Here is a 72,089-nt window from a genome sequence, read left to right on the forward strand (position 1 = left end):
TTTGAATTAATTAATTAATTAATAACTATTAGTAATTAATTCTTGATGTACTTTTAAATAGTCATTTATTAAATATAAAAATTTAATTATTTAATATCAATTAATAATAATAATTATTTACTTAATAATAATAAATTCATAATATTATTAATGAATCATATTGTTCGATTTATAAATAAATTAATAAATATTGATAATTAGTAATTAATAGATAAGTAATTGTTTATTATTAAATAATAAATATTGATTAATTAATTAATAATTAATTCACTATGAATTGTTAATAAGTACCTACAAATAATTAATTTAAAAGTCAATAATATAATATAATAACTAATTATTCATAATTATAATTTTTTGGGAAATTGTCTAAAACTCACCATGAGTTTTCAGCATTTCTTTTAAACTCACCACAACTTTTCAAAATCAATAAGTTTTTATTTTCCAAAACTTACCTTCCATTAGTGCACCCTAAATGCTTCTTAACAGAGGTGTCCACATCAGCATAAATGACAATTTTCATGATCAAATTACTCTTGGATAGCGAGTTAAAGGGTCTTGACGAGGGGTGATTTGGCCCGACCTAATAAGTAAAGGACACGTGGATGTGGCCTACCAGTCAGACGACAAATTAGCATGTGGTGCTACGTCAGCAGATCGTGGGACCTCAGGTGCTCGGTCACTTCGGAGCCAGAGCACCTCGGTACCCACGTACACTAGCATACTTGCATTCAAGCTTTCAGCTCGCAACCAGAGTACAATACTGACTTAAGCATTGGAGCGACCTCGTCGGGTTAGCCACCCCAGATTCTCTGATCTTTTTGTCTTGCAGCTTGGTCCAGGTCGCTACGCAACTAGTGTCCAGGTAATTTTCCAGCTAGGAGCTTCCAGATCGCGCACTATCAATTGGCATCGTCTATGGGAACTGATCAAAAGGTCAACCTTACACCTCATCCATCACCTCATTCTCCCTCAATGGCATCTTCAAGCAACACCAGCAAGGGCATCGACATAAGCATCACTAGGGGGCAGGACCACCCAACATCACTCCCTGAAGGCCCTTTAGTGACTATCGAGCAGTTCACCACCCTCCTCATTGCCTTAGTAGTCCCCACCATGTTGACTCATCAAACGAGTTAGTAGATAAACATCTCGCTGCCCCAAGTAAACACCACTTTCTCAAAACCCTCGGTGATTCCTCTTGGGGTCGGGCATCACCAATTCGATGATCTAGTTCAAAGTGTCAGATCCTTGCGGATTCAAATGTAGCAAATGCATCAGTTCCAATAGTACAATTTCTATTAGCAATACTAACAGCAGTTTCCACCATTGCAACTGAACCAGCAGCCAGGTCAGTACCAAAACCAGATCTTGAGCCAGCAGCCTCATCGGAGCGTTCACCAATCTCCCCATCGGGATGAGGGAAATTCATAGGTTCTGGTCCCCCCTAGGGGGCTGGACCCCACCTCGAGGTAGGACCGACGGCCATCACCCCCCCTAGTTTCTCAAAGGGGGAACCCAAAAGATAGGTCCGAGGCCAGCCAGCATGAAAGGATCAGTCGGCAACAACATTCACAGCCTAAGAATCGTGAGTCGCAGCTTGATGATCGCCAGCTTGGGGCCCGAGGTGCAGGCTTGATATGAGACCCCTTGGCACCCTGCAACAACCAGCATTGGTCTCGCAACCAAGAAGAAGCAGGAGGAAAGAACCTTGATCCACCTCGCCTCAGTGTTCGGAAGTGAGAGTGGACCAAAATCAAAGTACCCGATAAGACAGAAGTCAATAACACTAACGTGGAGCCAGCAAAGAAGCAGTAGCAGTGATGTTGTAAGACTCGCCGGTCTTCCGACAGGAACAACCCGCCAGCAAGGAGTAGTCGCCTGCTAGAACAAAGTAGGGAAAGGGAGGAAGTGAGCTCAGTAGCTACACAACCGGCTCCTTCCTTGTTGAGTCGGCCCTCCCCTTGTCACCTGAGCTACTAGCAATCCCGATGCTTGTAATCTTGATGGTAGTCCTATAGGCCCAAAGGACACTGGGCAGCTCGTCCACCCACAACCCTTTAACTTGCGCTAAGTGAGCTTTCAGTCCATAGAGGATGGCCCTGTTTGTTGCTTCAACATCGGGGTTGCTAGTAAAAGGTAGCTCGTGCGCAGGCAGGTCAGACATATACCCTATAGTGTCTATTCATTTCGGTATACATTAAGATCGGGTTATTCCTACTTAGGCCCAACTCGTCTGATCGACACTTTGGGAGTAATCCATACTTAGAAAAATTTTGCACAATAAAGATTTTTGAAACTACTACATTGTATTAATGAAAAGGAGTTCGAAGTACACAAAAAAAAAGAGTTACATCTACTTAGCCAAGCTTAGAGGCTCTGGACATCATATATGTACAGGGGGTCCAAGAAAAGAGGCAGATAAACATTAGTTGATGTGGGGCTCCTCGTCCCCAACAGTAACTCCAGCAGGCTGGTCAGTCTCCATCTAGTCCTCGGCAGTAGTGTCTCCTCTTCCTCCTTCATTGTCTTTTCACTGAGGAGGTCGTCATCACTCTCTTCCTCGAAGTCCAGGTCCTTGGTAGCCTCCCTGGCCATCTCCTTGGTGACTCTGGATGTGATGATAGCACTGAGGTAGAGCTTGGGGAACTCATGCCGTGTCAACCACCTGCTAAGCTTGAAGCCCTTGTGAAAGGCCGTTGTTCCGGTCTCAATCAGTAATTTGTGTTGCTCCTCGACAGCCTGGACCTTGGTATCCTTGATCGCGTCGTCAAAGATCTCTGTGTGCTCCTTCACGAGTGCTTCGAGGTTCTCATTCTCCCTCTCGAGAGCCTCCCTCTCCTCCTTGAGCTTCTTCTTCTCTTCCCTTAACAGCACAATCAGCTCCTTTTGAGCTCGCGCATCCTTCTCCAACTTATGAAATAAAATCTAAGTACCAAAAAGAGTGATAAAGAGCACCATCCAAGGATCAGATACGTACCACCATACTGTAAGTAGCCACTCTAGCCTCAAGCTAAGCCACCAGTAGATTGGCCCATTGCGCGACCTCCTCAACGAAGATTGCATCCTTAGTCTTGAGGAGACCGAGCTTCGAGATCAAAATGTTCTTTGAGCTGCTTGGGAGGAATCATTCTCCGAAGGATGGCCACCCGAGTGGACTGGGGCTCAGACACTGGAGTTTCCTCGGGTAGGTGAGGTGGAGATAACGAATAGATTAGTTGCAAGGATATCAGCTTGGTAGCAAGGATATCAGCCATGACTCCTCTTCTTTCCCCTTGTCATTCTTTCAAAGAGCTTGGTAGCAAGGATATCAGCCATGACTCCTACAAAAGATAACGAATAGATTAGTCACAAGATTAAGACAAGCTGCGAAGAAGAAAACAAGTGTGTGCACCAAGATGGCAACCTACCAGGAGGACTCAACCCAACTTGTATGAGCTTTTCTTCGGACATGAAGTTTTCGAACTTCAACTCGAGCTTCGCCCAAGAACGAACTTCCTCCTATGTCTCTTTGTCCAACTTGATGTCGGGGTCCTGAATGGCAAGCCTCTAGTGAGTCAGAAATGGCCACCCTGTAGTATTCCAATCCACGAAGTAACGCTTCTTCCAGGTTGAGACTTTGTTGGGGAGGTCGTGCAAAATCTTGTAACCAGGGCGATGAGACATGTAGTAGCTTCGCCTATGCTTCGAGAGAACACAGGGTGGAATTCTTTTTGGTAGAGCATATCGAAGAAAAAATGTTGAGGGTCAAGGGTCAGTTATAGTCATGGAAAAGGGAGATGGTACCTACATTGTTGCGGATCGAGTTGGGGTGGAGTTTATCTATGGCGATGTCAAAAAATTTGACGACCTCAATGATGAAGGGGTGAAGTGGGAAATGTAACCCAGCTACGAGCTGCTCCTCGAACACCATGATTTCATCATAACTGTGGTCCCAAGGAAACCTTCCTAAGAGAATACTATATACAAGGTTGTCGGGTAGCTTGTACCGAGCTACCAGGGAAAGGAGTCTGTTAGTCGTCATTGTAGAAAGACCAAAGTTGTCTAGTCCTCAAGTCCAACGTTAAGTGGAGGCCCCCTCACCTGAAGCCTCATGCTCTTGTTGAAGTGTGTCTACTTTGGATGAGTTGGAGTCCAAACCCCGCATTGAGGCATTCACCTCGACAGGGTGAGACTCGGTGGAATGCACCAAGGTCTCCACCCCAACCCCAGCATACTCTTCACTCTGGTTAAATAGGCTGTCCATGCTAATGCTAGACATACTGAACTAGAGGAAAAAAGGCAATAGGAAATGGAAACAAAGAAAGACAAACTCACCAAGAAGATCAAAGGAAGCGAAACGACCTCAGATGCAATGGGAACTAACACCGGTCTAGAAGACTAAAGCGCGACCTCAACAAACTCAAGCACGCAAAATATGGCAAGAAAAATGGGCCCCTCTGGCCCTTATTTATAGTCACCACGACTGGGACTCAACGAGCAAGATCTACATGATACACAACTCTCATGAAAATTGGCTTCATGCCACTCGAGATCGAAATCAGTTGAGTGTGCGAATTGACATCCACGGAGTTTATAAATGGCATGGCGTTCACACGTACCCGGTACACAATCTAGGATATTCCTTGGTCGAGCCAAATGGGTCATGAAGATCCGCCCTCCGAACCGCCTGGAAGTCGAGCCATATTCACCTGGGCTAGCCATGAACTCCTTGCACTGGGTCAAGCCCCTTGGCACAAGGAGTGGGGGGCAATTGATGAGGGGTGATTTGGCCCAACCTAATAAGTAAAGGACATGTAGATGCGACCTGCCATCCAGACAACAAATCAACATGTGGTGCCACATTAGCAGATCGCGGGACCTTGGGTGATCGGTCACTTCGGAGCCGGAACACCTCGATACCCACGTACGCCGAGGTGCCACATAATCAAACCTAGAAGCTCGCCAGTTGTCTCCAAACTTCTCGGGATCACATCACATAACTATAGGCCTTATCTTCACCCCACTCGAATTAGAGGGAAACGATAAGCCTTATTAACTGGTATGTTACCCTCCTTCCAAAGCGGAATGGATCCATACGTCACAGGCTGAGGATTCCGGAAGCGTTTCGTAAGACCCACGGCAGCCCAACTATATAAGGGCATCAACCCCCAAGACTCAGGTATGCGTGGTTACTTGCTCACTAGCCTACTCGCAACTAGAGTACAATACTAACTTAAGCATCAGAGCGACCTCGCCAGGTTAGCCACCTTGGGTTCTCTTATCCTTTGTCTTGCAGCTTGGTCTAGCTTTTACACGACTAGTTTCTAGGTAATTTTCCAGATAGGAGCTTCCAAATTGCGCACCATCAGGTCTTTTCCAGTTTTCAATTTTCATGTTTTTTTTTTTTGCATTTTTAGTGTTTTGTTATAATTTCCAATGTTTTTTATAATTTATTTGTTTTTACATTTTTATATTTTCTACAATCTATAAATTTTCCTATATTTTTTGTTATTTATTTGTAATTTCTGTGTTTTTATATATTTTTTGGTGTTTTTTCTACAAATTTTATTTTCTGATTTTATTTTTCAATTTCTAAAGTTTCTATAATTTGAAAACAAATTTTTATTTTGTTTGCAATTTCTATAATTTTTTAGATTTTTTGAAATTTCTATGTTTTTAAGTATTTTATATTTGAAAATATTTTTTTTTGAACTTTTTCCTATTTTTCATGTCTAATTATTAAAATGTGTATATATTTTGTATTTTTCTACGAAGGTTAAAATGGTAATATATTAACACCCGTTACTTTGTTTAATGTCAAGTTAGTGACATGGTGAGTTTTTGACATTTTGAAAAGTTGTGGTGAGTTTAAGAGAAATGCTGAAAACTCAGGATGTGTTTTAGATAATTTCCCTAAATTTTTATTACATAATAATAAAAACAAGAATAATAACAACAACAACTATAAATAGGGTTAATTATTAATAATCTTTATGACAATTAATTAATTGATTATGAATTGTGAAATTTAAAGTATTTTAGCTTCTTGATTGATTAATTATTTATTATTTTATATTTGAAATTGATAATTAAGGGAAACATTTATAATTATGCCAAAAAAATCCAAGTATCTTATATTTGACTATTAGTAGATACATAATAACCAAAGATAAAATTGTAAGATGACCATTTGTCATAACTTAACGTTCAAATTTTGTGCATTCAAATATGAGAAAAAAGTAAAATATTATAAATTTTTGGAGTATCTTTTTTTGTCAATACTTATGTTTAGAAGTCAGATATTAATGTTAGAGAACAAGCCTTTAGTTATAATGAACAATCCCCTTTGCTATAAAGATTTACTCCTCTTGAACTTGTGGATGCAACAAGAAATTCAAACTAGTGTAATCTCTTTAAAGGATGTAAGATTGTGCATTTGTTTGAAGGTGTAGTTTTCTTTGGGAAAATTTTCGATTAGTACCTGTACTTTGGGCCTAGTACCACTTTGGTCCATAAACTTTGAAACGTGACAATTTAGTACCCGAGCTTTCAAAACATGTCAATTTAGTACCTACTGTTAACCAGTCTATTAAGTAGCTATCAAGTGGCATTTGAAAAGACACAAATGCCCTTCTAATGTAATCTAATTTTCTTTATCAACCACCCAAATGTTGATAAAAAATGAAGTCTCAAATCCTTGCCTCTTCTATTTAAGAAAGTTTGGGTCAACAGAATAGAATAGGCAATGATTTGGGATTGTTCATTTTTTGTCAACGTTTGAATAGTTGGTAAAGAGAATTAGATGACATTTGAAGGGCGTTTGTGTTGTTTCAAATGCCACTTAACAGACTGGTTAATGGCATGTACTAGATTGACACATTTTGAAAGTTCGGATACTAAATTAGTGCATTTTAAAGTTTGGTCCAAAGTAAATGGTACTAACCGGAAATTTTCCCTGTTTTATATAACTAGTAAGTGTGCACGTGACAGTTCTAGATGATGATAATGATAGTAATAATGTATCCAAAATTTTCTATAAATTTTATATTTTTATTTATTGTTTTTACTTTTTTTGTTTTTTATTATTAATTAGATATAAATTGCAAATTCAAATATCATTACATAAACCACTCATCCAAATATGTGATAATCGAATGAGGTTGTAAAGTTTCAAATTCATCGATAGGCCTACCTACCTCGCTAAACTCTTCTTTTTGTAATGCTTTATCTTTTTTGTTTATCTTTTCTTGTTCATTTATATAAAAAAAATGTAAGATTTAAATAGAGGGAATTAAATGAGGTGAAAAGTAGTAGTTCAATTTACAATTTAAACCTCACAATTAAACAGGAACCAAATTACAAAATGAGTATTTTAGTCAAAAGAAAGTCTCACTTATTTTTTGTTTAATATGATAAATATATGATATTATACATGTGTTTGATTGTTTTTGTCCTTTGAAAAATTCATGTATTTATCAATAAAAATTATTGTTTATTACACTTATTTTTTTAATTTGATTAATAAAAATATCACAAATATGTCTAACTTTTTCTATATTTTTGTAAATTTTATATTTAATTCAATTTAAAAAAATTTATTACCTAATTATGATTTCATAGGTTGATAATTTGATTTAGATGATTGAATTGTTTAGCCACAACTTAGATAAATAATGGTTTTGCTTTTGAGTTATTTTTAAAATACATGGTTTATATTGCTAAAATAATGACAAATTTAATTAGTAGCATTTATTAGTGAAAAACAATTAAATGTAAGATTTAATAAGAGAAGATGGGAGTTAAAACCTTAAGTATAAGACTTAATAAGAGGGGACTAAATGAGGTGGAAAGTAATAATTGAATTAAGCCTTACACTTAATAAAATGACTTTCATACCCTTTATCAAACAAAGAAATAGAAGATAACTTTAGTCTAAAAAATTTTCACTCTACATCCACACTTTTATATTGGTGATTTATTGAATTTAAGTTTAAAGACTTGTATCAAATCTTCTTACTCTATAGCTTATATTTATAATTTCAATTTATTGTGCTAATTGAACCATTACTTGCCTAAAGACGGATCGAACTAATTTAATAGTTGCTTGACCATGGTTTTAGGTTCATTTTCTACCGAATTGTTTATTTGTAAAAAAAGCATTGACTTGACCAACAACATGGTGACTTAGCTAACCATTCAATTTGTTTAGTAGGGTGATGGAATAGACATTAATTTTCTTTTTTCATAACTTTTTATTCCATTTCCATCATTTAGCAAACATGATAGAGGTTTCATTGCTAAGGATGTTTTAAATTTTGTTTTCCATTTCTATTATTTATAAAAATTCTTCTTATTTATCATACTTAAAAACTGGATTTGTTTCCAAGTTGATTTTGAATACATAAGTTTTTATACTATTAAAATTATGCTATTGACAAATTTAATTAGTGAAAATTTATGACATGAAACAAAAAAATATATTAAACTTATGATTTTATGAGAGATAATGGAAGTTAACCTTAAATAAGGGACTTAATGAGAGAGAATAGAATGAAATGAAAAATAGTATTCAATTTACAATTTATATCTTCTTAATAGAGAGGGGTATTTTTTGTCAAGAAAAAGTCCGAAAGCCTTAAAGATCTATTGCCATTTCTTATAGATTCTAAGTAATTTATAATCCATCTACAAATCAACATATAGCTCCAAGTGTCTAGAGTAATTAAATTTGTTCATCTAAATACTCTATGCAATTTCAATTACAACTCATTAAGTTTTGTAATTTATAGATGTATAAAAAAAACAGACATGTTGTGTAATTATTTAAGAAGCATAAAAAGAATTCCATTTTTATCCCCTTATATAATTCAACAAGAAATTAACAATGGAGGACTCAATTTGTTCAATTTTGGCCTCATTTTAAGTAATCAACAAAATACTTGATTTGCCCTCAAATTCAAATATAAAAGCATTAACACTTAGGGAAAAATACTTCTTATAGATTTTCCAAAAACTATAGAGCTTTTCAGTGATTTTCCAAATATTAAAAGTCATTAATTTGTAAAGCCTTTTCTAACTTGTTTTACAATTGCTCATTTGCCTTCTCTTGGGCCATAAAAGAATTGACTTTGAATTTTATCAATATTTTTACGAGTATGTTCATTTGAACATCATTTGAAAAAGAGGAATTACATTTTTTTTTCTTTTTTCATTTTTGCTCCATGGGGCTGCACATCAGGGGTGGCCCATTCTCCAAACCTATAACCCCCAATCAAGGTGTATATGGGATTTAACCCAATAGCCTTTACTGACTACAAGGTTCAAAGTATCGACACGTATCGGCCTATAACGACCGATAAGTATCATTTCGGGAGCTCCCCAATATGCCCCTATAGGGGGTGTATCGGGGTTTTGACCAGTTCAAGGGGTGGAGGAGCCTTAAACCGACGCCCCTGAACTAGTTTTGAAAAAAAATAAAAAAGTAAAAAAAAAGTACCAATATGGCCCAATACGCCCCTACTGATGTATCTTGTGTATCGATATTTTGAACCTTGACTGACTGGCTAGTTGGGGCCTTGTAAATTGAAGAACTACATTCAAAATTTATTTAATAAGGATCACTCTTTCATCTTAAAAAAAAAATAATTTTCAATTTCCAATCCTAAATTTTCTTCTTAATTTTAATTGTGATGTTCAAAAAGCCGTTGCGCGTTAGCGCATCCAGCATTTTTGCTGCAACGACTTATCAATTATGTCTCGAATAATTGAGGCACCCATGTATTTTTCTTTGTTTAATGATATTGAGATGCTCATAATCTTAGAGATCAATTTTTAAACCCTATATCTGAAATATTTTTTTAGAAAAAATTAACTTTTTGAAATGGATATTTTGAATGAAACATTCTCAAACATCTTGAGATTGAGCAGAAACAACTTATAAACCAATGGAAAAGCTAATCCAAAATCCATAATCAATGTGGAACCACATTCAAAACCCACATTTTAAAATCATTAAATAGTGACAATAGAACCTACTTTTAAAGATGACCAAATAGCAATGATTTTGTTCAATATTAATTAAGAGAGAGTGAGAGATACATCTAACTAAATGCTTCATGAAATTTTAGTTATAATTCATTATTAATTAAGATAGATAAACATTCCATAAAATTTTAGTTACAATTCATTTAAGTAGTTCTTTAAAAACAATCAAGAAAATATTAAATTTGTCATCAAATTCAAATCTAAAAGCATTAATACAAAGAGACAACATTTGTCAAAGTAAAATTGCAGAAGTTTTTAAGGGCTATTGGTACTTTTTAAAATAGTACTAACAGGGACCCATGCGATGCACTAGATTTATTAAATGAAAGCTAAATAATCAAAAGGGCCATTTACTAAAATACCCCTTATAGTTTCATGGATTTACTAAAATCTACCCTATAGTTAAAATTTTACTAAAACACCACTTATAATTTGCAATGGATTTAATCAATCTTCCATTAGGTGAGAGTGGAAAATGACAGTGTCAACCCTAATGTTCATTTAAATAAATTTAATCAAAAGAAAATAAAAATAAAAATGCCATTTTTCCCTTTATAAGACATGGGCAACAACTCTATTAGCTATATTTGGTTATTTTTGTCTTTTGTACAAAAAAGTGTTAAGGGTATTTTTGGAATAAAAAGTTATGGGCTTAATGGCAAAACAAATACTCCTTAATTAAATGTTGATTAAGTAAATAAGTTGTAAAATATATGGGATGTTTTAATAAAATGAAAACTATCAGGTAGGCTGAAGTAAATATGTAAAATTATAAGATTTGTTCTAGTAAATAACCCTAATAGAATCACATAAAAGTATACAATTATTTTATATTTTTCAAAATTTTAAATAATTATTAATTATTCATATTCTTTATACTACTTTTAATAAAATTTTATAATATAAAAATAAAAATAATTAATTTCAATTAGGTTTATTTATCAAACTGATGAAATCGACCAACCTGATCAATTCGACCCGAGTTGGTCAATTTCTAGTATTTTAGGTCAGCTTTGGTTAAAAAATTTCCCAATTCGACTAAGTTGGATCAATTTCATTTTGGCCATTTGTAAACCAACCAAAAGCGAACGACCTAACCATGGATATATATTAATATTTTATATTTTAAATATAATTTTTAATATGGAAAAGTGGGAAATTTCCCATATTTCTTAGTCTAAAATGTTTTATATCATAAATCTAATTTTTAAATTTATTTTATAATAATTGCATTATAATTTTCAAAATTAAATTTAGTTTTTAAGTTTAAATTGTTTGAACCGACTAACCAAACCAAAAAATCGACCTAAATTGATTCAACTTGAGTGGTTGGTTTTCACAAAAGGTTAGTCGGTTTAAGCTGAGCAACTCCCTAAACCTGACCAGGTCAATTTTGTTAGCCAAATAGCCTACGACCGAACCGAACCAACTCATGAACACTCATGATTTCAGCTAAATTAATGGTCTCATCTCTGATAAATAACAATAGTTTAATCTCCAATAAGTACTAAAAATATATTAACTTAGTCAATAAATAGTGTAATCTCAAATAATAGTTTAATCTCTATTAAATTTTAATCAATAAGTTATAACAAAAATAGAATAAATACAATAGGTACACTAAATTAAATTTAAAAATTTCAGTAATAGTAGTTTAATCTCCAATAATTATTGAAAGTTTTCTATTAAATAACAAAAGAAAATAAATTTATACATAATCATTGAAAATACATTTATGACAAAAACAATGAATAATTATTGAAATACAATAAATATTAATTTTAGTATATATAATTATATAAAAAATACAGATGAAGAGTTTAAAATTATTATTAATAAATATCATTTTTTTGAAAGTTATTTTCTCGAATTATTACTTGATATTAGCGAGATTATTTATTTACAATATTATGTAAAAAATTTCAATTATTATTAATTTCAATATTATGTTATAATTATTTGTCTATTTTTCAGAAAAATAATTATATTAAATATTTGGTTATTTAAAATACCTAGTTATTTAATACTTAAATAATATGTAACATATTTAATTACTAAATATTTTAAATAATGATATATTTAGCATAACTTTATTTTAAATAGTTTCAATAACGAAACTATGCAATAAAATAATAAATATCTTAAGATAAAAAATCATAACATAATATTCAAATTAATAATAATTTAATATTTTTATAAAATTAATAATGAAATTATGTAATAATAGTATAAACTTTAAAGTCTCTCTCTCTCTCTCTCTCTCTATATATATATATATATATATATATATATATATATATACAAAGTTGTCAAGAAATTTTATCCTTTTTTTTTATTTTTTATTTTTTATTCCATGTCATTTTTTTTTAAAGAACCAATGAGATGCACTTTCCCAATAAACTAAATAATCTCTTCTCTTAAAATTTCTCCAAAACTACCTCCCCCAGTTTCTCCAAAATTATCTCTAATTCCTATTTATCCTCTCCCCTACTTTATATATCTAATTATCTATCTAAAGAAAGTTTGATTTAAAAATTTAAGAATTATTTAAATATTTTAACAAAATTATATAATAACTTAAAAATATTTATTAAAAACACAAAAAATAATTTTATATTTTTATAAAATATATCACCAAATTATGTACTAACAATTTAAATTATGTTTTTTTTTGGATTATCAATTTAAATGCATTTCAAATATTTAATAATATGTAATAGATTTAAATAAATAAAATTCAAATAACAAAAAAAATTAAATATTTTATAAATTATTTAAATATTTAAATAACTAAATATTTATCATAATTATATTTTTAATAGTTAAAATAACAAAATTATCTAATAAATAATTTTATATTTTTACAAAATATATTATGAAATTATGTACTAACAATTTAAATTATGTTTTTTTGGATCATCAATTTAAATGTTTTTCAAGCATTTAATAGTATGTCATAGATTTAAATAAATAAAATTTCAAATAACAAAAAATTTTAAATATTTTATAGATTATTTAAAAATTTAAATAACTAGATATTTATCATAACTAGACTTTAAATAGTCAAAATAACGAAATTATGTAATAAATTAAAAAAATTTCTTTAAAGCAGAAAAATAATTATAGCACAATATTTTAATTTCGTGATGAATTTTGCAAAAATATAAAGCTATTAATATTAGGAATATTATTAAATCTATTATAATTATTTTTCGTGTTTTTAATAATTATTTTAAATTTTATACTATTATTACATAATTTCGTTATTAATTTTGTAAAAATGTTAAACTATTATTAATTTGATTATTATGTTATGACTTTTTTATTTCATTGCATAATTTCGTTATTTTGACTATTTAAAATATAATTATGTTAAATATTTCATTTTTTTAAATATTTAGTTATTTATATATTTAAATAATATATAAAAATATTTAAAAATACCCATTTTTTGAATTTAAGATATTTAGTTGTTGAAATATTTAAATAATTAAATAATTTTTAATTAATTATTTAGCTATTTTTATATTTTATTATTTAAGACATTTAGTTATTGAAATATCGAAATAATATTTTATTTTGTAATGTTAAATTTCTGTTGTTTGAATAATATTTAATTTGAATAATCTGAAAAATCATAATTTATATTATTAGTACATAGTTTCTTAATGAATTTTGTAGAAATATAAATCTGTTAATAATATGAATATTATTAAATCTATTATAATTATTTTTTTGTGTTTTTAATAAATATTTTAAAATTATCATATAATTTGTTAAAATATTTAAATAATTTTTAATTTTTAATTTAGACTTTCTTTAGATAGATATAGATAAAAGGTGGCAAAGAGGATAAATAAAAATTAGAGATAATTTGGAGAAAATTCTCAAATAGATTAGAAATAAGTTAGGAGATAAATAGAAATTGAAGATTGTTTAGGAGAAAGTGGAGGAGGTAATTTAAGATAAATTTTAAGAGAAGAGATTATTGAAAAAGGAGATAGTCTCATTGATTCTTTAAAAATATGACATACAATAATAAAAAAAAAGGAAAAAATTCCTTCATTGCTTTATTTTAACATATATAAATATATATACGTGAAGGCGTAGTTTATGTATCCACAAAATAAAGAAGAATAAAGGATGCTAATTACGATGCAACTACTTTCACGGTGGTCCTCGTCGTATTGAATAATATCTACATTTTCCCGCGAAAGGGTGCTTTCGTAAATACCTGATAACGAATTCCGCATATATCCATGCCCAAAAGCACGCACAAAGTGTGATACCTTCTCGAACCCCAGCGAGTGAGTAGTTCTCCAAGAAGTGTCTAGAATAAAGTTTACAGCCGTCAAATTAAAAATCATCCAACGGCTAATATTCTTTTCTCTCGTTAAAGAAATAGGAAAGAATTCCAGAGTCTTCGTTGGCGGTCAATACCTAACTTCTAGTTTCAGATGAAGAGGAAGTGCGTGCCAATACGCAGAGAGACCAGAGACGGCATCTAACCGTACATCGGGACCATCTCTTGTACTAGTATGGGAAATGTTCTAGATGTGCGGCTGGATGTCGAGATCTCAGTGTGTACAGACACAATTTGCTTTCAACAGATCAGGGCTCGAAGAGCAACATCAACCGTCGATTTGTAAAACAAAAGACGTGACCCCGTATATATTCACAGTCATCAGTCATTGCCTCTGTCGCCTTTTTGCGTGCCCGTGGCTCTCAATTCTCGAAGCTCTCGAAGCTCCGGCTACCAGCCGATCGCTGGAGTCTTCCCTTCGTTATTAGGGATTCATCTGCGCTAACGGATAAATCGATCTCAGATCGAGTGGCTCTTTCAAGTTTCAACTACACTGTGAAGTCGTGAGGGTTTTTGACCGGAACTAGGGTTTTGGCTGTGTGAGGTTTGATTGAAAGGTTGGAGTTTGAAGGCTTGATCTGCTGGTTCTGGTCGTTTGATCGCTTGGAGAAAGGAAGGTTTCCTTTTTTCTGTTGGGATTTTGATATTGAGGGAAGATGTTCGGAAGAGCGCCTAAGAAAAGTGACAATACCAGGTACTATGAGATTCTCGGGGTCTCGAAAAATGCTTCGCAGGAAGACTTGAAGAAGGCTTACAAGAAGGCGGCCATTAAGAATCATCCGGACAAGGGAGGAGATCCTGAGAAGGTACTGTAGTTATGCTCTTTGTGTTGTTGGTCATTCTTCAGTTTCTGATGTTGCGTTATGGAAGTTCTGTTCTCTTGTTTATTATTATTTTATTGCGAAGTTTGAAAATTTCCTGAATTTTGTTCTGATAGGAATGGTCTAGGTGGGTTTGGATCGCATTGTTATTTGTTCGATTTTGGTCAATTGTAACAACGTTTCTGAAAGGAATCTGTTCTTTTAATAGCTTTAGGGGGATGATATGAACATATTACGGGTGATTTGTTGTTGAATTGTAGATTGATCCGCGGTCTGTTAGGTTGGGGTAGGTGGGTGATTGAGTGGGTGTTGGGTTTAATCATCTCATCCAGTCAATGGGCTTTGAACTTCCTGTTTACAAGGTGATCACAACAATTTGGTATTTTGGATGCCTTCTTCTGCAGTAATACCTACGAAGGTGTTCGTTTTGGTTTAGGTTTGTCGGGTCTGTTGGGCCTGGGATTTGGGTGGTAGGTTTGAACCCTACTAATGTCTTAGATGTTTTCTAGCCCACTGTTTGTCCTGTGATGCCTTCTTAACCGGTATATCTTACAGCTGAGGATGTATGAATTGTGGAAAATTTCTTTAGCTTTTGAATGGGGAGGACCTTTTATTATCGATCGATCCCTCTCATTTGCATCTAGCTGCAATTTAATTGGAACACTGGAATTTGAAAGTGTGATTTTTTTGATTGCAGTTCAAGGAGTTGGCTCAGGCTTATGAGGTTCTGAGCGACCCGGATAAGCGAGAAATATATGATCAATATGGAGAGGACGCTCTCAAGGAAGGAATGGGTGGAGGAGGAGGTGGCCATGATCCATTTGACATCTTCCAGTCCTTCTTTGGTGGCAGCCCATTTGGAGGTTAGATGGTTTAGTCAGTTCATTGTTTGTTTGTGGGAAATTATTGTTGATTGATTGGCGTATTGTTAAACTCGGGACTGGGATTGTTTTGTGAGGATCAGGTGGTGGTAGCAGCAGGGGACGAAGGCAGAGAAGGGGAGAGGATGTTATCCATCCTCTGAAAGTCTCTTTGGAGGACCTATACATGGGCACATCTAAGAAACTCTCGCTTTCCAGGAACGTGATATGCTCCAAGTGTAAGGGCAAAGGATCAAAATCGGGTGCTTCCATGAAATGCTCTGGTTGTCAAGGATCTGGTATGAAGGTTTCCATCAGGCACCTTGGCCCCTCAATGATTCAGCAGATGCAGCACCCTTGCAATGAGTGCAAAGGAACTGGGGAGACCATCAACGACAAGGACCGGTGCCCACAGTGCAAAGGTGAGAAAGTCGTTCAAGAGAAGAAGGTGCTGGAGGTCATTGTTGACAAGGGTATGCAGAATGGACAGAGAATAACGTTCCAAGGAGAGGCTGATGAGGCGGTATGTAGTGCATTGTAGTTAACACTGTTGTTGCCCATGGCACATCTGTTTTGTTGGCCTCTGTAATAGACTCAATTTTGTCTTCAATGGTGTTCTTGTGCAGCCTGACACAATCACAGGGGATATAGTCTTCGTTCTGCAGCAGAAGGAACATCCCAAGTTCAAGAGAAAGGGAGATGATATCTTCTATGAGCACACCTTGTCTCTAACTGAGGCCTTGTGTGGATTCCAGTTTGTACTGACTCACTTGGATAACAGGCAGCTCCTCATTAAATCTAACCCCGGGGAAGTAGTGAAGCCTGGTAAGCTATAGGTTGCATTTTTTCTCTGAGTGCTCGCTCTATCCAGTCTGGGAAAAAAAGTAGAGATGAAGGTGGTGATTATTAATGTCCTTGGTGCTTTTGATATGCAGATCAATTCAAGGCAATCAATGATGAAGGCATGCCAATGTACCAGAAGCCATTCATGAGGGGGAAGCTGTACGTTCACTTCACAGTTGAGTTCCCGGACTCATTGACCATGGAGCAGTGCAAGGCGTTGGAGGCCGTGCTCCCACCGAGAACATCCCAGCAGCTGACGGACATGGAGCTGGATGAGTGTGAGGAGACAACACTGCATGATGTCAACATTGAGGAAGAGATGCGGAGGAAGCAAGCTCAAGCCCAAGAGGCCTACGAAGAAGATGAGGATGCTCATGGTGGTGCGCAAAGGGTACAGTGTGCTCAGCAGTGAGGATTTAGCTTCTCCTAGAGAAGACAACTGGAGGTGTCTCTTGAAGGTCGTAATCCGGGATGGGGTTTAAGGTGCTTGTGCCTTCTGTCAAAGAGGGGCAATGCGAGATTATCAACAGCAAATCTAAACTGTGCTGATTCAGTGTGCTTGTTGAAGACGTATGAATGTGGAGAAGTTTTTTAGTGGAAAACAATCTTCTATTTGAACTTACAGTGCTACCTACTAATATTCATAAAAACTGTTCTATCAGGCTGTCATGGTTGGTTTTTCTGCACTGTCTGCTTTTATCATCGTAGGCAATTAGATTATAAACAGCTACCGCCTGTGGTCCTATCCCTTAAGCGTAGTAAAACCATAGTTTTAATCAGAAGGTCATTACCTCCTGTGGTTTGCACCCATCTTCTCTATCGATAAATAGCCGTTTGTATTTTCGTCGAGTTGCGTGACTAATAAAATAATGAATACAAGGAAATGGTGAAAAGCATGTAGCTTCTACTAACTAGCAGCTAGCGAAGAGAGCGAAGCTCTGTGAGTAGAAGGATACTATGCAAATCACCATTTACTGCACCACTAAGCGTTATTACTCTTGTTAAACTAAGTTAGATCTAGTTTCCATCTTGAACCAGTAACTTTCTTTTCTAGTTTCTTAGGTATCTTGTTTTAGTTGCATCTTAACTTACTGAACACCTTTTTGGTTGTCTGGTTTTATTTTTGAACTAAGAAGAGTTCTATTCCTATTTATTTTTAGCAAGTCTTTTCTTAATGTCTTATTGAACTTTAGAACATTTATTTGATATAACTAATATCTCTGGTCTTTCTGTTCTTTGGTTGCCATCGGTGACAAACGTCTTCTTTTCTAATTATTTTATTTTATTTTTATTTACAAGATTTGTAATCATTTTCTATCTCTCAAATTTCTCTTCTTTGTTTTCGCTTATTTCTAGTCTTTCTGTTTATCCTGCTCTTTGCTTTTCTTCTTCCACTTTTCTTCCTCTTCTGTTCCCAAGTATGGATGACTTAGATGCTTTGAATAAAGTTTTTCAAAACATGCTTCATGCCAATAATATTCTAGGATTGATTTTGTTGATACATGTCTTTATATTCCTGAAAATCTTCAAAACGGTTGGAACTTCTCCTTTATTTGTCGATTGTTTTCTTGTTTTATTGATCAGTTTTCTGAGGTCATTTTAGATTACGTTTCAGATATGAAGAGGATTTTATTCGCATAAGAGATAATGGCCTTTCGATACTTAATGGACAATGGATTGTTCTTAAACCTTTGGTTCCTGGGACATTGCAACATGAATGACAACTGAATCAAATTGAGGTTTGGGTCTAACTTCATGATCTTCCTTACGAAATTCTTTCAATAGGTAGACCCATCTTTGAGCGTATAGGCCCTATTCATCATATTATGGTTATTCAAAACTATATTCAACAATTGATCATTCTCTTAAAATAGATTCTTTTTGCAGTGCTTTGAACTGGGTAGTTTTTAGATATGAAGATCTCTCTTCAACTTGCTATCTCTGTGGCCAAGTTGGCCATCTTTATCGCAAATGCTCACAAAATCTTTCCCACGTCACTGGTCAATCGTTTGAGCAATATTTTAACCAGCGATCCATACATCTCCCTGACCCTTCTTTTCGTGAGTTTGTTAACATTCCTATTCAACTAGATACTGTAAGACCTCCCCCAATTTCTGCTTCACCTGTTACACCCCTTCTCAACCCTGTCAAACAACTACTCCCACAAGTTCAACCTTGGCAAGAGTCACCTCTTCCTTTTCTATGTCAGATCCTTCTTCTGTTGTTCATTCTTCCATGAGAGTTTCCTTTGAAACCTTTCAGTTAGTACTTCACACCCAGACTACCCTCTTCAATCTATTGTCTTTGGATACGATGTGAACTTCTCCTTCTAGAGGTAAATGACCTTGGATAAACCTCTTGCAACACCTTGAGGTTGAAGACTCTACTGACCTTCCTATCTATGATAGACCTGAGTCTTCCACCTGAAATAATCAGATTGAGAGAATCCTTTCTATAGTTCATTCTACCATGGACACTAACAATTATCTGACTAATCAAAACCAAGGCTTACTGACCAAGGAAAATACCTATGTAAGTGCGACAGAACCAGTTAGTTTCTTTCTTTTATCTTCTTATTTGTTTTTTTCTAAAAAGGGCGGTGGTAGCTACCCCCCAACAATAACCACAAGACTGTCAATATTGATTATGAGATGGAACTGCTGTGGGGCCGAGTATCTTAAGGCAGTTCAAAGAATATGAGTTTTGGTTAGAAATTATAATCCATATTTTATATTTCTTTGTGAAACCAAAGTTCCCTCAGATAAAATGCAATCATTAGCTAATTGTTTTCATTATTCTAATTATTATCTAATTCCTCCTAAAGGACATGCTAGAGGATTGCTATCTTTTGGAAAACTGGTATCAGTGTCTCTACCTTTTTGACTCATTCAAGGTATGTTTTTCTCAGAATATATTTTCTTCTTCTTTTAGATAACTGGTTACTTGGTTTTATTTATCGACCATCTATAAAATCCCATAGGAATAATTTCTGGTCAAAACTTAATCAGGAATTACAATCGGTCAATCTACCTTTCTTACTTATTGGTGATTTTAATGAAATAGATAGTGTTGCAATTCAAGACCCTTCATCTTTTGACCAATCCTCTAGGCTTACATCCACTCAAAACTTTCACCTAATTCTAGACCAAAATCTTTTTGAAATCCACATTCAAGTTGGCCGATTGAGTTGGTTTAATAAAAGATCTATTGGTCTTGTTAATAGAACCCTGGATAGACCTTTAGCCACTCTTGACTGGATTTTAGCCTTTCCACATGCAAATCTATCTTTGGCGGCTCATTGGGGATCTGGCCACCATCCTCTAATTCTGGACATTTCTCCAAATAGTATCCAAAACCATTTAGATTCTATGAAATGTGTCTACTAGATGAATCTTGTAGATCTGAAATTTTGAATGGTTGGGATTGTCACATCATAGGTTATGCTGCCTATCATCTTTCTTTGAGAATGGATCATATTAAACTTAACTTGATTAAGTAGAGAAAAACAATGTTCACTAATCCCCATATTAGATTTAATGAATTAGAATCCTAGATTATCCAAGTGGAACAATCTATACCTTGGGATCAGAATCAAATTATGTCTTTATACAAAAATTATGATGATACTCAACCTCACATTGAAAGTTTTAGGTGACAAAGATCTAGACAACTCTAGCTAAACATGGGAGATAAAAATACAAATTATAAAAACAGTGCATAAATTATGGAGGAATTCAAGGCATTAAATACTGTCAAGGATCTTGGGTAACAAATCATAAAAACAGTGCATAAATTTTCATTTCTTATTTTTTCAGATCTTTTTACCCATCACCCTTTAGATGATATGGCTTTTATTAACAATATTTTCACCCTTATCATTATGGAGGAAGATAATTGGAATCTTACTACTATTCCTTCTGAGGAAGAAATTAAATTAGCTCTGTTTAGTATAGGCAACCTAAAATCTCTAGGACCAGATGGATGCCTGCTTTAGTTTAAAAGGAACAATGGGATTTGATGGGCAATGAAATAATAGACTTTGCCAAGGATTTTTTCCAAAATAATAAGTTATTGAGACGTCTCAATCATACCTTTATGTACTAAAGTTCAAGACTATCATCCCATCAGCCTTTGTAATGTTCTATATAAAATCATTTTAAAGATTCTAGCCAATCAATCAACATTTATTCTAGGAAGGCAAATGGTAGATAATACTATTATTGCCCATGAAAGTATTCATTATCTAAAACATCACAAGCGGGGTACAGACTATGTGACTATTAAATTAGACATGGCAAAAGCCGATGACATACTTGAATGGTCTTTTATTCTTGAAGTTTTAAAAGCCTTAGGATTTTCTTAGGATTTCAGTCAAATCATTTTAGAATGCATCTCTTCTGTATCATACTCTAATTCTTATTAATGGTACTGTTAAGGGTAAAATCTTACCCACCAGGGGTCTTAGATAAGGAGACCCTTTATCCCCCTATCTTTTTATTCTAGCCATGGAATGCATAACTCAGATGATTTTCAAAGCCAAAAATGAGAACCAACTCCAAGGATTACAAATCACATCTAGAGCCTCCACTATTTCTCATATACTTTTTGATGATGATATTCTTTTATTCCTAAGAAGTTACTGAGATGAACTAGATACTCTCAAAGTTATTCTTCATAGGTTTCAAAATATCTCAAGGCAGTTAGTTAATTTGGAAAAATATGGAATTTATTTTAGTAAGAATACCCATCCTAGACATCGAAGAATGATTTAGAGACAACTCCAAATGAAGAATCTTCCTAAAAATTCTAAATACGTATGTCTTCATTTGATTTGGGATAGAAATAAACATTCTCAGCTTTCTTTCCTTCTGGACAATCTTAGAAATAAGCTTAATACTTGGAAAGCTTCAGCTATTAGTCAAGCGAGTGAAAGAATTCTTATATAATTTGTACTTCATTTCATTCCTAATCATACCATGACTGTAGCACAATTACCCCAAAAAACCATTTTTGCTATTGATGATATCATAAAAAAATTTTGGTGGTATAAATCAGATACTAACCCTTATCCCTATCACTAGTGTTCTTGGCATAAATTAGCTATTCCTAAATCTTATGGTGGACTAGGATTCAGAGAAATCAAGTTAATTAACTTAGTCTTTTGCAAAAGAACTTGCTTGGTGTTACCTTAATGAGCAGCATAAATTGTGGGCTCAATTATGGAAATCTAAATACCTTCCTCAGAATGAAAATTTTCCTTAATCAATTTCTAAATCCAGTTCTTATTTTTGGAAATCTATTGCTATAAAAATTCAAAATCTGCTTCAGGAGGTCGGTTTTTTAGTCTCAGAAACATGTATGGATAAGATTTTCCAAGTTGCCTGGATCGAAAACAATGATAATTTTTACATGATCAATCGTCCTATTCCTGCTCAGTTACTAAATCTTACTTTCACTGATCTTATACATAATGGCACTTGGAATATCTCTTTAATCCAAACTTTTTTGATAGCATCCAAACTTCTCAAATTCTTAATACTCCTATCCTTCCTTCAAATACTTCTATTTCTTGGATTTGGACTAAACATTTCTCAGGAAAATTCCTAACTTCAGCTGCTTATAAAGACTTACTTCAGGATTACTTACCTCAACTAACTGACCATTTCAAATCTTGTATTAAATGGATTTGGCGTCTTCCTTGCCCTCCTCATTATCAACTGTTGCTCTGGCATATTATACATGATTATCTTTTGTAAAGGAGAAAATTCTGTTCCGAAATCAAGATCAAACCTATGCTTTTTGTCACAATAATCCAGAAATCATTTATTTCTTGAATGCTCTTTCACAAAATCTATTCTATTTGCTTCTCCTTAGAACATAACCTTAAGTAGCACATCTCATTCTACTTGGGTTAACTGTATAATTGATCTTGAACAAAAAAATTCAAACAAGTCCGAATTTAGGAAAATTCTTAGCTGGTATGCCATTGCTTTATAGTATGTTTGATTTGTGCACAATGAAAAAGTTTTCAAGGATTCCACTATTTCTAATGTTTGGATTATTCGAAAAGTTAATACTATTTTTAATAGGATTTTGGATTCAAACAAATTCCAATTCAACTCAGGATTTTCCCTCATGGCTATGCCTACATATTAATCTACTTATTGATTGTATCATATTTACTTATGCAGGGAAAATTAATCAATCTTCCTTTTCTTTTGGAGTTATTATACTAAATGCACAATTGGAGTGTTTGAGAATTACAAGAGGCAGAAAATGTTTGAAATCAGTGGAGGACGCCAACCAGAGAAGTCCAATATTTTGATATGTTCAAATTCTCAGTTAGTTGTTAATGCACTCAAGAATAGAACTTCTTTACATTGGTCGACTCTGGGACTTTTAACATCAATGACCAATCTTTTTTCTTTCTTTTGCTCTATCAAGTTTCTAGCTATTAATAGGATTTATAACATTCCTACGCATAAAATAGCTAATTGGAGTAAACACACTACGCAGGATCATATTTTGCTATCTCAGTATCCTCCTTTTATTCCCTCTGTACAAAACTTTGTATTTTGTTCTATCCGTTAAATCTATACTTACGGGCTTCATTTTAGAAAAGAACGAAAATTGTTAGAGCATTTGGTTATAAAATTCTTTTCATGAATAATGAATTTGATTTCTAATTCATTTCTTTTTAGTATGTAGCATGAAAAATAATCATTGATGGTTAGTCTAGACATCCAAAATTCAAACTGTTGGCATATATATTTTTTTAGTTGATGGCTGATGGTCCACTTATTGTGAAAATTTATGCTAATAGACATTGATGCTGCACAATCTGGGCACTCCTAGCTGGCTGTGACTTGGCTTCTAGCTCGGACGGGCGGCACCTGAGAGGAAGAAGAAGGTGAAGGATTCTTTGGGAGCTCTCCCGGTGGGAACACTCCGATGGCTAAGTTAGAACTGGAGAAATCTCAAAGAAAGAACATAGAGTAAGAGTGTTGAAAGTGCTTAAGCTTCAATACCTTTGCTTTGTTTGGGTCAGGGTCCTTTTATACCGGAGCTCAGTCACATCAGGCGTAACCGTCACTGCCCTAGCCGTTACTGACTGGGCAGAGGTGGCAGGTGTAGGCTGCCACCACAGGCTGCTACTACAGGGCACGGATGTCAGGAGGGCCATGCCTTTCAGAGACAACAGACAGAATGCCACCTGGCAAGGGATCCGAGCACTACCACCGGATCCGGTAGGTACGGATGTCAGGCAAATCTCCTTGCAGTCTGCCGAGCTACCATGCACCGAACCACCTGGGGCAGGTTTTCCTTGCACTGAGGCACCGAGGTACACCGAGGTGTCCGTACTAGAGGCGAGCCTTGAGCAAGTACGAGCAGGAGTCTTGATGGTGCTGTCCTGAGGTGTTTCTCCCTCAGGACACTTAGCCAAAAGTTGGGGTGCTTCCTTCTTAGGAAAGGAGAGCTTGGAGTCCCTTAGGAGGAGCTCAGGTCCCAGGAGGAGCTCGGGTCCCTTTGCAAGGGGGAGCTCGGGGGATCCATCCTCAGGTTTGGGGCGAGCGGCGCCTGGCTTCTCAATGAGCTATAACACCCGACGAGTTGTTTGACCGGGCCTGGGCGAGCTTGCTGCGCCGAGTAGTGGCCAGGCTGTCATACTGAGTTGTCACTTATGTTAGGTCATGTCCATGTGTCCCCGTGCTACGAGGTCGGGCCAAATCACCCTACATCAATTGCCCCCCACTCCCCGTGCTAGGGGTGTTGACCTAGCGCGGGGAGTCCGCAGTCTGCCAAGTGGATTTGGCTCGGAGTCCAAACTTTCTCGTCTGCCAGCTCATAGGTTGGACCGGTCTTCTGCTCGGTTCCACCAGGCCAGCTCGGGTCGCGTATGGTCTATGCGCGGATGTCACGCGACTTATAGACTCAGCGGACGTCAAAAAACGCACTAAACTGATTTCACCTCGAAGGTCGCGTAGCCAGTTTTCATGAGAGCCATCAGATTGTTTCGATCTCAACTGTTGATGCCCACGGATAGTGGCTATAAATAGCGGGGGTCCTGGTCATTTACCTTCACCACAAACATTCAACTGTAGTCTTGAGCTCGCATTAAAAGCCTTCAGCTCGCGTCCAAAACCTTCAGATCGGGTTAGTTCCTTTCCAATCCGGTCTTATTTTTCTTTGGTGAGTCACCCTAGCTCTTCCTTAGTTTCGATTATGTCTTCTTTTGATAGCCTTTTAGATGAGCCCAAGATGCCCGAGGTGGGTACCTCGGCTCAGGGTAACCCTACCAAAGTCCAGTCTCTCGAGGCACGGGAGGCCTCGGGTCACCAGGCATCCACCTCTCACCGAGTTCAGATTCCAGATAGGTTCGGGCCCTCCACCATGACCTTGGAGAGGCTCCGCCAAGTCATTCGGCAATATAACTTGCCAAGGGAGTACACCTACAGTTTACCTGTGGGGAACTTCCCGTGGGAGCATGACCCTGATGAGGTCGTGATCTTCCGAGAACAGCTCATAGCCGGGCTAGGCTTTCCCTTCCACCCACTCTTAGTGGAGGTCCTAAAACACTTCAACGTTATGATCGACCAGCTTCACCCGAACTTGGTCCGTAACGTGGTCGGGACCATCTCTCTTTGTTATGAGTATGTCATGCCCCTTAACTTGGACATACTTCGCTCCATCCTCACCATCAAGAAGAGCGTTTCATGTGTTCTCCCCGAGCATAGGAGGTCTTACTACTTGTCCCCCTACCCGGGCTTTAAGCTAATGCGCAAGCTTCCTAGTAAGGTCCCGGCCTGGAAGCAGGACTACTTTGTAGTCCAAAATCCCGCGGGGTGGCCCTTCCCTACTCACTGGAGGGTGGCTATCCAAGACCCTGGCGTCATACTCGACAGGAAGACCAGGGAGACATTCCAGTCGTGGGCTGAGGTCGGCTGCGATTTTAGAGATTATATCAAATAGGGTATGCTTTTCCAGGCTGGCTTGAGCCCGGGTAGGTAGTTAGTACCTTAGTTGTTTAGGCAGACAAACTCAAGGGAGATCGGCTCTTTAAGCAAAGGGGAGGAAGAAGCGGGCTGCCAAGAGAGCTCGTGTCGAGTCACCACCTGCCCCCACTCCTGAACCCCAACTTCCACCGGCTCCAATTTCTGAGCACGAGCTCCCTGGGGCCCCTCCGATACTTGGAGGAGTCCCTACCGCCTAGGGAGCCCGAGGCCTCGGTTGAGGCCGTTGTGAGACCGGTAGCTGAGGTTGAGGTTGCCACTGGAGCTGCTAATGTTGTAGCTAAAGTCTCCGCCGAGCCCATTCACACAACCGAGATGGCTGCCTCTCGTTCGGGGAGTCCGAATGGGGGCCGAAGCATCCTGCTCCCCCAATGCGGTCTTCGGAAGAGCAAGGGGGCCACTTACACCGAAGAGATTTCGGTTTGGCCTCATATGCTCAACCCTACACAGCTTGGAGCCCGGGCTACCACCCACACTATGGTGGTAAGTTTTCTTCCCTTCCTTTTCTTTTCCTTTTGTATTTGCGCTTCTTTGGTACTAACTAACCTCTTTGTCAGGCAAACTCCGCCATGCATGCCCTTACCCATCAGTCCGAGAGGAACCTGAAGCGGACTTTGACTACCGAGGAGTCTTCCCGCTCTACCCATATTGAACTGAGGATAGCTCATGAGCAGATCCATCGGTTGGAGAGCGGTGCCATGGCCCAGAGGGGCGTCATCACGATGCTTACGGTGGAGAAGGATGAGCTGGCCCATGAGAATAACGAGCTGAGGGCGAGATGGAGGCCCTTAAAGTGGAGTTGACATGCGAGAAGGTCGTTCTGAAAGGCGAGCTGGATGCCCTTAGAGTAGAGGCGGAAGGGCTTAAGGAAAATAAGAAGGTTCTTTTGCACGAGGTGGAGTACCTCAAGGCGGACATCGCAGAGAAGACTGAGATCTTCACTCAGGCGATAGAGGAGACGATGGCCAAAGCTGTCACTGACTACATCCAGTTTGATAAGTTTGATGCCATTCTGGGGGAGGCCTATTGCAAGGGGTTCAAGCTTAGCAGGTGGCTGATAAGGCATACGTACCCCGAGCTCGATACAAGCGCCATCACCACCTCGCGAATCACGGTCGAGATAGCTCATCAAGCAGCGGAGGACCCGGACTTAGAGGAGGAGGGTTGTGACGAAGAAACCCCTGACCAGCCCGAAGCTCTTGAGGAGGTCTCACGCGGGGGTGGAGAGCCCCCGAAGTAATTACCTTTGTACTTCGAGCCAGCGAGCTCAGCCCTTGTACTTTGTTGTTTTTCTTTTCTGTTGAACTCGTTGTACAAACTTTATCTGTTAATGAAATTGACCATTTTCCAAGTGATATTTCTAAGTACTGCTTTATCCGAGTTTATCATGGTTGAGTGTGCGGAGTGGTTTAACATAGTAGGGCATAGTAGGGCACATGCCCAAACTGCCTTATGGCGTATACTGAGGTGATTAACATAGTAAGGCATAGTAAGGCGTATGCCCGAACTGCCTTGTGACATATACTAAGGTGATTAACATAGTAAGGTATAGTAAGGCGTATGCCTGAACTGCCTTGTGACGTACCGAGGTGGGTTTAGCGTTGTAGGGTCTAATGGTCTGCTCATGCCCTCGGTGCAGTGTGCTATGGTGTTGAGCTCCTTGGTCAGCTTGGCGTTTCAACCCTTTAAGTTCATTCGTGCCATAGAGGTGGCTACTTGAGCTCGAACTGCCCGAATTGCCTTTTGGCCCTTGAGCCCTGAGAGTGATCCACAGTTTACTCCATTACTCATAGGTAATACTGTCTTAGGTTGACAATATTCAATGCTCGAGGTACTTGTTTCCCTTCTAGGGTTTCGAGCTCGTATGTTCCTTCCCTGAGTACTCGTTTTACTTGGTAGGGTCCTTCCCAATTCGGACTGAGCTTGCCAACGCCGGGCTTAGGCACCATAACCTTACGGAGAACCAGGTTGCCAATGCGGAGAGTCCGCTTTTTGACCCTGGCGTTATAATACCGAGCTACCCTTTGTTGATAAGCCACGGTCCTATGTATGCGAGGTCCCCTACGTCGTCAAGCAGGTCGAGGTTGGTACGTAGCTCGTCTTCATTTGCCCTGTCCTCATAAGCTTCTAATCGCAGCGAAGGGACTTCAATCTTGGCTGGAATGACTACTTCGGTGCCGTATGTAAGGTTAAAGGGGGTTTCTCCTGTGGCAGTCTTTTCCGTGGAACGGTAGGCCCATAGTACACTGGGCAACTCGTCCGTCCACAGTCCCTTAGCTCGGTCCAGGTGCGCTTTTAGTCCTCGAAGGATAGCCCTATGCGCCACCGAGGTGAAGTTCTACTGAATTCCCATGTCTCGACACCAGTTTTGGAACTTGATGTCTTCGAACTGCTTACCATTGTCGGAGATCAGTACCCAAGGTAATCCGAAGCGACACACTATGTTCTTCCAAAAGAAGTTCTGCACGTTCCGAGTTGTAATTGATGTGAGAGGTTCAACTTCGACCCACTTTGTGAAATAGTTCACTGCCACTACTAAGAACCTCCTCTGTGCTGTTGCTGTTGGGAATGGTCCGAGTAGGTCAATCCCCCATTGTGCAAATGGCCATGGGCTAGTGAGGTATTTTAGGTCGGCAGCAGGCCGGTGGTGGATGTTGGCGTGATTCTGACATTTGTCGCATGTTTTGACAAGCTTAGTTGCATTTGTTTTCATCGTTGGCCAGTAATACCCTTGTCGTAGTGCTTTCTAAGCGTGGGCCCTACCCCCTAAGTGTTCGCTGCACAGGCCTTCATGAGTATCGCAGAGGACGAGCTCGGTTTCCGAGGGTCGCAGACAACGTAGGTAGGGAGCGTGTATGATCTTTGGTACAACCGTCCGTCTATCATGACGTATTTGGCTGCCTGACGTTCTACCCTCCTGGCAGCATTACGATTTGCAGGGAGGGTCCCATGTAGCAGGAAGCTCGTGAGTGGATCAATCCAGCTCAGCTCTGCTTGAACGATGGGAGCTACCTCCTTTGCCCCCCTGAGAATGCTAGGCCGAGGCAAGTCCTCTATATACACGGTCCTCATGGTGTTATCGCCAGTGCTGGTTAAACGGGATACGGCATCGGCCTCGGCATTCTCTGATCTTGGGATTTGCTGGATGAAGTATGACCGGAAGTTGAGCAGATCCCCTCTTAATTTGGCTAAGTATGCTACCATGGTTGGCTCACAGGCTTCGTACTCACCCATAACCTGATTTACCACGAGTTGGGAGTCACTGCAGACGACGACGTGCTTGGCTTTCATTTCCCTTGCCGGGTCTAGCCCGACTATCAGTGCCTCGTACTCTGCTTCGTTGTTGGATGCCGCGAACTCAAAGCATAGTGCGTACTCCAGTTTCACACCGCTTGGCCCACACAGAACGATCCCAGCTCCGCTACCCTGCCGGTTTGATGAGCCATCTACGTGAAGGATCCAGGGTTCTTCATCCCAGTTTGGGCTTGGCCTGACTAGGAGAGATACCGCGCTGGTTTCTACTTCACGGGGATTGAGTTCAACCGGCCCGGGAACCCGGGCTCGCCCGCACTAGGGGTCTCGTGTTCCACTGGCCTAGGGACCTCAGAACTGAAGGTACATTGCGACGAAATCTGCTAAGGATTGGGCCTTGATAATAGTTCGCGGTTTATACTGGAGTTCGTATTCGCTGAGCTCAATGGCCCACTTCGTTAGCCTTCCTGAGACCTCGGGCTTAAGCAAGACTTGCCTTAGAGGTTTGTTAGTAAGGACAACGATGGTGTGAGCTTGGAAGTACGGGCGGAGCTTTCGGGCTGCTATCACCAGTGCATAAGCTAACTTCTCTATTTTGGGATACCTAGTTTCTGCTCCCTGTAATAATTTACTAACATAATAGATGGGTCATTGGACCCGATCTACTTCTCTTATTAGTACCGAGCTGACCACATCGTCACTCGCCGAGAGGTACAACTCTAAAACATCACCCTCTTCGGGTCGGGTTAAGACTGGGATGCTGGCCAGGTGCCTTTTGAGCTCGTCAAACCCGAGCTGGAATTCTTTAGTCCATTCAAAACCTTTGTTTTTTATGGCCTTAAAGAAGGGCAGGCAGTGGTCTGCTGACTTGGACACGAAGCGGCTCAGGGCGGCTAGCCGACCGTTCAACTTCTGAACCTCCTTTAACTTTCGGGGTGGTCTCATTTCTAGGATTGCTTTGATTTTGTCTGGGTTGGCCTCAATGCCTTGTCGGTTAACGATGTACCCTAGGAATTTACCCGAGGTGACACCGAAGACACACTTATTCGGATTTAACTTCGTATTAAATCTATGCACGATTTCAAAGACTGAGTGTAAATCTTGTATTAATTCATGTGAAAATTGGGTTTTCACGACCAGGTCGTCTACATAACACTCTACTTTTTTGCCAACAAGTGGCTTAAACAACTTATTTACAAGTCTTTGGAAAGTAGCCCCAACGTTCTTCAGCTCGAAGGGCATGACCTCATAGCAGTACAGGCCGAACTCGGTTATGAAGGACGTTTTCTCCTCATCAGCTGGGTCCATTTTGATTTGGTTATAGCCTGAGTAGGCATCCAAGAAGCTCAGCAGCTCGTGCCCCAAGGTCGCGTCCACTAGATGGTCGATCCTGGGAAGGGGGAAGCAGTCCTTTGGGCAAGCTCGGTTCAGGTCGGTGTAGTCGACGCACATGCACCACTTACCGTTAGACTTTTTCACCAGAACGGGGTTGGCCACCCAGCTCGGGTAATGGACTTCCCTGATAAAATCGGTTGCAAGGAGTTTCCCGACCTCCTCGTCGACTGCCCTCCATCGCTCCGGGGCTAGGTTGCGTTTCTTTTGTCTAACAAGCCTAACTACAGGATCAATATTAAGTCTATGAGTGATAATGCTCCAGGGCTAGGTTGCATTCCTCGGTCGAATGGTCTGAACGGATAACTTGTTCTGATAAAAAAAAAAAAGAAAAAAAGAAACAAAAAAGGCCAAAAACCATTGTTTGGGTCAACGATTTGATGGTTTGACCACCTAGGTCAATGATTCACTCACCAAATGGTTTGTTTTGCCAAAAAGCAGTTTTGGGGTGAAATGGAACTGGTCAAGTGACCGGTTCCCGATTTTTCTAATTTGATCATTCGGTCTGGTCTCGTTTTGAAAACCATGGTAATTAGTAGTATTTATTAGTAAAAAATAACTTAAATATAGGATTTAGTAAGAGAAAATTCCAGTTAATACCTAAGTATAAGACTTAATGAGAGGGGATTAAATGAACTGGAAAGTAATAATTGAAGTTACATTTTCAACCCTTACAATTAGAGATAGACTAAATACACAAATGTGGTCATTTTAGTAGATATTAAAACTGGCATTGAAGTTCTAATAAAAAGAAATTTATACCCTTTATCAAACAAAGAAATAGATGGTAATTTTAGTTTAAAAAACTTTCACTCTACATCCACACTTTTATATATAATATAGAGTTTTGTCCATTCTAGAACTTTGGGGTTGTTCAGTTTCATTATTTATTAAAAAATGTTTTGTATGAATGTCCCTTGAAAATTGGGGCAAAATGTTTTTTTCTTACTTTACAACTGCTAGGTGCCATTAAGCATTGCATAAGATGAATAGTAAAAAACTGCTTAGTGTTTCTTCCAACAATGGCTCTTAGATAACATGAGAAAAACATTTTATCAATAAATATCTTAACAAAATTTCAGAATCCATTGGGAAAATGCCTATTTGGTGCTGAGTTGGCATCGATTTTCTAACAAATGGCAATGGAACCTAACACCATCTTTATTATTGGAAAGAATGAACGAGAATGAGAGTCAAATCAAACATAAGTGTCTTGTAATATGAGTAAAACATGGTTCAACAATGCATTCTCACATAAATTGAAAGTAGCACAAGTCAGCCCGTGTCAATAATTGAAATATTGATACGATACAATTGATATGGGGGCGTATTGTATTGGTATCATTAGTGTCCGGTACGAGATATGCTATAACTGAAGATGTATGTTGTCAGTTGTGCATATTAGGCCAATACAGGTGTGTATCGGTCCGTATCACACTATATCGGTTGATACATATCGATAGAGACTGATATAGAACAATATACTACCCGCGACTTGCAAATGCACATTCTTATGAAAAAGAAATGTTGAAGGATTCAAACTCGCATAAAAAATCTAAGGAAAGCTTAACATCCATGCCTGTAAGCCACTATGCCACTCCATCTTTTGTGTTTATATGTAAATGAATATAATTTTAATTTTTTTATTACTTAAATGCAATTAAAATAAGGGAAATTCCCGATAGGTATCCTGTACTTTAGGCCGCGTGCCAATTTAGTACCCGAACTTTCATTTTGTGACAATCTAGTACCTACTGTTAATAGACTGTCAGTTATGTATATCACATGACCTCATGTGCATTTAAGACTTTTAAAAATGTCAAAGTTACCCTTGGACATTGTTCATCTTCTTTCCCAAAATCTGAGATAGTGGTAACCTATCACTAAGGGGTTACTACAAGTCTACAACCGACCGACCCATGTTACTATGTTAGCACCACTAAAATCAGAGATAGTGATAACCCATCACTAAGGGGAAAAAAGACACATCGTATATGTGAAAGATGATAACAAGAAGCAATAAAGGGCAAAGAAACAAACCCCATAATCTTCAATAACAAATCTCCAATCTTTCAATATATAATTCAATCTCCACCCAAGCTTTCAAACCCTGAGTATCTGCAGCTTAGTCGAGAAAGCTTTCGCAACCTAATCCGGCTGAGTCGATGACCACTGCAGTTGCTCAATCGCCACCCCGGCCGTATAAGCCAGAATTAAACCCTGACGGATCCATCTATGGAAACGGAAGTGAAAACTCCGATTCCTCTCCAGCAGAAGCATAAAAAAAGAATGTCCAATGTCCAGCCGAAGTAGGTGAATAGGTAAGCCTTGTCCACTCAGGATTCGGGTATGTTGTTTCACTGTGAGATCCCCCATCGCTTGTTCTTCTTGCCCGCCTTATTGGTTCTGACTATCTCAGGTCTATGCAAAAACCTTGCCGTCGACAATTTTCCTATCAGAGAAGCCAGTGTGCATGACCTCTAGGTGGCCTTCCAGCAGAAGCAGCTGAGTTTGAGAAAACTTGTGGAGTTCTATCTCAGAGAGATTCGTAAGCTGAACCCAGTACTCCGTGGAGTATTAGAGGTTAACCCCGATGCACTAGATCAGACTGACAAGGCCAATTGGGAACGAAAGATGAATGCGTCAGCTGTTGGGTCGTCCCTGTCTGTCCTGCACGGGATTCCGATTCTTCTCAAGGACAACATCACCACCAAGGATAGGCTGGATACAACAACGGGATCGTTAGCGCTAGAAGGATCGATCGTCCCTGGTGATGCCGATGTGGTGAAGAAGCTGAGAAAAGCAGGAGCTATCATCTTGGGGAAGGCCAACCTTACCAAGTGGTCACATTTCCGTTCTCTAAATCAATCCAGTCTATGGAAGAGGGAGGAGAGCGGGTGATGTTTTTCTGGTGTTCTTCGTTGATATGATTTAAAAAAAAAAACACTGTACGAAAATATACAATCTTTTCAATTTTCACTTCTCCTCTCTTCCTCTTCTTCTGATATTTTTTTTTTGGTGTTCTTCGTTGATCTTTTTCTGGTTTATTTGACTTTTTCTGGTGTTCTTCGTCTTCTCTGAAAACGACATTGGATTCTTCGACTTCAACTTTTCCAATGTCTGTTCGAGCGTCAATTTCAACTTTTCTGGCGGTGACATCACCAACGTGAGGGAGCTGGTTTTCAGAATCTCAAAAGTGTGAACAATTCCGACTTGCATTGGTCGAAATAGTTGATGGGTCATTTTTGTAATTTCAATAGGGAATTCTTGCATTACTTGAAATAGTAGAGGGGTATTTAGGTCTTTTTGTCTTCTAATTGATGGTGAATTAATGCCGGGTACTAAATTGTCGCAAAATGAAAGTTCGAGTACTAGATTGTCGTGTTTTAAAGTTCATGTACTAAATTAGAAAACTATAGGAATAAAAATATAATATTGGAATAATCATTTTGAAAGTAAAAAATTATGAATTTGCATATGATATGTATCTTAAAAAATTTAATTGATTTGATATATTTTAAGTTGAGATTATACATTTTATAAATTATTAATGGATATTTTAATTTACATAGAGAATTTAATATTTGATTGACCTCTTTGTTAATGTAAAAAAGTAAAAATAGTAAAATCGAAAATAATTGATATAATAATTAAAATATAATAGGAAAATAATGTTTTGCATTTTGTACTCTTGATTGATACATTATTAATAAAATTATATGATATCTATGCATCATATTATATTAATTGTAATATAGTTTTTTCATATACACCATTAAAATATACTTTTTCTATGTATTTATACATTATTTATGATGATTTGACCTTAAATTTAATATCATAATATATTATGAAATTTTTATGTATTACCCTAGTGTATTCATATTTTTTTGTCTGTATCCATACATTTCCAAAGTAAATCCGTACCCGTAGCAATATCTAAGTTATCCATACATTTCGACCCAGCAATGTTATTTATGATGCTGATTGGGGCTCCAGGTCAATTCATCGACACCCACAAGGAGTCCCAACAAAAGCTCGAACATGACTGTCACCTTCACCACCACCAAGGTCACTAAGGGTTCGGTGCCACGAGGCACACCAGCAAGGAACACCTTGGCAACGCCAATGATTATTGCATGCATTGTATCTGTCTCGAAGATGACTTCATTTATTGAAGCCATTGCAGCTGACGTTTTAGTAATAGCAAAACTATTAGAGCGAATACCCAGATGACGCAAGTTGCGATAAAGCAACTTGTGATGAACTTTACTTCTGTGCTGAAGCTGCGATGAACCTCACTCGAGAAGTTATGCGATGAAGCTGTGATAAACCTCACGCTTGAGAATAAGTTTGTTACCATCTGTTAATCGGTAACGGATTCAGTTGTGGATCTGTTTTGGTTGTTCCCTTTGTAAATGCCACATCAACTCATTGTAATAATTGTCTATAACCTGATTATTTTAATGAAGAATGACAACTTTTCTTTTTGTCAATTCTGCATCTTTGAGTTTTACATGGTATCAGAGCTACAGGCCCTCTTAGAAAATTTTGATTCTTGCAGAAATTTTTGATTCTTGATTCTAGTCCTCTTCTTCTTCTCGTCTTACCTTTCTTGACTCCAGTCTCATTCTCCTTGTTTTTTTTTGCCCTTTTTCTTTTGACGTCAACAAGGATGACCATGAATAGGAGTGGAAACACCATATTCACCATAGCTGATCAGATCTCTTTTGGTGATTAGAATTCACCTTTCTACCCACATCCTTTTGATAGCCCTGGCACAGTGTTTGTTTATTGTCTTCTTAATGGAGACAACAACATGACTTGGCGAAGAGTAATGACTAATGCTCTTAGTGCCAAGAACAAGATTGGCTTCATGAATGGAATGATTCAAAAACCAAATCCAATGAATTAGGAAGAATTCCTCGCCTATTTGAAATGCAATTCCATTGTGGTATCATTGATCTTCAATGCGCTAACCAAAGATCTTCATGAAAGTGTCGCCTATGTTGAAAATGCTTAAGAAATGTGGAAAGATTTGGAAGAAATATGATCACAAGGAAATGCACCAAGGATCTCTCATCTCAAAAGAGAACTCATGCTGTTCAGGTAAGAAAATCTCCATGTCTCTGTTTACTTCTCAAAACTCAAAGGGATTTGGGATGCGTTGTCAGCCTACATTGCTAGACCATTATGCACCTGTGGGTTGTGTAACTGTGGAAAGAGATAAGGTGTATCAATTGTTGCTAGGTCTGAATGAAAAATTTAACAACATCAGATCGAGCATCTTGAGCATGGATCCTCTGCCGAGAATTAGCAGAGTCTATGCACTTGTATCACAAGAAGAAAGACATCAGTCTTTGATTGCTCAACATGGTCCAACTGTGGAGGCTGCTACCTTTCATGTGGCAGTTCCAAAATTCAGTCCAAAAAGAGGAAAAGAAAAGTCCAAGATTTGATGTGACCATTGCAAGAAACAGGGTCACAGCAAGGACTGCTCTTTTGAATTGTTTGAGTATCCACCGAATTGGGGAACTTGATCGAAGGCCACATCCAAGAATAGTACTGGCAATCAAGAAAAGGTTGTTGTTGGTACGAACTCAATCCAAGGAGTCTCTCTGGTTTCCAGCCTATCCAAAGAACAGTATCAACAATTATTGAGCACCATAAATAATCTGCTTGATCTTTTAAACAAAGACAAACATACTTTCTCAGCCAACTTTGCAGGTAGAATCACTACCTCTTCCTGGCTTTTGGATAGTGGGGCCTCAGATCACATGGTTCCCACTAATTTTGAATTTGCTGTTGCATCTTTTACTTAGCCATCAACACTAAAACCGATTCAGTTGCCAAATGGAACACTGCTACCGGTCCAGTCACAGAGTGACATAGCGTTGTCCTCAAATCTAGTATTAAAGGACATGTTATTCATTCCGGGATTTCAATGCAATTTAATATCTGTTGGTAAACTTACCAAAGATCTGAACTCTGTTGTATTGTTCTTTTTGACTTTTTATGCCCTTCAGGACCTGGCATCCAAGAAGATGATTGTTGTGAGTCTGATGTGTGACGGGCTGTATCACTTCGCTTCCTTTCCATCATCCTTCTCTTTGCACAATACTTGCGCACATGATCCACGCATATATCATTCAAGGTTGGGACATGCTTCCTATGAGAAACTAGCTTTAATTCCGGAATTACACATTATTGTACCAAATGATGATTGTTGTGACATATGCTTTCGAGCGAAACAAACATGTCTTTCTTTTTCTATTAGTCATACTAGATCTAATGCCCAGTTTACAATCATACATTGTGACATTTGGGGAGGTTATTGGACTCCACCTCATTTTAGAGCTCATTATTTCTTGACAATTGTAGAGGATTGTACTCGAGCTACATGGGTATATCTGTTATGATATAAATCAGATGCCTGTTCTTTTCTTGTAATGTTTTGTGAAATGGTGAAAACACAATTCTATGCTCAAGTTAAGTATATTTGTTCAGATAATGGATCCAAATTTCTCTCTGGACCTGTTCAAGATTATTTGAAATCACATGGAATAGGGTCATTGAGCATAAGCACAGGCACTTACTTGAGATAGCAAGGGCCTTGTAGTTCCAAGCACACTTCCCGATCGAGTTATGTGAAGAATGTGTTCAGATAGCAGCCTACATCATCAATCACCTACCCACTCCTGTACTTGTTGGGAAATCACCATGTGAACTTCTTTTCAATAAGCCCCCTTCATATAATCATTTCTGAAAATTTGATTACCTCTTCTATGCAAGTACATCCAGACGTGGGCATGATAAATTTGATGTTTGTGCCACCATATGTGTGTTTGTTGGGTATCCTAATGGTAACAAATGATACAAATTATATGACTTGACAACCAAGTGGATATTTGTATCCAAAGATGTGATTTTCCTTGAACACAAATTTCCCTTTGTTGATGAAGTATCTTTAGAACCATCTCCATCATCATCAATGCCTTTGCCAATAGTCAATGATACAGTGGCTGATGCAGTTCCTAGTCAAACACCTGGAACTGAACCAGTTTGTGACAACTTACAACCCTCTATTAGTGACAATCCAGAATTGCCTGAACACACTAGTGACATGGACTTCATCACTTCGCCAACTTCTGAACCTGTTTTTTCTAGCCCTCCAACCTCGCATAACCATCGCCCACTTCGCTCTAAGAAACCTCCTCCACACTTGGTTGACTACATTTGTCCAACACTTCAGTTACAAACTAAGTCATGCAACACCCACCGCCTAATTTCCAACTTTTTAACTATGGGATCAATCCTCTCTGTCCAACCTAAGCCTTCTTGTTATGGTGAAGCCAACAAACATGACTATTGGAAACAAGCTATGTCAGCCGAATTGGCTGCACTTGAACGCACCCATACTTGGACCTTGATTGACCTACCATCGGGAAAGACTCCCATTGGGTGTCGTTGGGTCTACAAAATCAAATACAAATCTGATGGAAATGTTGAGCGTTACAAAGCCTGCTTGGTAGCAAAAGGCTATACTCAAATTGGAGGCATTGATTATATTGAGACATATACCCTAGTTGCCAAGCTAGTAATAGTACGCTGCCTCTTAGCTTTGATTGCAACTCGAAATTGGGAAGTATATCAAATGGATGTAGACAATGCATTCCTCTATGGCACTCTCCATGAAGAAGTCTACATGGTGCCTCCACTAGGACTCCTGTCTCCTAAGGATCAGTGAGTATGTCGCTTGAATAAATCCATTTATGGCCTCAAGCAAACCTCATGCAATTGGTTTAAAACTCTAAGTCATGCCATTCGCCAACGGGGCTTCAAGCAATCAATTGCCGATAATACCCTCTTTACTTCAGTCCAACAGGCAGCATTATTGTGGTACTTGCATATGTTGATGACTTGGTGATTGCCGGAAATGACCCAACTCGTATTTCTGCTCTTAAGGACTACCTACGACAGTGTTTTCCAATCAAGGACCTTGGGGTTCTTCAATGTTTTCTTGGCATTGAGATCTCTCGATCCTCTTCTGACATTTTTCTCAATCAAAGGAAATATACCCTTGACATCTTTCAGGATGCAGGTATGTTAGGATGCAAATCTAGTATGTTACCCATTGCACAACAACTTCATTTGGGACCTAAATCTGGTGAGCCAATTGCTCAACCCAATCAGTATAGATGACTTGTGGGTCGTCTCCTTTATCTCACCTTTACGAGATCGGAACTCACTTACTCAGTTCACATTCTAAGTCAGTTTATGAGTGATCCTAGACAATAACATTTGGAAACTGCAATGCACGTCCTCCGATACCTGAAGGCTATACCTGGGCAATGTATACTTCTCCTGGCTGATTTTGATCTCCAATTGTGAGCTTATTATGACTCGGATTGGGCTAGTTGCCCAACCAGTCGAAAATCGGCCACTTACTATCTCACAACTCTAGGACAATCTCCTTTGTCATGGAAGAGCAAGAAACAAGCAATAGTGTCCCGCTCTTCTGCTGAAGTAGAGTACCGTGCAATGGCATCCATTACTAGTTAACTATTATGGTTGAAGCAAATCTTCTTTGACCTTGGTCTTTCTCATCCACAACTGATGCAACTGTACTGTGACAATAAGGCAGCACTCCAATTTGCTGCCAATCCATTTTTTCATGAGCACACCAAACACATCGAAATAGATTGCCACTTCATACGAAAACACTTTTAGTCCTAAGCTATAACTACTGCTCATGTACCTACATCAGCTTAGTCTGCAGATTTCTTCACTAAAGCAGTTGGTCGAGATAGATTTACATCTTTGTTACCCAAGTTGGGCATTTTTAACCCTCATGCTCCAACTTGAAGGGGGGCATTAGAGGGAACACCCACATAACGCAAGTTGCGAAAAAGCAACTTGCGATGAACTTTACTCCTGTGCCAAAGCTGCAATAAACCTCACTCGAGAAAGTTGTTTTGGTTGTTTCCTTTGTAAATGCCAGGTCAACTCCTTCTAATAATTGCCTATATGTACCTTGTTTATTTTAATGAAGAAAGACAAATTTTCTGCTCGTCAATTCTGCATCTCTGAGTTTTACAAAAACATATGATTACTAATTATGGAGTTATCAACATTTTTTTGAAAACGAGGAATTATCAACTTTCACTCCAATACCAGATTATCATACAAATGCAAACAATATATAATTAACAATCATAGAAAGAAATAATAGCAAAAGTTGCTTGAACAAATAGGCGTCATTGGATTGGTTCTATAGAAAGATAATATATTCCGCTTATATACAAAACCGTTCATGAAGGATTGAGACGGAGGGATAAATAACTACGTTCGCAGAGCTCAATATTGTTAACAATCGGTAATACGATTGCAAGGGGGCTGTTTCTCACTCATTGGCCAATGATCTATTCAAGTAATAAACCGGTACAATTATGAGGTTCAAGATTCCTATAATGAAATCGATGAATGCGCCAGCGAACAAATGCATCGATTCATCAACATTTAAAACCAAGAGATCTTGAAAACCATCGTCAGCCAGTCCTTGCATAAGACCTAGAGAAAGAAACTAGGGAATCAGCCAAGACATATTGACGCTATAAGGGTATCCTTCCATTTTTTCTATATGTGCTACTACCATCCAAGCAGAGAGAGAGAGAGAGAGAAACATCGAGAATAAGATTCCGATCCCAATTCTTATCTTCAACCCTGATGAGATAAACCCATACAAACGGGAGATGGCATACCTAAAGAAGTTCATAATCGCAAGGAGCACAACAATAGAGACTGTACAATTGCTGCTAATGCCGTTCATAATGTAGGATTGCGCAGTATACACGGTGCTCCCTGTGAAATTCACAATGGCATATAGAAAGAAAGTCAGCAACATAGGAACCGGTTTTATGATAAGCTTAATTTGCTCAACTTGTGTAACAATGAAGAGTTTCCGTTGATCTATCTATTCTTGTCGAGTAGTGGAGGGTTCTTCCATTGCAGCTTTGTCTAGGCATCTGAAATTTCATGCATGAAGATTATTTGTACGAATGAAGCCACTATTATACCAATAACATATGGCAGGTGCCACCACAATTTTCCATGTACTCCACCCTGGTCATTGTTTAGTTCTATTGTCGGAGTTGCAGCTTGATTAAGACCATCATCTGGCACTCCTCCAATCTCAACCTGGTCATTGTTTTGTTCTGTTGTCAGAGTTACAGCTTTGTTAAGACCACCATCTGGCACTCCTTCGGTCTCAACCTGATCATTGTTCTATTCTATTGTTAGAGTTACAACTTCATTAAGACCGTCATCTGGCACTCCTCCAATCTTAACCTGGTCATTGTTCTGTTCTATTGTCGGAGTTACAGCTTCGTTAAGACCACCATCAGGCACTCCTTCAGTCTTAACCTGGTCATTGTTCTGTCCTATTGTCGGAGTTACAGCTTTGTTAAGACCACCATCTGGCACTCCTCCGGTCTCAACCTGGTCATTGTTCTGTTCCATTGTCGGAGTTACAGCTCCGTTAAGATTCCCATCTAGCACCCCTCCAGTCTCAACCTGGTGATTGTTCTGTTCTGTCAATAGAGCTACAGCTTCGACAAGTGCATTGCTTGTTGCTGGTAGATTTGCATTTTCTTCGTGGTTGTTGTTGACTTGCACGACAAAACATGACTTTAAAAGGGGCACACTACCTACCTCCCCAGTTGCCATTAGCACCAATGATGTGTAGAAGAGCGCGTCATTTTCAGTAGTTGTTCGTCTAAAATTTAATAATAGGATCAATCCCTGTAACATATCAACAATTAATATATTAAATAATGAGAATTATTTATGAAGTTTGTTCTTCCTATACATGTCCCTGTCATTACCGACTATTATTCATGATGTCATAATAAAAGTTTAGAAGGTCACAGGGTGTTAAACCACATAAGATTTTCATTTTGGGATTATAGATGATAGAACTTATTATCAATAAAAATAATTTTTAATATAATTTTTAGGATAGGATAATTTTTTTAAAAAGAACTTCAAAAAATGGTAAAAATATTATTTATCTCCTTCCTCCTTCAGACCATTGAAGCAAAAGTGAGTTTTTTAGGCGGAAAAAATTGTTCAGACCACGAAAGGCTTTGGAATCCATCGAAGTCCAATCACTCTTTTTGGTGCCTTCGGATTCAAGGCACTGACATTTTTGCCTAAAACACTGTTCATCTCAATGACATTTCATTGAAAAATTTGCCTGAACAGTGACATTTCACTGTTCATCGAAGCCCGATCAAGCCTGAACAGTGACATTTTTGTCAAGGCACTGACATTTCACTGTTACAAGCAAGATGTGTTTCAGGCAAGATGAACAATGAGATATTACCTTGGTAGAGATGAAATGCGCCAGGGCCTTCATATTCCATCTGAAGGAGGAAGGAGATGAACAGTGAGCTGGCATTTTCTTTTATGGTTTAAGGCAGAGAAAATGTTAGTGCCTTGGTGGTTTGAAGGAGGAAGGAGATGAACAATACCTTGGACTAGAAGCAAAAGGCTTCGGATTCTGTCCAAGCTTTAATCGCAAGTTGGTTCTTTATGCAAAGAAAATTGTCTAGATCCATAACAAGGTGCAGGTCTTCTATCTCTATGAGAAGAAAGAAGATGAACAGTGTTCGGTGGTTTGAAAGGGGACGATTTGTTCGGCGGTCTACAGAAGAAAGAATAAGAAGGAAGAGGAGGAGGAAAGAGAAAGATAGAGATCAAAGGTTGTGAAGGAGGAAGGAGATGAACAGTGTTTTTACTCTTTTTTGATATTTTTTTAAAAAGTTTTCCTATTCTAGAAATTATGTTAAAAATGTTATTTTTATTGATAATAAGACCCAAAAGTTGCCCTTATCAGCTATAATCCCTTTCATTTTCTAACCAAAGCTCACATCATGAAGTTTTCCACATGTAAATGGGTCAGTTCTAATTCAATGGACCTGAACAGACTGAACTGATTAGATCAGTTCTTGTTTTAAGATATATGGTGGGTCAGTTTTAGGTTTTTTATCTGTTGTTCCAATTATTATTGGTTTAAGATTGGTTCTACCCCATTTAATACTCTCTCATTTCTTCCAAACCCATCCCTCCTCTCTCATTTACTCGATCTCTCCCATATTACTTTTCACCTTACTTGGGCTTCTTAGTAAGCTATGTGGCAAAGGAGGGACGTGTCAAGCCAAGCATCGTATTCTAATTGGGAACAAATTCATGAGTATCGTCCATGCTTAGGAAAATTGGGAGGTTATTTAAGAAAGTTCTCAAATGATTATTCTTCTCCATTTTTTCCCTACAACTCTTTCATTTGTGCTTTATTAAGGATATGGATTGAGTTTGTTATATTATGATAAATTTTGAGATGAATTGAGATAGACTACAAAGAATCATAGATAGATTGTAAGAGTATGAGTTTGGGTTTGAATAGGTTTGGTATGCTTTAGTCTATAAATATGATGCAATTACTATATTCAAGCAATGCAATGTATTATTGGCCTTCTGTAAAATCTAACATGGTATCAAAGCCAAAGGTCTGCACATAGAGGCCTCCCACCATGCTGATATTCTTGGTCAATGGGAACCAAAATCCAATTGACAACTTTCCCCTCTCTCAAAATCCAAAAGAAGAACACCCCCTTAGAGTCATTTGGCTTTTTATCTTTTGTTGGACAACTTATTTCAAGACAACTTTGTGTGTCTCTCTAATCTTTCCATTTTGATATTAACTTTTGGAGTTCACTTTTTTTTTTTTCATTTTGGTTCAAAATAGCTTTATGTGGCTAAGTCATGATAAGGTCAGGTATGATCATAATGCATTATGCATGTTTTTCTACCATTCCTATAAGAGATAATAAACCTTATAAGAGAATTAATGGTCAAAAGCATGACATGATCAAGGGGATGATGTCCCCTATCCACGAAGATATGTTTCCTGCTCTTCTAAGCCTTAGGCTATGTTTGGTTTGAAGGAAAAGGTAGGGAAAGGAAGGGAATGGTAAGGAATCCTTTACAAATCTTGTGTACGTTTCCTTACATTTTTCTTCCTTTCCCTACCTTTCCCTTCAAACCAAACATTGCCTAAAGGGATGTCACTTTGGAAAGTAGGGAGGTCTCATGTACTGAAATTGTTTCCAAGGGATGTCTTCTGGGTCCTATTGGGTTTTGAGCCTAACCAATATTTTTTGAGGTTTTTACTGTTCAGTCCACCCCAAAAATCCTATCTCCGCCATATAGTTGGGGGTAGGTGCTAGCTCGGAATTGATGCCAATTCATGGGTGGGTATAGGTGCTATAGGTGGAGGTATTTATAATTTTGGATTGTTGTAGGCTTGCAGTTCAAATCAGAATTCTGAGGTGGAGTGTAATTTAAAATTCCCTTTTTTTTTAGTTTGGTTAGATAGAAATGAAGATCTATACTTGTGCCACCAATCAAATCCACATAAATCATATATTTGACTCTTGAAGCTCATTATGTGAAATTTGAGAGACTACTTCATGGAATCTTCCAATCTTTGACTTAACCAACGAGGGTTGGCTCGTTACTTGTTTGTGTATTAGCTGGTTTGTTCTAGCGTTGATTGCATTATTGAATCTCACAACCAAAACTTTGGGGTAAAAGGGGTAAGGGGGAAGTTATTAATGATATATGGCACCAAATACCAAAAAAAAGGTAAAATACAAAATCTCCTTTGAACATTCTAGCAATAATAAAAACCTTCCCTTTAGTTTAATTTTAACAAAAATCTTCTATAAGCTTTTAAAGAATTCGACAAATTCCTCCCTTCCATTATTGACACAGACAGAAAACTTATAAAGTTATGAAATTGCCCCTAAAATTGTTAGGGCATTATTAAAAATATCTTAAAATACCGGAATTGTCCTCACTTGAGTAGCAATGCTTTTATGCTTTTTTACAGTTATTTTTTAGAGCAAAAGAGAAAAAACACAAACTAATATACCGAAATTGTCCTTACTTGATCGGTGTGACTTTTGCTGGCGAGTCAATCCCTATGGTGACCAGGGGCTAGGAGTCAACTCCAGTACTCTTGATACTAGGATCACACTCGTAGTAAAGAGATTGAGCTATGATTAGGCAATCTTATGAGGATTGGGGTTATCTATCATGGGCTCCTTCAATGAGGCAACCTTATAGGACGAAAGCATTGTGCGGTAGGTGCTGCCTAGGGCCTTGCTGTGTTTGCACTCCCACAAATGTCACGGGATGTGTCCTACCTGGTTTTGTCGGGTTGAACTCACTTTCATCTTGGCCTTATCCTGAACTTCATAGTCTACATTCTCACTAAAGAAAGAGATATAAATACTTAGTATTGAATATGTTGGGAGTCTTGAAGTCAATGTTCAAAATATCGATATGCCCGATATGTCGATAGGGGCGTATCGGGCACTTTGATACTTGTTTTTTTACTTTTTTTTTTATATTTTTTTTAAAAACTAGTTTAAGGGGAGCCAGTCTAGGACCCTTCCATCCCTTGAACCGGTCAGACCCCCGATAAACCCACTGTAGGGGCATATCGAAAGGGTCCCAGAATGATACATATTGGTTGATACGAGCTGATACGTAATGATACTTTGTAAAGAGAGATCAATCAATAAGGCATCATGATTAATCTTCTCAAGGATGTATTAGGGCTCAAACTTTCTATTCTATAGCTTATGAGGCATGTCTACTGGGAAGTGTTCATGGAAAATAATGACCCAAACTATATCACCAACATTAAAGGTGTCCTTCTTTCTGTCCTTGTTAGACTTTTCCTTGTAGTAGGTGTTAGAGGCTTTGAGTCATCCCTATCTCTGTTGCGAATATCCTTGTGTTGGGCAAGCATTTCATCCACCTTTGATATTGACTTTAGTGGAACTAGCAGTTCAATTAGCTTGAACGTGAGGGTAAGGAATGCAAGATTGATGCAAGTTGGGACCATTCAAGACACATAAGAAGCAGAGATGACACCACCAACCCAACTTAGTAATATTTACCGATATAGTATCATCACAGAATTTCTATCTTAGTTCATTTTTACCAAGTTGGCACCATCGTAGAGTTTCTTAGTTTGTAATTACCAAGTTAGCGTTATAGCGAGATTTCAAATTTGTATTCAATTATGACTTTCTTTTTTTAAGAATTTTAGTAGGATTTTATTATAGAGTGTTTTCTTAAATTAGGATTGCTTAATTAAGACTTTCTTTTTGAGGAGTTTTAATAGGATTCTATTATGAAGTGTTTTATAGATTATAAAACTTTCTTATATGAGCCATAAGGGTGTGTGCCTATATAAAGAGTAGTTGGGGAAGGTTAAGAGGGTTTTTAATATTGAATTTTCTCTTAATTATTTAGTGAAGAATTCTTCTTCTTGGTAGTTCGACTTTTGCTCTTTTCTTTGAAGTTTTTCTCAACGTGTTTTGTTTCCGTACTGCACCATTTGGTATCAGAGCTCATGTTTGATCCATCTTCGGATTATGGCTCCTAAGAAGAAACAAGTTGCTCACATAATAGAGCAGAAAGCCAACAACAAAATGCAAGAAGAGATAGTGAAGCTGAGAAGACAAGTCGTTGAACTTACTCAAGAGTTGAAATCTCTGCGAGGGGACAATGACTCTGATGCAAGTGTCTCTGCTCATTCCTTTTCATCATCAAGGCAAGCATCCAAGTGGGCTATAGTTACGGGTGGTGACCAGAAATAGTGGAAAATGGGTTTCAATATTGAGATCCCAAAGTTTCATGGAGGTTTCTCTACTTGACAAGCAACTAGATTGGCTGTAGTTGCAAGCAATGAACATAAGCGATGGGAAACGGATCTCAAGTTTGAATTCCTAGAGTTTAATGGAGGTATATCCTCAAATGAATTCATGGATTGGAGTTCAATGGAGGAGTTAGCAGTTTCAAAGTTAGAATGAAAATGAAATCTTTTGACTTTAGTGATTGCTTTAATATTATTGATGATTGTTATGAAAATCTTGTGTGTCTATTTTCCTCAACAACATCTATTGAAGAACAATATGTTGATTGGAACAAACCCCCAATCTATGATGAAGAACCCATTGCTCAAGAACAATAAGTTATCCTTCATCATGATTTTCAAGATGGAGACAATATTTATCATTCTGGAGGCTTTGATAGCATTGTCTTCATACAAGTCTATGAGGATCCTTATTGGCAATCATTTTTGCAAAGTTTAGAATGGTCAGTAAAGGGAGTACTAAATAATTTGAAGATCAACAACTATGTTTCAAAAGCTTTTCTCTACGTGTTATGTTTCCGTACTACATCATTTGTTATCAGAATTCATGTTTGATCTTTTTTCAGATTATGACTCCAAAGAAGAAACACGTGGCTCACATTATGGAGCAAAAATCCAATAACAAAACACAAGGAGAGATAGCGGAGATGAGAAGACAAGTCGAGGCACTTGCTCAAGAGTTGAAATTGCTATGAGGGGACAACGACTCCAATGCAAGTGTCTCCGCTCATTCCTTTTCATCATCAAGGCAAGCATCCAAGTCGGTTGTAGTTGCGGGTGGTGATTAGAAATAGTGGGAAACAAGTTTCAGTATAGAGATCCTAAAGTTTCATGGAGGTTTCTTTACTTGGCAAGCAACCAAACTGTTTGTAATTGCAAGTGGTGAATAGAAGCGATGGGAATTAGATCTCAAGTTTGAATTGCTGAAGTTTAATGGAAGTATATCCTCAAATGAATTCATGTACTAGAGTTCAATGGAGGAGTTTTTTTAGAGTCAGAAGGTAAAATCAAATCTTGTAACTTTGTTGATTGCGTTAATATTGTTGAGGATTGTTACGATAATGTTGCATGGCCATTCTCCTCAAAAACATCTATTGAAGAACAACATGTTGATTAGAACAAACCTCTAATCTATGATGAAGAACACATTGCTCAAGAACAATATGTTATCATTCACCATGATTTTCAAGAAGATGGAGACAATATTTATCATTTTGGAGGCTTTGGTAGCATTATCTTCACACAAGTCTATGAGGACCCTTATTGACAATCATTTTTGCAAAGTTTAGAATAGTCACTAAAGGGAGTACTAAATTATTTGAAGATCGGCAACTATGTTTCAAAAATTAAGAGATGTAGTGAAAACATTCCAATTTGTATTGGAGGGTTACAACACCAGCTGTCTATTAGAATGTTGGAAACAAAGAAGCACAAATGAAGCACAATACGTAATATTAGAAGACTCTTACATGGTAGAATGAATCCGAGAATTGATTTTCTTCAAACGAGATTAGTACTAATTGAGTAAACATTTACAAAGTTGGTTTAAGAATAACCATCTTAGTACATATAGGGAGAGGATGATGTAGCATAGAAGGGAGCTAATAAGTTCTATGCATGTTGGAACCATTCCAAGACATATAAGAAGCAGAGATGACACCACCAACCCAACTTAGTAAATATTTACCGATATAGCATCATCGCAAAATTTCTATCTTAGTTTGTTTTTACCAAGTTGACGTCATCGCAGAGTTTCTATCTTAGTTCATAATTACCAAGTTAACGTTATAGCAAGATTTCAAATTTGTATTCAATTAGGACTTTCCTTTTAAAGAGTTTTGGTAGGATTCTATTATGGAGTGTTTTCTTAAATTAGGATTGCTCAATTAAGACTTTTCTTTTGAGGAGTTTTATTAGGATTCTATTATGGAGTGTTTTCATAGATTAGAAAACTTTCTTGTATGAGCCATAAGGGTGTGTGCCTATATAAAGAGTAGCTGGGGAAGGCTAAGAGGGGTTTTGATATTGAATTTTCTCTTAATTATTTAGTGAAGAATTCTTCTTCTTGGTAGTTCGACTTTTGCTCTTTTCTTTGAAGTTTTTCTCAACATGTTTTATTTCCGTACTGCATCATTTGGTATCGAAGCTAATGTTTGATTCTTTTTCGGATTATGGCTCCTAAGAAGAAACAAGTTGCTCATATAATTGAGCAGAAAGCCAACAACAAAATGCAAGAAGAGATAGTGAAGTTGAGAAGACAAGTCGTTGAACTTACTCAAGAGTTGAAATCTTTGCGAGGGGACAGTGACTCTGATGCAAGTGTCTCCGCTCGTTCCTTTTCATCATCAAGGCAAGCATCCAAGTCGGCTATAGTTACGGGTGGTGACCAGAAACAGTGGGAAACGGATTTCAATATTGAGATCCCAAAGTTTTATGGAGGTTTCTCTACTTGACAAGCAACCAGACTGGTTGTAGTTGCAAGCAGTGAATAGAAGCGATGGGAAACAGATCTCAAGTTTGAATTTTTGAGAGTTTAATGGAGGTATATCCTCAAATGAATTCTTAGACTGGAGTTCAAGGGAGGAGTTAGCAGTTTCAAAGTCAGAAGGTAAAATGTAATCTTTGACTCTATTGATTGCTTTATATTGTTGAGGATTGTTATGAAAATCTTGTGTGGCTATTCTCCTCAACAACATCTATTGAAAAACAATATGTTGATTGGAACAAACCCCCAATCTATGATGAAGAACCCATTGCTCAAGAACAATATGTTATCACTCATCATGATTTTCAAGAAGATGGAGACAATATTTATCATTTCAGAGGTTTTGATAGTATTGTCTTCATACAAATTTGCGAAAATCCTTATGGGAAAGCACTCTTGCAATGTCCAAAAGGATCAACAAAAGAAGATTCAAATTTTGTGAAGTGCAAGAAATCTCAATTCATATTGGAGGCTTACATCACCAATTATCTATCAAAGGGTTAAAAGCAAAGAAGCACGATGGATGTGCAATAACATATGTTGGTGGCCTCTTAAATGGTAATATGAATCCAAAGTTTGATTTTCTCCGACCCGGGGAGGATGATACTATATGGGATTTGGAACAATTATGTAAACATTTACAAAGTTGGTTTTCGAAGACCCATATTAGTACCTATAAGAGGAAAGTAGTATTTGATGTGGAAGACTACATTTGGGCCATTTTAATAGAGGAACGCTTATCGGTTGGGAAATGTGGAAAACTTGCACCAAGTAAGGCTGGACCATACGAGATATTTGAAGCCATCAATGAGAATTCTTATAGACTAAAGCTACCCAACATGTACGTACCCATGACCATATGTTGGCGATCAATCAGATGATGATTTGCATATGAGAACAGATTCTCCCCAACCCGGAGAGGATGATGCAGTACAAGAGAAGGCTAATAAGTTTTATGCATGTTGGAACCCTTCCAAGACACAAAAGAAGTAGAGACGACGTCATTGACCCAACTTAGTAAATATTTATCAATATGGCATCATCATAGAATTTCTATCTTATTTCGTTTTTACCAAGTTGACACCATCGCAGAGTTTCTATCTAAGTTCATTTTTACTAAGTTAGTATTATAGCGAGATTTCAAATTTGTATTCAATTAGGACTTCATTTTTGAACAGTTTTAGGAGGATTCTATTATGGAGTGTTTTTAGTAACTATTAGCGAAAACTGGCCAACACGAATTGTATCAGTTTGGCCAATCTATTCAAAACATTTAAACTTAAAAAATAAAATTTAAATTTAAAATATAAGTGGTATTATTAAAAAATAAATTAAAAAATTAAACTAAGAAATATGAGAATATTCTACTTTCTATATTAAAAATTATATTTAAAATATAAAATATTAATATAAATCTATGGTCAAGTCGGTTTGATTTTGGTTAGTTTACAAATGGCAAACCGAAATTGACCCAACCTGGTAAGGTTGGTAAATTGTTGAACCAAAGTCAATTGAAAATATTAGAAAACGAACCAACTTGGATTGAATTAGGTTGGGTTGATCAATTTCTTTGGTTTGGTGAACAACCCTAAAAGAAATTAATTATTATTATTTTTGTATTATAAAAAAATTTAAAAGTAGTATACTCTTATATGTTTTTATTATTTAGCTTCTACTTTACAAAATTCATGCATCGAACGGGTCCCCGTTAGTATATATATATATGGTGTTTAATATTTTATATAAACTATAAGAATTTTATTAAATACATATGACACATGCCAAACATATGTAAACACACGAGTCAACTCATATGAGAATTGTTCTCATAGGCAAGGGCTCCATTCTCTTTCCCAACACTCAAATATTGAGTGATGTTCCAAGTCTTACACTGCTTGGGAAAGAGAATGAATGCCTTAAATCCATAAATGGATGGGTAAATTGAGCCAAGTCAAACTCTAGGAACTAAATCAAGTCCATGCCTTATATTTTGCACTATATGCTCAAAGCCTAGTCATCAATCCCCACAAAATTTGGGCTTGAATAAATTATTATTTTTTTCTTGCATTATTTTGTTTAAAGTTTTCTAAATAATTGAACTTTTATAGTTAGATGCCATTGCCTGGAATTAGGCTCGGCGTGGCTTGGGCCAAACCAAACCTGGGCTTGGACTTGCATTTTTGGCTCGGGGTCCAGACCAGTTCAAGCCTGAGCTTAGGCTATTACCCCCTTCATAGGTGTCAAGTCCAATGCCGATTCAATTACCAGCAGTACCAGCTAATAAGGACCCAAATAAACACTTACCTGAAATCGTTTTTCTTTGGTTGTCATTTTTTAAATCTTGCGAATATATAAAACCAAACTGATATCGGCTGATTTATTTAACCGTGATTTTTTCTAGGTTAATCGAAAATCAAATTACTGATATCTTTAGATTTTGAAAATACTGAACTAATCGATTCAGTTAACTGGATTTTTCAATTTGTATTTTTTTATTCAGTTCAAGATTTTTGGTTTTTCAGTTTTTCATGATGATCGGCTAATTCACCAAGTACATTATTCCCCTGAATCCCTCCTTCAGAATTATGATTATTACAGAGAAACGGAGAGGCTTCTCCAACTCATACACCATGTATCCGATTAACCAGTAGGAAACGGTATACTTCACAAAGCTCTGACTAAATACCAAAACTAAAAAGAAAACAAAAGGAAAGAAGAGAGTAAGAGAACACAACTTAAAAAAAAAAGCGAGAAGAGTAGAAGAACATCTCTCGAATATTTACAGATGAAACAAAACCATAAAAACATTACTTGAGAGGAAAGGAACAGCTTCACTCCAGCATATGTATTCGCGGAAGCGGATGAGTGCAAGAAGATAAACCATTTAGTCATTGACTCTCGATTATTGGTCGAATTGAGATGTTATGCGGAGCTGGGAAGTATGGTGGTACTCTATGGAGAGTCAATTTGGACACGGTCATTTCTACCGATGGACGTCTGGTGGCACACTGCACACTAACCTCACTTACATCATATCAAAGCTCTTGCATTCAAAACATCTTCCATGAATAATAAAACAAACTGAGGGTTGAATTGTTAATATATTAGATGGTTTGCTTCGGTATCATTGAATCTCGTAATCACCGATTTAGAGAAAATGGAGGGTTATTAATTAATTACTGGTGTGTCTTTGTGACACCAAATACCAAAAATGAAAAAGAATAATAAAATCAAGTAGGAGAGAAGATGTTCTCAATTCAACGTTGAAATCACTGTGAGGTTTATGTGAGGAGTGCTTTGCAATGAGTAAATCCGGATTTGGTTGGTTGTTTCTTTTTCTTTTTGTTTTGTTTTTGTTAAAAACAAAGTTGGTTGTTGTTGTTAGTATATTAGTAAGGACATACTAACCCCACAATTATTTATGACCCACACCATGGTAGACTAAATTCAATTAATCTTTGCCCCCCTCACCCTCAAACCTTTAATACCCCTCTTGCATCGTACAGAAACAAATCATGTTCAGAAAATTTTCAAAAAAAGAAAAAACTAAAGCTAGAATATATATATATATAGGAAGATCAATTCTTCAATGAATAATCAAGAGAAAAAATCAATAGAATCATCTTAGCTTTGGTCTAATTACTCTTTATAGACTTCTTTATACTCTTATATCTCCCATAAAAAGGTTTTCTAATCTAATTAAACTCTTCTTATTAGAATCTCTTCAAAAAAGAAAGTCCAAATTAAAGACAAATTTGAAAGTCCTGTTATTATGCTAAATTGGTAAATGCGAATTGAGGGGGGCCATTGAAAACCAATCTAGTAAATGTTTAGTTATTTGGGGTGAATCCCATACTGCATAATCCTTCTTGGGTTGGAGAGAGTCCAACATCGGATACATGTTACCTTTTGAGAGGCTTGCAACATATAGTGATGTGGTTTTGTTGTGCTTCTTTGTTTCTAGTTTTTGGATAGATATTTGATGGTGTAAATCTCTAGTATAAATAGAAATACTTTCATTATATCTCTTAGCTTTTTAAATATATTTTTTCTTCAAATAATTCAATTCTTATTGACCATTATGAACATTGCAAAACTGCTTGCTAATATATGGATCTTCATAAACTTCTATGAAGGCAATGTTATCAAAGCCTCTAATATGATAAATATTGCCTCCATCATCTTGAAATTCATTATAAAATATAACATATTCCTCCCCGCTGCTGTACGACTTGATCCTCTCGGCCAGTGAGTTTACTTTCCCTAGTTAGTTCGAAAGGACCAATCCTACGGATAGATAATAAAGAAGAATTTCTTCTTCTAGTTGTGGACGGATGATGGGTTGTCCACTACTCTACCATGTCGGTATTGGAAGTACCACAAACTTTCCCTGTCAGGATGCTTCCTCAATGCAAACAAACCCCAAAAGATGTTTAGGGTCACAGTCACATCTTGGAAGTAGGCCATCACCAACACAAACCTTCCCCGTCAGGATGTTTCCTCAATGAAAACAAACCCTAAAAAATGTTTAGGGTCACAATCACATTTCGGAGGAGGCCGTCACTAATACGAACACTATGGTCCTAATGGCATTTGGAGCAAGCTGACTAAAGAAAAGGTTGAAGAAATTAAGGATGTCTACGAGGAGGGGAGGCAAAGGGAAGCGAAGGCCAAAGTGGATGTAATGCTTGTGCACACACACCTCCCCCTAGGAGAGTTGCCATGGCCAATTATCGACACATGGAACCCTTACCCTATAGCCCCTTGGGATATGGTACATTTTGGACATGGCTCTCACTTGCTCTTTACCAAGCTCACTATCCATGTTGGAGTGGGGGTAACGCACCAACATCATGTCTTAGTGTTTGGCCTCGGCCCGCTCCTCGGGTGTAGGCTTTTCAGCCTCCTTTGGCTCCATCACTTCGGGAAGCCCAGGGCATTCCCCCTGGTGTTAGCCCTTGGCCTCGTGGAGCCAGTGCTTTCACTGGGAGAGTCCACACCCTGTTAGTCGTGCTCGCCACCCTATGGAGCGGTTCTCTCCCTCAGCACCTAAACATGTTGAAGACAGGAGTCCACACCCTGTTGTTGTTGTCACTCCCACTATTGGCCAAGGTGGAAGGAGAGCTGCTAAGGTTACTCCAGTCAGGGAGGGCATAACAATTAGGTCCAGAGTCTAAGGCTAACATGTTGAAGACAGGAGTCCTCTACTAAATGTTCGTTCAAAGAGAGAGAACTTGGGGAAGTGGCTACTAGTAGCCGATGTCTCTAATCGCAAGTGAATGTTGAATAATTGCTCATCCAGCATCCCTATTAATATTTAAAGAAAAATGTATGACTCAGATCACTTTGATCCAATGGCCGCAGACTAGCCAATTTGACAACCTGAACTGGATGCCCCTCCAAACTGTCTCGCACACGGTCTTGACCAGTTAACACCAATGCCCATCATGCATATGGACTTGCATTGGATGGCGGCACCCGTACGGGGCACAACCATCTAGTGTGAACCTCCCACACCCGTATAGGCCACGGTCACGCGTTCTCATCCCTTGACAATCCTCCACCAAGATGGAGAATGAATAGAGAAGCGGTCGCCACACAACTGCCTAAAAAAGCCTTTTGCAGACAACCAATGCCTCCACAAGGTTCTACGGCATGCTCTTTAGCTAAGGCTAGCACCTCCACATGACTCCACGACACTCTTTTTAGTCGAGGCCAATGCCTCTATGCAGCTCTACAGTACTTTCTTCGGTAGAAGTTGAGGTCTCCACACAACACGCCTTGACCACTATACCCTCGAGAGTGAGGGGCAATTTATGTAGGAATACTTGGTAGGCCTTAGATCGCACCATGTGGCGTTAGCCAGATCAAATTCTAGCAACACATCACCAACTGCTTCCAACCACTCCTAAGGCAAGGTTAGCTACAAAAGGGGGCATTCAAGGTAAAGACACATTCATTACTCCTTACTATTCTGGCTATTAAGGACTAAGCTCTGAGCCCTCGTTTCTTGCCTAGTGCAGCCTCTCTTTGAGGACTTGGCTAACTTGACCATCGGAGTCTTTGTCCCTAGGATAATACACGGGGCTTTTAACGTGTACTATTCTCTCGTCTATAGATCAGACCTGTCAGTCTCGGACACTAAGGAAATTATAGTGTTGCCCTCACCCTATATTGTTTGTTTTCTGTCATGCATGATTGCTCATGCATGTATGTATGTATGTATATATATATAGATAGATATTCATTTCAAAGCAGAACACTTTTTCAATATAGGCACAATAATCAACATTGTAATACAGTCAAAGTGTGAGCCTATAAGTAAGTGTAATATGCAAGTTCTGAAATGGAATAAGTCTTCCCTTTTTTATCTTATTTTTTAAACATGTTTGAATTGTTCTTGGTGCAAAATGTAGTTAATAACTTAATTTTGTGATGTTTGTGGCATATAATGGCATGGGGAAACCTATCCTATTTTTTATCCTATGGAGCCCCATTGTAGGTAGTGTGGCATAACTTATAAAATTTGGTCTCAAATATCTTAGAACTGGGGGCAGGAAGACCCTGAAATTGCAGCATTGGACACCATGTCATAGATTGAATTTGGTCCCATGGTTCAAAGTATCAATATATATTGTACCATAACGTATGCCAGAAATTGGTTTTCGGGATTACTAAAATGCTAAATGTAGAGACCTAGAAATTTTTAATAAGTTTAACCATTAATGAACATTCTAATATATCTTTTTGTGCATATAGTTAATTTGGTTAAAAAAAAAACCTCTGAATATGTGATTTGGGTGTATCCAGATTATTGATATTTTTAATCATGCATGTCTATCAGGGTGCCTTAAGCTTTTATATAGTGAAGGGACATCAGAGGGTTTAGTAACCCCTCTAAGCTTTTATATTGTGATGGATTATTGGACCAGTTTTTGGGTTCCGAGTTAAGATAGACTAGCCAAATCATCAGTTATTCCTTGCTTGAAAATGGACCTCATTCTATCAATCAAGGCCATCTATCTATTCATAAACTACTTACAGTTGGAAGTGATGTATCAAAAACTTCTCACTAGATTGGAATTTATAAATATTAACAAGATATATAGACTGACATAGAAGAAGCTTCAAATCTAGTGGCTTAGCTTATTTATTGAAAGAAAAGACTTAAAGTTTAACTTAAAAAATTAATCCATTAAAAGGCATTAGTGATGAGGTTTGGTTGTAGGTAAGTCATATGAATGCCACGCTTTGTAGTAGGCTAGATATTTTCTATGCAGCTGGGATGGCCATTAGATTCCTAAGCAATCTGGGAAAACAACATTGGACTGAAGTAAAAAATATCCATAGCTACTTGAAAAGAACTAAGATCTATACCTTGGTATACAATGGAGAGGATTCCGTGGCAACAAGATATATACTATATAAATTCAAGCTTTTAATCAGATCTTGGAGAAGATAAAAGCACCGTTAAGTTTCTAAAAATTTGATACTTTTGTTTCTAACAACTGAATTCGATTCTATGTTTTTTCTAAAGAAAAGCAACAACAGAGAAAGATGATATACCGGCGGAGGAGAGCTTCAGTGGAACACAGAGGCAAAGATCTTTGGTGGGTGATGGAGAGTTTTGGCGGAGCACAAAGACAGAAATCTTCGGCTGGCGGTGGAGACCTCCAACGGTAAAATGATGGGAAGCAGAGAGTCTGAGATAAGGTTTTCCCGGGAGTATGCATTACAAGAAAAACAGTCAAAGCCGGCGTTCATTCTGATTGCGGCTATAGGGATATCTGAGGCCCGATTCGTTTTAATAGCTGACCCAGCGATTTTTAGTATATATTCGGCGGATTTTACTGTGAACCGGAATTAAACCGGTCCAACCTTACAAGGAACCGGTAGGGAGGCGAAAAAAAAATTCTTTCTCCCGCGCGAATTCTCCTCTTCGACAAGACATAAGGTTGTCTGGTTACAGAGAGAACCTTGCAGACAAATTTTGAAGATGACAACTTATTCTTCACGAGCAAGAAAGTTGGGAAGAAAATCTAGGGTTGTGCGATTTAGAGATAGGGTTGTGAGATTTTCTGGGCGATTTAGGGTTTGTGATTTTCTGGGCGATTTAGAGCTAGGGTTGTGTGATTTTCTAGGTGATTTGGAGCTAGGGTTGTGCGATTTTTCTGGGCGGCCTCTATTCATTCGAGCAAGAGAAGAGAAGAGAAGGTAACGTTCTGAGTGACCTCTGTTCGTTTGAGCTAGGGTTTCCCTTTGTGCTTGAGAATAGGGAAGTTTTTGGGCCCTATCCAAGCAAGCACCGACCCCTGTTCGTTGGAGCAAGAGAAGAGAAGGTAAGTTCTAACCCTTCTTTTAATAGTTTTCATAATCATCGGCAGTGAACAAGAGAAGGTAAGTTCTAACCCTTCGCTGGAGCAATGTCATGGACTATTTATCAATTTCAATTTGATTACTTCTCATATAGCTTATGCAGTATTACTTTCTTAATGGTGTTTATGTATGGAGAAATTTCTATGGTATGCATAGTATATTTGTATGTTGCCTGTGGTCTAAGATGATTTGAAAATTGAAAATAGGTCCAAATGGATCTCCAATAAAACTGGAGTTCTTTCTTAGAATATTTGTGTATTGAACTCAAGTCCTTGTTTACATTTTGTCCCTTTGAGGGACTTCCAAGGTAGTCAATCCCGTGATGTTGGTGTCTGGCATTGAAATAAAATTAAAATGATTATATGTCTACTAGGAGGGACAAGTACCTATTTCCTGGGAAGCTAACAAGAATTCATGAGCCCAGATTTCCTACAAACTTTTCCTACCCACCGTGATTGGGGCGACACATCTCTTAATTCATAATAGAGATGTGTGGCTCCAATTCACGACGGGTAGAGAGTGGGTAGGAAAAGTGAGTAGGAAATCCCGAGGGAGAATTCATTGGCTTTATTTACAAGGATGTTAAATCCTCTTATTTATAACAGGTTTGGTCTACACATTGGAAAATTATTGTTATTTTTTATTAAAAGAACGGAAAGAAAGAAAAATACTACCTTCACTGTCATTTATCACCACTAAGCCAGATGCACCTCCTGATTGTGCAACTGTGCTTTAGTTATGATGGCACAATCTCCACGCATAGATACAACTATAGAGTTGGATAGCTGCAAACCAAAATTTTGTTTAAAATAAAGATTAGTAGCTTAAAATCTAAATAAGAAAGACTACAGAAAGAAAACGACATAAAAACAGTAGAAATCCAAGAAAGATAGATGAATTTGTGGTTGTGCTCCTTTCAAGCCTGAAACAGAGGTTAGGATCTAGATTGATGAATTTGTGGTTCATAAACATGGGTAAGATGATACTATGGGAACCTTCTATATACGCATTCGAGAAGGACAAACTCATCTATAATCAGGAAATGTTACGAACATCTTTTTTTTCCTTTTGATATATAAATGAAAATATTCTTTGAATATAATAATTATTCCTAATGAAAATCTCATGACTCCACAGACCAACACAGAAAAATATAGAACAGCCCAAGAGAGCTCTGCATTGTCTAAGACTTCAACCATTGAAATAAGATAGAAGATTCAAAATAATGAAGAGCAAAGTTGGAACTAATCATTAAATAAAAAAGAGCAAAATTGGAACCAACTCAATTGAGTGTGCTATCTAGTAAGGCTTGAGTTCAATAGCAAGTTGGAGATTCCAAGTTGCACGCATGGCCACAGGAGGCTTGAGTATTTGGGGTTGGTAGCATGACCCCTTCAACTTTGAATCATAAATTCATAATTCATGATTCATGAATTACCTCACAGATTAACCATCACTAGAATTCTTAGTGGCTGCTGTGGATTTATCTGTCTATTGAGTTCTATTTTTCCCTGTCCAAATCTAAAATCTAAAACATGTGAACACAGTAGAGATCATACTTCAAACAAAACTTTCAGTACAATAATCTCCATGGTGAGACTGAATCATATTTCCCAATCCTCTTTACTATGGGATGCATGGCAAATTATGGATTTAGAGTGTTGACAATCTTCCAGTTCCCAATCCCAAGATTTTTCCTATCTTTAATTAAATGCAAATTGTTCTTGATATCTTTCTAATTGTAGTTTTTTTGCAAGAGAATTAGAACTGTCAATGGTCCATGCCTCCAGGTCAGCCCAACATAACCAAACTAACTCAACCCTATTAAATAGGATCGGGTCCCATTCTTTAGTTCCTGTTATTAATTGGTTATTGGTCCTGCTCTGGGTCTGCACTTGGAATCCCAATTATAATAGGGTTAGAATTTGGTCGAGAGAGAGAGAGAGAGAGAGATTGAAAAACCCTACTCTAAGGAGACTGCCATATTTGCTTCATGATAGCTATTTTTCTGTCTTCTGGGAATATGCTTGACCTAGAGCTGGGAGTTGATTAGAACAACATGCCAGTGTGACAGCAAACAGAGTATAGACACCATTCATGGTATTACAGTGGTAAGAGCTCAAGCCTCACACTTTGATCATTAAGTATTTAATGGCGGGATTGTCTATCCCTCCCGAACTTGTGAACCATATCCAAAGAGCTACAAATCCATGTCTATGAGGTTCTTCCATCATTCCAATATCAAGGAAAGATGGTCTATAGCTCTTGAATGTTCTTTATTTCTTTTTCCTTCTATTTTTAGTTTGTTTCACATTTCAATCTTGTATTTGTGCTGAATTTGGGATTCCTTTGTGTGTTCTAGCCCCTTGGATGCATATTTTAGTATTCTGAGGATGTTTGTCATCATTGGTCTCTTTCATTGTTGCTTATGCTTGGCATTATTTACTTATTGGCTTAGTGATCCTTTATCTACTTTCTCAAAATGCATAGCAAATATAAGGATATTTTAGAGATTTAATATTTTCAAGCTTATCCATCTTTAATTTACACCTCTTTTTGTTCCCTTTATTTTTGGGACGAAAAGTTGTTAATCAATATATGGTCAGTTCTGATCCATTACTTGGAGAACCTAATAGAGCCAGGGTTGGAACCAATGTTTTTCAATCCATGGTTGAACTGGAAGGTCAGACCCATTGACCCATCACCTAGCCAGATTTTCAGGTCTGTCTAGCCCCCAAACCAATTACTTGCAAAAAAAAGGACTCAGTCAATGACCTAGTTATCTGGCCAGTTAAACTGCTGAACCGTTTAACCCAGTTAATGGGTCACGGGTTAGACATTGATTCTCTTTTTCTGCTGTTTTTTTTTTTTTTGTATTTTTAACTATTTTCATCAATAATACAATAACTCTCATTGATCACACTTATTTTTGTATGTAATATTAGTCATATGCCCAATATTTTCTGTAATTTTATTTATTTTTCTACGTTTGTATATCTTCCTCATCATCATCTAATGGGTTGTTTGATAACAGCAGAAGTTGCTGGACTGTACTACTTATTGCTTTTAACTTCTAGTGGATGTAATAATTAAATGTTAAAATATTACAAAAATGCCACTAACTACTCATGCTAAAGGGAAATTCAAGTTTCTTCCAAACTGTTTGCCAAATCAGTTGCCTTAAGAAGGCACTCCTTTTGTTTGACATGCTTGGCTGTGTGGTTGGTTTTGTAGGACCCACTGAAGCCCTTTGGGTCCCATTGGGCAAAACTCTAGATTTCTTGTTGTTTCTCTTCCAAGATACTAGACTTGTATTATTATGTGGAGAAGTTTTTCTTGCATGAGGGAATGTGGTACTTGGAAACTAATGCATTTATCTATAGGAATAAATTCTACTTGGTTCAGCCTCTGTGATCAATTGTCTAGCAATAATTGATGTCTCATTAGTGTATGGGATGTGTTTGTCCAGTGATTGATATCTCAAGGATGATCATCTTACATCCTAATGGGGCAAGTTTACTTCTTGTGCATGTCCAAGATGAAAATGGTAACTTCTCCATATGCTATCTTTTGCTTTTCATCTGTGGCAAACTGGTTTGGTTGAGAACAGTTCTAGCTAGAATTTCATTTTAGATATATTTAGAGTTGTGTTATTTTATATTGAACATAATATGTTCTGCTTATAAAACTTTGCTTTCAGACAGAATTCTATTAGATATAGCAACATAGTAATGGCATATTTTGTCATTAATCCTATTCCTGAATCCTGATTAGTCACGCTGATCTCTTTATTTTTTCTGCTTGTTGTACATCTTAATCTACAAATGCACTGCACCGAGGTCATTTCTTAATTCTTACTCTCTAGACTGGGGTTGAGAATTCAGATTCAACTATTTATTGACAAAAATAACTAATTTGGATATCTTGAGTGGAAACAGATTTTTCATTGAGAATGTTGAATACACGGACATTCTCACTTATCAGTTATGATTGCAAGAATGGGCCTTCTTTTGCTAGATTAAGGGTGATTGGACCCTTGACCTTAACATTCCTTTCTTATATTTTCTGGTTAGGTCACAAAAGTCTGTTATGAGATAGGATATATTCACTTAGCTGGGCCAAATTTGTAACTCAATGTGCCCCAAGCCCCCAAACAAAGTAGTTCTTGACTAGCCCAATTATTGGAGACCTTGGGCAGGCCACAGTGTGTTTACACATTGACAACACAACATCTATCTGTAGTGAATATTCAAATCCAACCTAACTGAATTGGGTTAAATCCAATCCTTTTCAGCTTTATTTGGGCTGGGCTCAGTTTTGTGAATGGAAGTAGTGTTGCAAGTGGACTTGCCTGTTGTAACCTACTGTGCCCCCCAATCCAAAGTACCTAACTAGCCCAATTGTTAAAATATGGTAAATTATCTATTCAAACATCAGATTCAGGGTTGATTAATCAAAATAAAACAAAAAACCAGGTGATGCACACCTAGGTTTTGGTGAGGCACATCCAAATAGCAGAAACATCATTTCCATAGCATTTTCTTATTGATTTTCTCTTGGTGAAGGAACATCACTTTGCACCATCCATGCCAGGGAAGGGGATCTGACATGGCATTCGATGCCATGTTGTCCAAATGCAAGCATTTCCTTTATCATCTCTTGTTTGTGCAATCTCCTTTGGAGACCAGCAATGCTTACCTAAGATTACTAATACCAACCATGTGATACAGAAAAACAAGTATAGTTGCATAGAATGAATTTTCTTATAGGTGTGCCATTTGTTCATAGAAGCTCATTATCTGATGTTCTGATTTTTTTAGTTCTTTCTTATAGGTGCCATTTGCAGAAGTGGTGAGAAGGAAGGCTTCTTTGAGGTTGTACATGGACATGGCTGGACAACTGGCAGAAAGGCTTGCAACAAAGAGGGAGGTTGAGGTCAGAAGACAGGAGCAGTTCTTGAAAGCACAGAGTGCTTTCTTACCTCGGGATGTATTTGAAGGATGACTATGTAAAGCATCTTCAATTCATGCTAATGATGAAGGAGATGCAATGTCTGTCATATGAGAAGCGCATGCAAGAGATTTTTTTTCAATGCCTTTTACTTTTTTTATGTTAATTGGATGTTATATTTAAACAATTTGTTTTGGATATTATAATAATTAATAATTTAATTAAAAGTTTTTTATTTTTAATTTGCATTTTTTATTCAAATTGACTTTTATGCATTATTTGCCATGAGATTTGTAATAAATAGGTACCAAAAAATGTTGAAATCAAATTGATACAAGTAATAAAAAAATTAAAAAACAAAAACTGGCGGTCTAGACCGCCACCTAAAGACGGAAGTAATATTTTGACGCCTAAAGCGGTGGTCCAAAGAGATCTAAGCCGGCGGTCCTGACCACAGCCTGAAAAATGAAAGCAACATTTCGATAAACCTAAGCTGGTGACTATCGCCTTTATTAACTCTGAGCCGACGGTTCTAACATATCGCCGGTTTAGGGATGATTGAACCACGTCGGACCGATCCTCAAAGGTGGTGGTCTTGTCTGTCTAAACCGGTGGTCTTCACCTAGGCCGGCAGTGATTTAGGGGGCGGACCCATGACTGCCACCTTAGAGCTAAGGTGGTAGTCTAAAAGGCTAAGCCGACGGTCCTACGACTGCCACCTTTGCCCGTTTTTCTTGTAGTGATGTGAATTAGGATATCAAAGTTAAACTATGGATGGACCCCTCCACGAGAAAATGTCGTGGCCGATAATATAGGATGCGGACAGGGCTGGCTCACGATATAGTGGGGATCAATCGCGTCTGCAACCAGCTGAACACCTTATTCATCCTATGTAATGGAACGAAACAGTCCACCCACAAAATGAACACGACACCGAACACCACCTAAGGATCAATTTGAAAGAAGTACAAATGCAAATATATAAAGTGCAAAACCTTATATTTTGTTTTGTATTATTTTGTATGTATTTGTACTGTACATATTATTTTTATTTGTACTCTTTCCAAAATGAGCCCAAGTATCTACGTGTTAGATCGTTCCTTCAATGAGCAACTAACTATAATTCTGATTTATCACTTGAATTGATGTGTTTCAGAATTTTAAGGCCACTTGACCAGCGATTAAGGTTTGCTCAGTTCGTATTGCTAGGTGTCAATCAAAATACCTATTCAAACTCCACAAATCATCCCTCTCCGACTACTGAAGCTGAAGACAAGGTAATAAATCGATTCAGTCGTCATAAGACGAATTTGTATTGTTTAATAGACCAAACTACATCCTGGACTGGGTCAATTCAGGCCCAAACCAAATTCGAGGTCAAGCTGATATGTCCTATTCGGGCCCAGTTAGATTGAGTTGGGCCCGATGCCCGATGCTAGATTTGGGTTGTTCGAAGTATATGATATGCTCATAACATATTATGTCTTATGACCAACGAAATGTAGGGAAAATCTGAAAGATTTAATAATTTTATTTTTCATTTAATGTTAATTTATAAAAAATAATTATTGTTCATTGAATATGAATAAATTTTTTAATAAATTTAGTTTTATTAATAGTTATCTTAGCTGGGACCCGTGTGATGCATGGGATTTATTAAGCAAAAGATAAATAATTGAAATGGTCATTTACAAAATACCCTTATAGTTTCATGGATTTACTAAAAATCTACCATATAGTTAGCATTTTATTAAAACACCACTTATAATTTGCAATGGATTTAATTAATCTTCCATTAAATTATAGTGGAAAATGACAGTGTTGATCCTATTGTTCATTTAAATAAATTTAATAAAAAAAATAAAAATAAAAAATACCATTTTTCCCTTAATAAGGCACGACCAATCACTCTATTGGCTATATTTGGCGCCTATTGTAAAACATATGGGATATTTTAGTAAAATGAAAACTATAAGATAGGTTTAAGTAAATATTTAAAACTATAAGGTGTGTTCTATTAAATGACCATAATATAAACACAAAAGAGTATACAATTCTTTTATATTTTCAACTTTTTAAATAATTAATAATTATTCATATTTTATATACTACTTTTAATAAATTATTTACTCATCAAACTTATGAAACTGACCAACCTGATCAACTCAACCTGAGTTGGTCAGTTGTCTAGTATTTTTTGTTGGCTTTGGTTAAAAAAATTCCCAATTTGACCAAGTTTAATTAGTTTCACTCTGGCCATTTGTAAACCGACCAAAATTGAACGACCTAACTATGGATATATATTAATATTTTATATTTTAAATGTAATTTTTAATATAAAAAAGTGAGAAATTTCTCATATTCCTTAGTCTAAAATATTTCATTTCATAAATCTAAATTTTAATTTTTTTAATAATTGATGTAAGTGAGATGGTTAGGCTACATACGGGAGTCTCCTTGAAGGACAAAAGAAAGCCGAGTGTAGGAGGTAGGCTAAAGGCTAGGGAAAATGAGGTGATAGAATGGTTATCTCGTTATGAATTGAACCCCTATTTATAGAGAGGGATCCCAAGGTTCCGAAAGAAATGAACTAAAAGTGTTTGGTTCCCATTAGGAAAGGGAATCTTGGATTTGGTGTCAGTTGTTAGGAAACACTGTTAGGGTTTCACCACATGTCTTATGAGATATCTCAAAGATGTACTTTCCTTTCATTTGATGATTCTCATAATACAAGTGTAATCCTTCATTTCGTGACCCTTTTAAAAAGACGTGGCATGGGGAATGTCATTATTTAGCTTGCGCACTCTCATTAGGCTCATGGGGTGTCTCGTTACGCACGTTATTTAACAATGCACGTGTTTCTATTATTTGTTTCTGATCTACAATGAGTATGTGCTCATTGCGATTATGTGATAACTTTAAACTCATCGCAAGTCCACACGGGTTCAGAGCCCATCGCGGTTCTACGATGGATTTAAACTCATCGCAAGTTTACGTGGGTCCAAAGTTCATCACAACCTATTTCGGCTATGAGTTCATCATAGATGTATGATGGGTTATAAACTCATCATAGATGTGCGATGAGTTATGGACTCATTACAGGCATTCGCATAGTATTAGTTTAACACCTCCTCTTTGATGGTTTAAGTGATCACCATGTACCTACAATTGCACTGTAATTTTAAAAATTAAATTTAATTTTTAAGCTTAAATCTTTTGAACTGATTGACCTTTTGTGAAAACTGACCCAAACCGATATAACTTGAGTGGGTCAGTTTTCACAAAAAAGGTGAGTCGGCTTCAATTGACCAACTCTCCAATCTGACCATGTCAACTTATTGGCCAAATAGCCTACAACCAGTCCGAACCAACTCATGAACACTCATAATTTTAGCTAAATTAATAGTTTTATCTCCAATAAATAACAATAGTTTAATCTCCAATAATTATTAAAAATTTATAGTGAAAAACACACAATTATTGAAAAATTGATAATGAAAAAATACAATAATTATAATTATTACAAAAATACAATAAGTACTATAGATTAAATTTAAAAAGAATCAATAATAGTAGTTTAATCTCCAATAATTATTGAAAGTTTTCTGTTAAATAACAAAACAAAATAAATTTATACATAATCATTGAAAATACATTTATCACAAAAAATAACAAATAATTACTAAAATACAATAAACAATAATTTTAGTATATATAATAAATACAGATTAAGAGTTTTAAATTATTATTAATAAATATTAATGTTTCTAAAACTTATTTTCTCGAATTCTTACTTGATATAAGTGAAATTAGTTATTTATAATATTATGTAAAATATTAAATTATTATTAATTTCAATATTATGTTATAATTATTTTTTTATTTTTCAGATTTTTTTGATTTATTACGTAATTTCTTTATTTTAACTATTTAAAATCTAGTTATGTTAAATATTTTTTATTTAAAATATTTAGTTATTTAAATACTTAATTAATATGTAAAATATTTAAATTTAAAAATATTAATTATTTATTGAATTTAATTATCCATAAAATCATAATTTATACTATTATTACTTAATTTCATATTAATTTTGTAATATATTAAATTATTATTTATTTCAATATTATGTTATAATTATTTTTCTACTTTGAAGAAATTTTTTAAATTTATTACATATATTTTTTATTTAAAATATTTAGTTATTTAAATACTTAAATAATATATAAAATATTTAAATTTTAAAATATTAATTATTTATTGAATTTAATTGTCCATAAAATTATAGTTTATACTATTATTACATAATTTCATATTAATTTTGTAATATATTAAATTATTATTAATTTCAATATTTTGTTTCTACTTTGAAGAAATTTTTTAAATTTATTACATAATTATGTTATTTTAACTATTTAAAATCTAGTTATGATAAATATTTAAATAATCTATAAAATATTTAATTTTTTTGTTATTTGAATTTTATTTATTTAAAGCTATTACATGTTATTAAATATTTGAAAAACATTTAAATTGATAATAGAAAAAATATAATTTAAATTGTTAGTACATAATTTCGTGATATATTTTGTAAAAATATATTTTTTTTGTATTTTTAATAAATATTTTAAAGTTATTCTATAATTTTGTTAGAATACTTAAATAATTCTTATATTTTTTAATCCAAACTTTATTTAGGTAGATATAGATAAAAAGTAGGGGAGAGGATAAATATGAATTAGAGATAATTTAGGAGAGAAACTCTCTACTAAATTAGTGATAGTTTTGGAGATAAATATGAATTAGAGATAATTTAGAAGATAAATAGGAATTAATGATAGTTTTGGAGAAAGTGGGAGAGGTAGTTTAAGAGAAATTTTAGGAGAAGAGATTATTTAGGTTTAGGAAAAGTGCATTTTACTAGTAGTTTAATCTAATCAAGATAAGGAATGATTACTGTTTTATATTTTTAAAACAAAAGAAAATAAAAAATACAAAAAATGAAAAAAAAGATAAATAACTTCTCTTAAAGAAAAGATGTACTGACATGGATGGACCAATTTTAAATATATATATAATATATATATAGATACCGCTTTTAAAGATGTCCTAATTAACTTTTAACCTTAATAATATATTCATTTAAAATCAATATATATATATATGTTTGTATACAAATATGAAAATCTATGATATAGTATCGGAAAAACTTTGACCAATTAAAATACCCTATAAATTTTGATGAATACCATCAAATTGGTCACCCCTAATTGATTTTTTTTATAATTTTTTCTGATATCATATCTTTCTGGTATCATAATTAAACCGGATATAGTAATTGAACCAGATTCGAATTGAAATAAGATTGAACCGAGCTTGAACTACCTTTATATTTGGTTTGAAAGAAAATGATAGGAGAAGAAAGAAAAAGGTACAAAATCTTATTAGATTTGTAAATACTTTTTATTTTTTTCTGGGTTGGGTTGGGCCCTCCCGCGTTGCACCCGCAGAATGAGAACGGCACCCACTCCTTTCCCGCGACGCGGAAGGGTGTTTCGGTTAATTCATTCCAATTTCCAATTTCCAATTTCCAACGAATTTAACACCAGGAGGCTGAAAGCGTGATGATTTCACACAGAAGTGTCTAGAAGAACGTTTAGAGCCGTCGATGAAGAATCGAACGGGTTAGGATCCGGTTTCCATTAGAGAAACGTGGAGAGAGTTCCAGAGTCTTCTATTGTGGGGTTTCCTTAGAGCGGTCAAATGCCCAACTCCAAGATGAAGAGCAATCTCCACCGTCGATTTATAAAATAAAACGCGTGGCCCCGTATATATTCACCCCACTTATTCTCTCTCTCGTACTCTTTCGTGCTCGTGGTTCTCGATTCTCGAGGTTCCAGTTATCGCTCGCTCGTTGCTCGACTCGTATCTTCGTTAGGGTTTCCTCGGCTTCGACGGGGGAATCTATCTCAGATCAAACAAGCTTCACTGTGAAGGATTTCGATCGTAGCTATTGGTTAGACTGAGGGATTTTGGTTCTTCTGGTTTTGGTTGCTCAATTGATTTGGCAAAGGGTTTTCATATCTGTTGGAATTTTGATACTGAGGGAAGATGTTCGGAAGGCAGCCTAAGAAGAGTGATAATACCAGGTATTATGAGATTCTTGGGGTCCCGAAAAATGCGTCGCCGGAGGACTTGAAGAAGGCGTATAAGAAGGCGGCAATTAAGAATCATCCGGACAAGGGAGGAGATCCTGAGAAGGTAAATTTAGCTGTTTATGGATTTGTGTTATTGATGGTTCTTCCGTTGCCGATCTTTGTGTATTGTGTAATTGGACTTCTCTTTTTCCTCATTGTTTTATTGTTCAATTTGAATTGTTCTTGTTTTGCTTTGACAAGAACGATCTTTGAGGGTTTATTTCGTGATGGTGGTGTTGGATATTTTCTGAAAATAATCCTTCCTTTTAGTTGCATTAGGGAATGCTGTTAAAAAATCGAGTCTTGCTGATTGATTTCAGCGTTTTATGGGTGATTTGTTGCTTAGAAAAAGATTTATGAGTTTGGCAAATTGGCAATGACGCAAAATCGTGTCTGGTTGCCCTTTCGGGTATGTGTTAAGTACGCTGATCCTGGGTCTGGGTAGTAGATTTGTGCCCTTCTATTGATGTAGACGTTTTCCACCCTATTTTGCCTTTTTTTCAGCGGTTTTTCTTATGAATTGGAATGTATAAACTCCGGATTTTTTTGTTGTTTTTTGATATGCTCGACCTATTGTATTGATTGTAATTTTCATCAAGCTACAATTGAATTGAAAATCTGAAATTTGAAAGTATGGGATTATTGTGATTGCAGTTCAAGGAGTTAGCTCAGGCTTATGAGGTTCTGAGCGATCCGGAGAAACGTGAAATATATGATCAGTATGGAGAGGACGCTCTCAAGGAAGGAATGGGTGGAGGAGGAGGTGGCCATGACCCATTTGACATATTCCAGTCCTTCTTTGGTGGCAACCCATTTGGAGGTGAGATATTTCAATCAGTTTATCTTTTATTTGTTTGTGGCGCATTACTGTTGATTGATTGGCGTATTAAACTTGGACGGGGGTTGTTTTGTGATGATCAGGTGGTGGTAGCAGCAGGGGACGGAGGCAGAGGAGGGGAGAGGATGTGATCCATCCTCTGAAAGTCTCTCTGGAGGACCTGTACGTGGGTACATCTAAGAAGCTGTCGTTGTCCAGGAATGTGATATGCTCCAAGTGTAAGGGGAAAGGATCAAAGTCTGGTGCTTCCATGAAATGTCCTGGTTGTCAAGGATCTGGTATGAAGGTTTCCATCAGGCACCTCGGTCCCTCTATGATTCAGCAGATGCAGCACCCTTGCAATGAGTGCAAAGGAACTGGGGAGACCATCAACGACAAGGACCGATGCCCACAGTGCAAAGGTGAGAAAGTTATTCAGGAGAAGAAGGTGCTGGAAGTCATCGTTGACAAGGGTATGCAGAATGGACAGAGAATAACGTTCCAAGGAGAGGCTGATGAGGCGGTATGTAGTGCATTATAGTTAACACTGTTGTTGCCCATGGCACATCTGTTTTGTTGTCCTCTATAGACTCAATTGTCTTGAATGGTGTTCTTGTGCAGCCTGACACAATCACAGGGGATATAGTCTTCGTTCTGCAGCAGAAAGAACATCCCAAGTTCAAGAGAAAGGGAGATGATCTCTTTTATGAGCACACCTTGTCTCTAACTGAGGCCTTGTGTGGATTCCAGTTTGTACTGACTCACTTGGATAACAGGCAGCTTCTCATTAAATCTAGCCCCGGGGAAGTAGTGAAGCCTGGTAAGCTATAGGTTGCATTTTGCTCTGAATGACTCTAGCTTATCTAGTTTTGGAAAATATAGTTGATAGTGGTGATTATTGATGTTTTTGGTGAATCTGAATTCTAATGACAGATCAATTCAAGGCCATCAATGATGAGGGCATGCCCATGTACCAGAGGCCATTCATGAGGGGGAAGTTGTACATTCACTTCACAGTTGAGTTCCCGGACTCTTTGACCATGGAGCAGTGCAAGGCGTTGGAAGCCGTGCTCCCACCGAGAACATCTCAGCAGCTGACAGACATGGAGCTGGATGAGTGTGAGGAGACAACGCTGCATGATGTCAACATTGAGGAAGAGATGCGGAGGAAGCAAGCTCAGGCCCAAGAGGCCTACGAAGAAGATGAGGATGTTCATGGTGGTGCACAAAGGGTTCAGTGTGCTCAGCAGTAGGATCATTTAGCTACTACTCATGAAGTGGGTAATGGATGATTTTTTTTAGATGGAGGAATGGAAGATAGAGTGGGAGAGAACATGAAAGAACAGGAAATTGATATTGTTAACAATGCTTTCGTTAAGGTTTTTGGAATTTTTCGTTAGTATATAAATGCAAGGAAGTTTTGTATTCAAATGATCAAATCCATTCTTGTGTTTCAGCTTCAGTGCTACTTAATATTCAGAACACTTCTTTAAATCTTATATGGTGGAAAGCCTTCTTGTGGTTGATACTCTCTTATTTGTCCACTACTTGGGCTCTGTTTGCAGTGTACGTGCATTTATGGTTCAGGGAATAGTTGCATCTAATTTTAATTTGCTTTCTCCACTGCAAACAAACTAGAGATAAAAAAACTAGAATTCAGGGTATACTTACCAGCTGGTTTTATATTTCTTTATTATGTCTACGTCTACGTTGTAGACAACCTATAAGAAGTAAACCAGGATCCATGCTCTACTAGAGGGGTGTATTTATTATTTACCTATAATTTTGTATGAATTGCCTTCATAACATGACTATTTCTTTGCTATCACAAGTATTCCAGGATTGTCCGGTGTTAGATTGGACTCAAACTAAAAAGGATTGCTTGAACCAAGGGTTTAAAAACCCACTCGGAAATAGAATCACTTTGGCCTGTGGTTTCTAGTCATGGTTGGATCAAACTGGTGAAGTTAAATTTATAGTAGATTTTGCATCTTAACCATTATAGGAGATTGAAGGGTAGGTGTGAGATTGTGCAAAAAGGGCAGTTGGTTGGTTCAGTAGAGAAGAAGAGAATAAGAGGTGCCGGTGGCTGGTTCAAGTGAGAAGAACAGAAAAGGAGATCATTTTAGCATCGATTGCCATGTTCCTTTTAGATCTTTCTCATCTCTTTGACTCTCTGGACTCCCAGGTTTCTGCATAGTTAGCTTTATTTTTTATATCATCAATCGAACCATTCTTCTGATCTCTTAGAAGCCATGACAATCAAAATGGGAAAATTGAAAAATCCAAAAAAACCTTATCTAGTTTTGACTGGAACAATCGAACCAAAGTATGGGGTGTGAAAGTCCTTTTCTATTATTTTTTTCAATTTTTTATTTTAAACTAATTTAAATTAGTCTGAATACAACCCAGGAACCATCAATCGGGTTGAATGGTTCAATGTTTAGGTCTCTTGGGTTAATGGTTTTTTGACTATTTTAACGATTTTCTTCAAAATAATGGTTCAGGGTCAAAATGGAACCAATGACCCGAACGGTTTTCAGGTTGAACGGTTTAATTGTCTGGATCAACAGTTTTAAAACCTTGGTTTGAACCCAAGGAGGTTGGATGTTCCCTCTGTATTCCTTCCCATTTTCAAAATAAAAAGTTAAAAGTAAAAGAAACTTTAAAATAAGACATTTTTATTTCTTACCAACAAAAAACAATGAAGCTCTGTTTGTTTCTTTCAAATTCGTTTTTCATGGGTTTGTTTCGAGTCATGAGACGAGAAAGATGTTTAGAGGGCTAAAACTGAATAGGGGCTTCTAGACGGCATTCAAGTCGTCTTCTCAAATGACGTTAAACAGCTAAAGCTGATTAGGGTATTCTCAGAGGTGTTCAAGTTGCTGGTCTCCGGCAACCAATCC

General features: G+C 37.1%; 2 protein-coding genes and 3 long non-coding RNA genes across 5 annotated transcripts; all 5 read left to right on the top strand.

Moving 5' to 3' along the window:
- The first annotated feature begins 14,725 nt into the window (after positions 1-14,725).
- On the top strand, positions 14,726-17,582 carry LOC148871384 (dnaJ protein homolog). Its single transcript, XM_088970310.1, has 5 exons — positions 14,726-15,195; positions 15,908-16,073; positions 16,175-16,593; positions 16,697-16,895; positions 17,006-17,582. Exons 1-5 carry the CDS (start codon positions 15,046-15,048, stop codon positions 17,323-17,325), a joined length of 1,254 nt encoding a protein of 417 aa, XP_088826436.1. The 5' UTR covers positions 14,726-15,045; the 3' UTR covers positions 17,326-17,582.
- A 945-nt stretch (positions 17,583-18,527) lies between these two features.
- Positions 18,528-23,350, top strand: LOC148871385 (uncharacterized). The gene is made up of 3 exons (XR_016107329.1): positions 18,528-18,652; positions 19,738-19,806; positions 23,105-23,350. It is a non-coding gene; the product is annotated as an uncharacterized LOC148871385 (long non-coding RNA).
- A 9,299-nt stretch (positions 23,351-32,649) lies between these two features.
- LOC148871386 (uncharacterized) lies at positions 32,650-33,885 on the top strand. The gene is made up of 2 exons (XR_016108024.1): positions 32,650-32,889; positions 32,988-33,885. It is a non-coding gene; the product is annotated as an uncharacterized LOC148871386 (long non-coding RNA).
- Positions 33,886-56,702: 22,817 nt separating this feature from the next.
- On the top strand, positions 56,703-62,411 carry LOC148871387 (uncharacterized). Its single transcript, XR_016107330.1, has 3 exons — positions 56,703-57,182; positions 60,689-60,766; positions 62,053-62,411. It is a non-coding gene; the product is annotated as an uncharacterized LOC148871387 (long non-coding RNA).
- Positions 62,412-67,795: 5,384 nt separating this feature from the next.
- On the top strand, positions 67,796-70,682 carry LOC148871388 (dnaJ protein homolog). The gene is made up of 5 exons (XM_088970311.1): positions 67,796-68,430; positions 69,021-69,186; positions 69,288-69,706; positions 69,805-70,003; positions 70,117-70,682. Exons 1-5 carry the CDS (start codon positions 68,281-68,283, stop codon positions 70,434-70,436), a joined length of 1,254 nt encoding a protein of 417 aa, XP_088826437.1. The 5' UTR covers positions 67,796-68,280; the 3' UTR covers positions 70,437-70,682.
- Positions 70,683-72,089: the final 1,407 nt, after the last annotated feature.

The sequence above is a fragment of the Nelumbo lutea genome, chromosome 2, assembly GCF_056320005.1.
Source record: "Nelumbo lutea isolate HS-2025 chromosome 2, American lotus-T2T, whole genome shotgun sequence".
NCBI classification, from domain to species: Eukaryota; Viridiplantae; Streptophyta; class Magnoliopsida; order Proteales; family Nelumbonaceae; genus Nelumbo; species Nelumbo lutea.

What these genes read in the sequence shown, in the direction of transcription:
- LOC148871384 (XM_088970310.1), top strand. Translation starts at nt 15,046, where the DNA reads ATGTTCGGAAGAGCGCCTAAGAAAAGTGACAATACCAGGTACTATGAG. An exon ending in TGGTGGCAGCCCATTTGGAG is followed by an intron (nt 16,074 to 16,174) that starts GTTAGATGGTTT and finishes TGTGAGGATCAG; the next exon opens with GTGGTGGTAGCAGCAGGGGA. An exon ending in AAGGAGAGGCTGATGAGGCG is followed by an intron (nt 16,594 to 16,696) that starts GTATGTAGTGCA and finishes GTTCTTGTGCAG; the next exon opens with CCTGACACAATCACAGGGGA.
- LOC148871388 (XM_088970311.1), top strand. Translation starts at nt 68,281, where the DNA reads ATGTTCGGAAGGCAGCCTAAGAAGAGTGATAATACCAGGTATTATGAG. An exon ending in AGGGAGGAGATCCTGAGAAG is followed by an intron (nt 68,431 to 69,020) that starts GTAAATTTAGCT and finishes TTGTGATTGCAG; the next exon opens with TTCAAGGAGTTAGCTCAGGC. An exon ending in TGGTGGCAACCCATTTGGAG is followed by an intron (nt 69,187 to 69,287) that starts GTGAGATATTTC and finishes TGTGATGATCAG; the next exon opens with GTGGTGGTAGCAGCAGGGGA.